Source organism: Drosophila hydei, unplaced genomic scaffold (assembly GCF_003285905.1).
Source record: "Drosophila hydei strain 15085-1641.00,03,60 unplaced genomic scaffold, DhydRS2 tig00000090-arrow-arrow-pilon, whole genome shotgun sequence".
Classification (NCBI taxonomy): Eukaryota; Metazoa; Arthropoda; class Insecta; order Diptera; family Drosophilidae; genus Drosophila; species Drosophila hydei.
The window spans coordinates 1,776,156-1,841,215 of NW_022045662.1; the positions used below are offsets into that span (position 1 = coordinate 1,776,156).

The window sequence follows — 65,060 nt, forward strand, 5'->3', positions numbered from 1 at the left end:
GTGCGCCCTTTCGCTTTATATAAATATATATTTTCTTATAATTTTTTTATTGTGGTCTCTGACACTTTTTGTGGGGTCACACGCTAGTCCCACGCTTCAAATACTCTTTCATTCCCGTGCACTGGCAACAGCCTGGCAATGGTTTATACAATTTACATATTCCTCATACTTATTCCTTGTGCCTTTCACTGTCTAGTCTTTATCGCAGGAACAGCCTTCTCTTACAATTTTGCTGATTCCTCTTCGCATTGCATTCGCAAAGCTTTTCACTATCTGCATATGAGCTTAAGTTATCGATATATATTTGATCGATTACTGAAGAACCGCTATCGCTTTCTTTACTTTGTATTCTTAATTTGATAGTTCTGGCTAATTCATAAACTAGATACTCTTTCTCGACTTTTCACCTCAGCTTACCACTGCTCTTTGAGTGTTTACTCTTAAACTTCGAACGTGCTCATTAAAGCTATATGAATATCGGTAAATGATATTGTGTGTTAATAAATCTGAGCTTACGAAACTTAAATCTTATTGTGATTCTTAAACGTTTTACTGGCAGCTCAGTTATTCGATTGCTCATTGCGCTTTGGTTACTCCAAGATCCTGCAGTTAGCTCGTTCACTCACGATTAAAACGGTGATTTATATAAATACTCATCTACACATATTTGAATAGTGATCTATTCACTGTTTTTGCTTTGCTTAATTGTTCGCACAGGCTGTGGAGCAATTTGAATTTGTGCTCGCATTTCATGTCAGTCAAACGTTTGGCTGACGTAATGTTCTTCGGTATTGGGGTTTGGCCTCTGGCTGCCATCTAATGCCCGCCATATGTGCATGTGTGTGTGTGTGTCCGAGCATTCATTATTGCAAGGACTGTGCCGCCGCATCGCCTAGCTGCCTGCCTGACTGCCTTGCTGCTTCTTCTTTTTTTTTTGTCCTTCTGCATTGTGGCACTTATTAAAAATTTTCTGGTTCCCTATTTTCTTTTTTGTTGTTGCTACTGGTCTGCTGCTGCTGCTGTGGCTGCCGCATCCTTGGGATCACAGCCGGACATACCACTCGCGCCCACTCCAAGGGGCAGCTGGGCTGCTGGTAGGACGCAGGAGTCAAGCAGCAGCTTTTGTTTATTTATCTTTTCGCTCGGTTTCGAATAGCAAATCCTTTTGGCTTAACACATATTATGCGGCGACATTGCCCCATGCTCTGCGCTGCCTTCGCGCCATCGCACGTTCTGCCCCGCTCGATATGCATCCTTTGTGCAATGTGTGGCTGTTGCAGTTGCAGTTGACTCCACTTTTTGTCAAATGTATTGTTTAAGCTACAATCAGGAGCCATCTCAGCAGCATCCTCCCAGCATCCGCTCCCAAACTGCCCAACAGCCCAGCAGCCCAACGGGCCAACGGGCCATCTAGGCAACGCCCAAGCTCATTCCGAATGACGATTTCCACTGCCATCGTTCGCAATGCTCTGTTGCTGGCTGGTTTTTTTTTTTTTATATATATATATTTTGTATACCCTGTAAAAAAGAGGAGAAGGAACTTAACAACGATATATGATATATGATATATGATATATGATATATGATATATGATATATGATATATGATATATGATATATGATATATGATATATGATATATGATATATGATATATGATATATGATATATGATATATGATATATGATATATGATATATGATATATGATATATGATATATGATATATGATATATGATATATGATATATGATATATGATATATGATATATGATATATGATATATGATATATGAAATATATACCAATCTAGACATACGTTTGTCTTTGTGGAAACTTTCATGGGTCGTTATTAATCGATAAATATCGATTATGAAAAAGTTGAACTTTAGACTAAACAAACTGACTTTTACAGCCTTGCCGTTGTTCGGTTACAGGGTATTTTCTAGTCGTGCACTCCTCGCTGCTCGCTGCTTGTTTTACTCTTCTTTTGCACTTCTTTTTATCTCCATTGCAATCGTATTTTTTTCCTACAGTTTCTTTTGCGCTTATTGTCGCAAATGCAGGCTGCAGATACAGATACAGCAGCAGATACAGATACAGTTACAAAGATACACACACACACACACACACACAGCTCCTCTGTCCGTCTATGTTTTTCTTGTTTTTTTTTTTTTTTTGGTGTGTGTTATGCCTCAGATACATTTTATTGTTTTTGCCGGCGCTTTTTCATCAATCTTGGTCGCTTCTCATGCTGCCAGCTTTTATGGCCTAAGCCCCGTTCAGCGGGTGTCCGGAGCTTACGGGTAGTTCGAGGGTAGCGCGGTGCGCCGGAGGGCTCTTTCTATTGTCATTGTCGCCGCTTAGAACAATTTTGCAGTTGTTATGTCTACATAAATGTCAGCATCAGGCATTGTCTGCCCTGTCAGCCATTGTCGCTCGTCCCCCAAATCCCGTATGCCCCAATCTGTAGACCATATTCCGTATACCGTATACCGTATACCGTATACCGTATTCCTTATTCCTTATTCCGTATACTGTATTCTATATTCCGTATTCCCATCCTTGCCACAGCCCTCTCTCTCTCTCTGAACATCATCATTAGTCACGGCTTCTTTTTTGTTTGCTTTTTGATTTGCCAGCTGTCAGCCAACAAGTTGACATTTGTCAACACTGGTCACATTGTTAGCGCCAGTGTGACCAGACACTCGACAGTTGAGTGCTTCAAATTAGTTTTCAACTTGCATTGATTTAAATCGAGACCTCGAATGATTGACCAAATACTTCGGAGTTTTACAACACTACATCGCCATACAACAGTGTGACTCGATACTTGCTAAGTCTTAAGTCTTAAGACATTATTATTTTGACAGTAGAAGCCAGTTAATCATATATGCTTCTGAGCTGACGTTTACCAACACTGCAACTACAAATATCCACTTTTAGATGTTTATTAGAGCTATCTCACTAGCTACCACACTCAAAGCTCAATGGCAATCAATGGAGCAATGGGCTTTGCTTATTTATTAAAGTTTTTTGCACTGTTCAACACTGAAATATATAAAAATTGTTCACACTGTCAGCAGCATAAATTAAATAAGCTTCAATCTCTGAGCGAAACTTTCACCTAAATGGTTTTTTCTTGATTGTATATTTTTGGTATTAACCAACACTAGAGACAAGGCTTCTGGTCACACTATGTTGCAGCCGTGTGGCCAGCTGTGCAAGCAATTCAATTGCTGTTGCCAAAGGAAGTTTTGGCCGCGCCTTTCAAGCCCTTCAACTCGACTTGCACCTCAGTCACAGTTTGCGGCACTTGCCACAAGTTTCGTGCTGCCGTTGCCTGTCTGTGGGGGCTCTTATCGCGTCGCCGGACTACGCTTCACGCTCGACAGCCAAAACCGGATGTGACATCCTTTTAAAGTCGGAAGTACTTATGCTTAAGCGTGCGTCGGCGTCGTCCACGACCCAAGTCCTGCAAAAATCGGGCGGCCTCTCCCCCATTTCGGTGCCGCCACAGCGTGTGGCGCTTCGCCTGCTGCGCTCCTAGCTCCGGCCGTCTTGTGTCAGTTTGCGCTACTTAAAAATTGTTGGCAACATTAAAAACGTTGCCAGCTCCTTGAGGAAGTCGCGACGCTTTTGCCGCGTGATGGCTCATCAAAATACATAACCCTGCCCAATGAGATGCCCGGCCAAGTCGTTTGACCCCCAGCCTTTTCCCTTTTCCATTTTCTATTTCCCATTGCCATGACGTCAACACATTCCATTCGGCTGTGATTCCTGGCGAAAAGGTTTGCCAAAGTCCTCGCATAGACCTGACATCCGATTTCATTTTCCAGCTTAGGTTCAACTAATCCGGTTCGAGTTTTCTGTTTGTTTTTTTTCGCTCTTGGCAAGCGATGACTTAGTCATGCATCTTGTTTTTTTTTAAGTTGGCATCAGTCTGCATTAGGCTTCCATAATATATGAGCTTTTCAAATTGGTTTCAATTCGCTCGACTTACGACTCCCAACGGTTTTAAACTGTATAGATTCTTATACGAATATGTCTATCTCCGTCCAGATTTAGATCTAAATATTAACTCAGAGTAGAAAACATTTCATAAGCTCTTTCCTCCAGTCTATATATATATATATATATATCTTGAAGTTATCTATAAAGTAAATATAAACTTTTTATTCTAACAATATTTTTTGTATTTGATTTTTATAAGTGTTTTGATGGATTTACTTAGTCAAGCTGTTAGTCTGAGCTGTTAGTTTCTAAGATATGACATACCCTAGGAATTTGGTGGCAACGGCTATGTACACTTGCGAGGTATCTACGAGGCGACTGAGAGTCAAACTCATTAGAGGATACTTCATAGTCAAGCTAGCTGCAGTTTTGTGGTCATGCCGTTCAAGCCATTCGATATTTAGCGACGTTTACTGATTCATTATTACTAAAGGATATCTCATAGTCGAGCAGCTGCAGCCAAACTCAATCTGTGTCTGCTACAAAAAGTTGTTCAGATCTTTTCCACTCGCCTGAAGATGATCACAGAAGGTCACTTAGTGCATACCGGGTATGTCGTAGTCAGGCAGACCCTGTTGTTGTACTAGGCATTCGTTCCACTTAATGAGCACTAGCTGAGGTAGTCGCCTGGCAAGTATTTATTGAAAATAGACACGCGGCTGCTGCATATTTTATAAGTGCTCCACTGTCAGCTCCTCCCAGTGGGGCGCCCAAGCTCCTCCCAGCACGGCTGCAGCTGGGTGTTTGTATGTAAATCAACAGCTTTTGAGAGCTCTCGTTACAAATTGTAATAAACTTGCACATCCGTTGCCATTAAGCGACTTCTAATAAACTTTATGGCATCTTTTTTTTTGCCTTCTGCTCCTGCTCCGCCTCGACTTAAGGTGGTGGAGGGGGCGCAGCCACTAAGGTGTTAATGATTCAATAACATTTGCCTTTAATAGCCAACAGCAGGCGAGACAAGCGGCATTAATGCGATTTGCGACAGGAATGGGACGAGGAAGACAGCGCTGACCCGACCACAACAATGTTACTTTCCATTTCAAGGGTCGCAGCAGAGACACTGAGAGATGGACAGATAGCAAGGAGGGAAGGCATTCGGCTAGAAACAGGAAACGTGGCCAAGGACTCAAGCCAACAACTATTCAATTGTTGCGTGACTTTCAATTTGAAATTGCGATATGCAAAAGCAAGTGAAGCCGAAGCTGAAATGCTCTACATGCAGTTGCAATTGCAGTTTCGATTAGCTAACTCAGACTGCCTAGGCAAATGACCAATTAGCTTATGGCAGACTGTGAATGTGAATAAGGAAGAATGTGAATCTTTTCGAAGAGTTCTTATATCGAAATTGGCTTGATTAGCAGATCGTGTGCAACTGGAGTTTGAAAGATTCTTAAGTTGATTTGCGAACCCTTAAAGCTGCTCAGTTCCCAACTTAACATTTTCCTTGTGCCTTCTTCGCTAGAGCCGTCAATGCAAAGTCACCGAAAAGGGAAGACAAAATTCCTGCCTGAAGCGCCGCAAATGTATGCAACGATTTTTATTTTTTCAAAAATCATTTTAGAGTATTTTTTTTTGCGTTTATTTTTGTGAAAAGCTAATCAATTTAGCTGTCTGGTGACATGCCAAAGGCCCGAACCAATGTCAATGTTGAGTGGAACTGAATGGGAAGTAGGAGCTGGTTGGGGCTGGTTGGATGAGTTTTGTGAACTGGAACTCGGGCTCTGGTCATGTCCTGTGTGGCCTGGGTGGCACGTCCTGCGCAGCTGGGCACTGAAAGCAGTCATTAACTTTTAAATGAAGCAACGGAAACGAGATAAGCACGTGAAGCGTACACGACGCCCCCCGTACCCCCTTCCACGCCCACCATTTTACGCGGCCGCAGCCCCTGGCCTGGTGACGATTGACGCTTGGCCCATTCATTGCCCGACGCTTGCGGCCATTTGTGATGTTATCGCTGCCACGCCCACAAGCAACTCGCGCCCCCAAATGAGCCATAATTATTCAATAAGAAATAATAAAGTAGCGGGCGCCCAATGGGGGTGGCCAGCCACCGCTGGATAGCGTCGTGTTGCTCAACATATATTTTCATTGATGGACATGCGATGAGACGCGACGTCAATTGAAGTTGGAACTGGCGTTGAGGTTGGCTACTGGAGCTGTTTAGCTATAGGTAGCAAGCTATAGGTGCACTGTGCACCGTGTTCAACCCAAGTGAGCCCCCATTTGATTCTCTCCTGCTGGGCCAAATGATTGTTGCGTGACTTGCAGCTTTTTCGCTTTGTGTTTGTGTTTGCACTGAAAATTCCTTAATTTGCCAGGCTGACCAAACGCACGAGCGCCCGAACGCCCGGCCGCCCTCCAGAATATCGCAACCCCCCCTCTGAGACCTACTACGCCTCCCCAGCCCCGTTGTTGTGGCATTGTTGACGCTGTTAAGTAGTTACATTTTGTAGCGATTTGTCGAACAACACCAAAAAGCTGGCAAACAAAACGATTGGACGAAGAGTGGGGACTTTGAGTGTGTGTGTGTGTGTGTTGGTGTCTGTGAAGGGGAGTTCGAGTACTGAGGCGCAAAGCAAACAATGTTGCAATGTTGTAGAAAGACACACTCGAGCTGAGAGGTACATGAAATTGTTTCAAGTTCCGTTCAAATTATAATAATTTAAAATGTAATTAAAATTAACTCGACAGGATAGGTCATGTATTGTGTGAGAATATTATATGCGATAGCTTTAAATGGTTGCAATCACAGTAACAATGATAACGACAATGACAATGATAATGATAATGATAATGATAATGATAATGATAATGATAATGATAATGATAATGATAATGATAATGATAATGGTAATGATAATGATAATGATAATGATAATGAATATGATAATGATAATGATAATGATAATGATAATGATAATGATAATGATAATGATAATGATAATGATAATGATAATGATAATGATAATGATAATGATAATGATAATGATAATGATAATGATAATGATAATGATAATGATAATGATAATGATAATGATAATGATAATGATAATGATAATGATAATGATAATGATAATGATAATGATAATGATAATGATAATGATAATGATAATGATAATGATAATGGATAATGATAATGATAATGATAATGATAATGATAATGATAATGATAATGATAATGATAATGATAATGATAATGATAATGATAATGATAATGATAATGATAATGATAATGATAATGATAATGATAATGATAATGATAATGATAATGATAATGATAATGATAATGATAATGATAATGATAATGATAATGATAATGATAATGATAATGATAATGATAATGGATATTGATAATGCTATGATAATGATTAATGATAATGATAATGGATAATGATAATGATAATGATAATGATAATGATAATGATAATGATAATGATAATGATAATGATAATGATAATGATAATGATAATGATAATGATAATGATAATGATAATGATAATGATAATGATAATGATAATGATAATGATAATGATAATGATAATGATAATGATAATGATAATGATAATGATAATGATAATGATAATGATAATGATAATGATAATGATAATGATAATGATAATGATAATGATAATGATAATGATAATGATAATGATAATGATAATGATAATGATAATGATAATGATAATGATAATGATAATGATAATGATAATGATAATGATAATGATAATGATAATGATAATGATAATGATCATGATAATGATAATGATAATGATAATGATAATGATAATGATAATGAATAATGATAATGATAATGATAATGATAATGATAATGATAATGATAATGATAATGATAATGATAATGATAATGATAATGATAATGATAATGATAATGATAATGATAATGATAATGATAATGATAATGATAATGATAATGATAATGATATGATAATGATAATGATAATGATAATGATAATGATAATGATAATGATAATGATAATGATAATGATAATGATAATGATAATGATAATGATAATGATAATGATAATGATAATGATAATGATAATGATAATGATAATGATAATGATAATGATAATGATAATGATAATGATAATGATAATGATAATGATAATGATAATGATAATGATAATGATAATGATAATGATAATGATAATGATAATGATAATGATAATGATAATGATAATGATAATGATAATGATAATGATAATGATAATGATAATGATAATGATAATGATAATGATAATGATAATGATAATGATATGATAATGATACTGATAATGATAATGATAATGATAATGATAATGATAATGATAATGATAATGATAATGATAATGATAATGATAATGATAATGATAATGATAATGATAATGATAATGATAATGATAATGATAATGATAATGATAATGATAATGATAATGATAATGATAATGATAATGATAATGATAATGATAATGATAATGATAATGATAATGATAATGATAATGATAATGATAATGATAATGATAATGATAATGATAATGATAATGATAATGATAATGATAATGATAATGATAATGATAATGATAATGATAATGATAATGATAATGATAATGATAATGATAATGATAATGATAATGATAATGATAATGATAATGATAATGCACATGCTAATGTTAATGCTAGTACTGATACTGATACTAATACTAATACTAATGCAAATGCTAATGCTAACGCTAACGCTAATGCAAAAGCTAATGATTATGACAATGAGACTGGCAATGATATGAATAGTACTAAGATTTTTTTAGCCCCCAGTCTGGCTAAAAATGGCTGTCTATAAAGGGATAAAGTTGGTTTTTCTAATGGTTTCTCTATGGCTGTCATTAATTTCACAATTCAGTTCACAATTGTTGCCGCAATGCATTGTGAATTTGTGTCACAAGAAGGGAAAACAACAACAACTCGTTACAAAAGTTTTGGTAAGCGCAGGAAAAAACAATAAATGAAGCTTTTGTTGTCTTCTTTAGGGACTTATGAGGGAATTTGAATTTGAAATTTAGGATACACGGCATCCCATATATCTGTATATGTATTTGAGTCGAGCGAAGACTCGAGTCTGATATGAAATTTAGGGCTAGGCAAACACAACGCTTCAGCAAAGGATATAAACAGAGGACTATAAATAAAAGACAACGCGTGTTAACTCTACGAAATTAATGAGTCATCGTTAAAGTTAACAACTTGCACAAAATTTGTTTATCTAAAGTGCTAACTAACTAACCCCAGCCCCAGAGTGAACGCCCCCCAGGGCCTATGGAAAGTCTATAAATTGATATACCGATTCGGGCTGGGGCTGTCGCACACGTAATCACTTTTTAAGTGTTTGACAATTTATGATACATGAAAATGTTTTGCCAGCCCGCAGAGCAGACACCTGATCCCAGCCCACTCCCCGCCAGGCCCACCACCCACACTACTGGCGTAAGCTGTGCGTGGGCTGACATTAAGACTCAAAGATTATTTTTATACCCTACACTTGAAGTGCTTGCCTCGTGTCCTGCATCTTAGCCAGGCTGTAAACTGTGTATTCCAGCTGTCGACAAATCGAACCACAACCAACCTCTTGAGCTCTACATAGCGGAACTTATATATATGTATGAGATGTATCATAATTCGTAAGTGTATTTGAAGTGCGGCAAATGGCAAAAGAGATTTACTTTCTTGCAGCCTCGTTGCTTTGGGGCTGTCTCAAAGGGTTGCCACGCCCGCCTTCTGCCCTCTGCCGCAGCCCCCGCTGTGCTCTTGTCTTCTTGTCAGCGCAATAAACACCTCAAAGTTGATGACATTTCATTAAAATCAACGCAGCCTGTTGGGCGCCCAGGCAGAGGCGTTGCCAGCGGAGGGGCGTGGCAAATGAATTTTACTTATGAAGCATGAAAGTGAGTTCCGAGATGGGGCTGCTACTTGGGCTGCTGGATATTTGGATACCCATTTGCCCAGGATGCGCTGTCTTCTTTAGCACTGACGCAACATTTTCGTGTTCATTAGATAAAAGGCAGCGCAGTCGGCAGCGCAGTCAGCAGCGACGTCGACGGCGACGCAATGAATTTCATTTTGAAGAAGCAGCCAGCGAGCGCCTTGCCACACATGAAAATGGGCAAGAGCAGGGGCCAAGGGCAGAGTCTGTTGGTCTGTTTGATTTGTGTAAGTGATGTGCTGAAAGATGCACTGAATAAGTAGTATGAAAAGGAACGGGTTACAGCTAAATGGATTGTTAAAGGCGAGAAGCGGCGCGAGAGAAGGGGATTTGCTTTAGTGCCTGGTGCAAAGTGTCTTAGATTGCAAAAGCCGCAACTATTATACGCTGTAATCTAAACGGTTCTACCAGAAAGTGGGTAGATTGGCCACTAGAAAACGTTTGTAACAGCATAGAGTAAATCAAACTTATTTAATTTAATGTGGAGTGTCTCTTTAAGTTTTTAAATTCTAGTATTAACTCTCTATGGACTCTACTGAAAATTGATTTAGGCATTGCAACTGGAAAACTCATAAGCAACATTTAGCAAATTCTAATTGCACATATAAAATTCGTTTGATTTACAGGGTATTTGCGCGCAGACACCTGCACGTTTAGCTAAGTGCAGCGTTTTTAATTATATTTTGATAGCGACAGCAATCGAAACTTAACTTTGAACTTTGCTTCGACATGTGCGAAGCTTAATTGAAACAGGTTACGCTAAAAGGTAATGTGGTTAGACAGGTTCGATCAAAGATACCAGAGCAGCAGCTCAGCAGCTCTGCAGCATCAAAGCATTGTGCTTTTACCAATATGAAAGAATAGATCGTAGTATAAAGGCATAGATAACTTGGATGTGGGAATTTTCTGTTAAGCTTTTAGCATAGTTTGACCCGCGGCTCTTCGTATAAAGACTTAACAGTTTCATATTTATAAAACTGCAACTAAATTGGATACAGGAACTATGGAAGAGTTTATGTATATACAATCCTACAGTCCCAAGTTTACATACAATCCAAAAATGCAATCTTATTGACATAAATATAACATTCAACGGGCGATTCTACGACTACTTCTAGAGCATACAGACGGACATATAGATAGATAGAGCCTGGCTCAGTATATGGTATTATTTACAGGATCATGGGCACGCCCCCTTTCGCATGTCACCCATTTTACACTGACTTCAAGATATAATTATGACACATACTTTGCCCAGTCAATTCACACAGTCCTAGATGTGGCTAGCAACATTTGATGGCGCTGGCAACATTTGCTGCCAGCCCAGCAACATTTGTTGCTCGGCCCTCGTGTTGCTAATCGGCAGGCGAATGCACTTCGCCTCACCGTTCGTGTCGGCTTGAGTTCATGCGGTTCGTGGACTTCGTGCGTTTCGTTTGGCCACGGCTCGTTGGGCCGGCCGAAGGCCATGCGAGTTGTGTTAGGTCCTGTGCTGCTGTTCTTAGCCTGTTCGCTGGCCCAATGCGAGCCTCGTTCAGTGCTCGGGCAACTTCCTAGCGCGTCGGTCGGTCGGTGAGAACAAGCGCCAGTAACTTTTTTTTTGGTTCCAGCTTCACTTGAGAAACGCCAAAAAACGAGCGAATCACCGTTAGACGTTTGTCGCTTACCGTTTGCCGTTCGACGTTCACAGTTTGTCGTTTGCCGTTAATCGCTGCCACGTTGACCGTTACGAAAAGGTTTTGAAAAACGTTTCAAAGTGTTTCAAAAGCAATCTTGAATTTGCCAAAAATAACAGAGAAATTAGAGCATAGAGAAGTGTGCGAAAACGAATTATTAACAAGTGTTGCAAACGCTGCAAAACCTTCCAGTTCAAAACCGAATTTTTTTGAGTGTTTTTTCAAGTTCTTCTATTTGTTTTTTTTTACCCAAAGATGATCTGACGTTGCAAGTGAACAGAAAAAATAGTGTTGGAAAAAGTGTTTTTTCTTCTTTGTTGCTTTCAGGCAAAAGGTAAATAAAATTGGATTTTTTAGAGAATAAAATTAAGTAAAAACAGCGAATTTCTGGGATATCAAATTTGTTCAAGTGAGAAAATTGTAAAGAATTTTCGTGCGAAGTTTCATAAAAACAATTGAAATATCTTTGCTGTAGAATTGGCAAAAAAAAATACTTAAAACAGTTATGGGAGTAAGGAACTAATTGGTTTGGCTAGATTATGAAACTTTTTGGAGATCTATTTTAATCATATGTATATAATTCTTAAAAATAAATCTGCCAGAAAAAATGTATTTTTGGACTGAAGTCAATAAATATGAAACTTAAATAAGCCCAGAAATCAAATTTAACTAAATTTCGTTATTATATTGCTTACTTTCTTGTCATATAAAAGAAAGTCTGAGAAATATGTTTCAAGTTTTCCAATATTTTGTAAGCTGTACATAGTTATATCTATAAATATATGTATCAATATATCTATAAAAAATATAAAGTCCAATTTATGTTGTGGAATTTAATATGTAAACTTCAGGTAAAGTTTGTTTTATGCTTAAGCATATAGCTATATCTGATAAATACTACTCCTGCTATTTCTCTCAACTTCAACGGCTTCTTCACTTCCACTTTAATCACTCATTATGTTGCCAAATACATATTCCACCTATGCAGCTTCTTTTATTGTACTTCGCATATCAATTGAAACATATTACGAGGAGTGATAAGACTTCCATCTTTCCACAGTCTTGACGCCTTTCATTGAAATTCCAACTGCACTGCACAACACTGGCTTTCACCTTACATGCTTTCAAAGTTAAGAGTCAAAAACTTTTTGATCATCTTGTGGAGATCGTTTTGTCTGCAGCCACGCGAATTTCAAAGACCGTGCGAAAAAGTTTTCACGTTTCTTTCTCTTTTTTTTTTTGGTGTGCCTTGGCTGTTCGCTGACACAAAGACTCAAACTATAACCGACGCCCCCGACCCGCCAGCGTCTTGCACCCTTGTCAAGTTTTTAGTCGCTGTGATTTATGTTTTATTAATATTAAAAGTGATTTATTAGCCATGAAAATTTGCGCTGGCTTAAAAAACTTGGCCTGCGCATCCAGTCGGCTGTCCAGGTGTCCTGCAGGTTGCGCACTTTTTTTGGCTGTCTTTTTGCCACGCCTCTTTAATTACAGACATGCTGCAGTTGCGAGCGGGGAGCGAGGCAAACAGATGCGTTATCCTTGTGCTCATTATCCTGTTGCCAACTTAAGCTAAACTGAACAACGAGATTAAAATTGTAAATGACAGCCAGACTGACAGGACGGGACGAAAGAGCTGAAGCGCTGTACCTGTAGCTGAAGCTGAAGCACGAGTCGAGCAGGCGTTGGAAGTTGCAATTGCAGTTGAAGTTGAAGTCAGCCAACAGCTGCTCCTTCACAGTTGCCTCTGATGCTGTTGTTGTTATTATTTTGCTGAAGTTGTTGCTTTTGTCGCTGTTGCAGGACATCGAGTTGGCAACGGTTGCGCCACTTGCTGTCTGTCGTTCTTTTTAATGAAAATTAATTAATTAAATCATTTTTTACGCAGTCGCCACTTGCAAAAATCTCACACTGTTACAGGCGCTCGTGTGTGTGTGTGTGTGTGTGTAGTGCATTATTATTAAATTACATAATAAATATTATGACTCGGCATCCTTTGACTGCTCTTCTTTTTTTTAAAAAACTTCCTTCGCAGCTTTTTCCTTTGTGCAATGTAAATTTCAAAACTTTTCTTTTTTACCTTTCTTTTTTCTTATTTTGGAAAAGTTGTTAATATAATTTGCATTCTTTTGCTCAAATTTGTCAACGCAAATATTATAATTTCCTTATTGCATTGGGACTTATGCTGAAATAGCAAACAAATTGTTATGTGCTAAAAACGAATTTAAATAAATATTTCTGAAACGAAATCACGAAAGAATAATTAAGAGAAAAACTTTTTAATCAATATAAATGCAATTTATAAATGTTTGTATTTTCTTTTTATTTCAATTATTTTTATGTATTTCATTTAAAATGAATTCAAATCATTCAAATATTTTTATCTTTTTTGCTGTTTATTTTAAAATTTGGAAAACTTTTTTCCTCTTCATTTCCAATTTAATTCATTTTAGAGCAATTGTTCCTTTAGAAGTTATTTTAAATAATAATCAGAAAAGCTGCTATATTGAGATGTATACATATATTTATATATAATATATATTTATTTACAAAAATATGTGAATGTAAAACAATTAAATATTAATCGAGTAAACCTCGCACATTATTTTTCTCTCTCTCTCTCTCTACTTATCTCTCTCTCCTTCCAGCTCTCTCCTTTGTTCTCACACACTTTTCCTGACTCTTCATCGCACTCTGTATATCTCTCTCACTCTCTCTCCTTCGCTCTCTCTCTCTCTCTCTGTCACTCTTGTGCTTCTCATTCTCTCTCTCTCTCTCTCTCTCTCTCTCTTTCTCTCTCTTTCTCTCTATTTCTCACTCTCTTTCTCTCTCTCTCCCCTTTCACATATCTCATTGTCGTATTTTCTCAACCCCTCTTTCTTCGCTTGTCTCTCTTCTTCTCTCTCTTCTTTTCTTGTTCTCACTCACATCTCATTTATCTCTCCCCCTTCCTCTTTCTCACTCTCCCTGCTCTCTCCCTCTCTCTCGGCATCTACTCAGTAATACGTCTATTCACAATAATCGAATTACTATTTGCAGCCATTGCATAGTTATGTGCTCCTAGCTTATTCCATTTGCATATTAGAAATTGCGAACGATGAATGATGCGGCTCGCGTCTTGAATAATGCGGTCAATTCATTGCGTTGCATTTGCTTTATTAGCCAAATTGGGCAGCAGACGATGTTGTTGTTGTTGTAGTTGTTTTCCATATGTGTGGCTGGGTCTTGGTCAAAAGTCCACACCACCCAGCTGCCTACTTCCTGCCTCTTGGGCACATAGCCACCTCCTGCTGCTGCTGCTGCTCCTCCTGCTCCACCTCCAACCTGCTATTGCTGCCTTAAGCTGTATATCCGACAAGCATTAAAAACAAATTAGCATAAATTTTGTGTGGGTCGCTCGTTCGTTTAAGCCTTTTGTTAAACGCATAATGCAAGCAACGCAGTTTAAAGGCCAGCAGCCGAAACCCAGCAGGAACACAGCAGGACGCAGCCACACCCATGTCCAGCTGCAACGCCAGCTGAACAGTTAAAGTTAGATGTGTGGACGTTCTAGCTGGTTATTTGAGCCAACAAAAGAATTTGAAACTCTAATTAAGATGAAAACTGTGACATAACATAAGCGCAGAAGAAGACAACGGTGCAGAACATGAAGACCTGGAGTGAAATATTGCCAGCTGTATGACCTCCAGGAGTTGCGAATATTAACTTCGTCTAAATATGATTGAAGTTGACTTGAATTAAATCGGAAAGTTTTCAGTTTTAATTTTATATTTATCTTAAATATAGATCTGCAAAATAAACGAATTACACTTGTAATATGATACATATCTGTTTCATTTCAAGTCATTTAAATCTTATTATATTTTCCATAATTCAGACCACTTTGATCGAATTTATTTTATTTCTATGTTTAAAATTGCAGGCGTACGCAGCGTATACGTCATATGAGCTCTGTATGCCTGGCAGCTGCTTTGACCTGTTTTCGATGCGCGCTCACGAAGTAAAAAGTGTATATTGGGTTTGCAGCTGGACCAAAATTGATATGAGTTATACAGGCAAAGGCAATGTCTTTCGTACAGTGTAGACGATGTTTGCAGTTCAACTAGTCGCTGCAGGTAGATCTACAAATAGCTTGAGCGAGTGTTATGCAGTCGGGTGGGCTTGACATTCTGTTTTGCTGCTCCCTGGCATATGCCAAGTGCATATAAATCACAGCAGCGACCTGGCTGAACAAAAGGCAGGGGGAGCGGGCGCTGCAACTGATGAGGGGCAGTGGAGTGGGTGGTTTTAGTTGAGGCAACGCATTGCCAGCTAATAAATGACGTGTCACAGCGAAGCGGAAATAAACACAATTAAAAACGCATCAGCGACGAAAGGCCACACAGAGAATTCTGTGGCATTGTTGGGGAAGATCCATGCGCCATGTGGCTGGGAGTACCCCTAACCACGAAACCCTTTCGCGCCTACTCAGCGCCATTGTGCATGGAAATTTGAGAGTTTTCACTGCACAGTTTAGAGTTAGTTAACCTAAAGCAAACTCTTCGTGTTAATTACTTGCTTATTGAACGACTAGCAGATACCCTGCAATGGACTACAGCAACAAATAACAGAAAAAATGCCATTCTATATATTTATTTAAATAAAAATAAATAAAAATAAACTGTCAATGAAAGTTAATGAAACCAAATATGCATGACTCGAATATACCCTGTAAAATGTTCTTATATTAAATTTAGTTACTCTGGGTATTTTTTGACCTTGTTCGTGAAATGCACTCAGGGAGCCAAAAGAAGCTTAAAATATAAGCTAATAAATACCCTGTAAAATAATATAATAATGTATATAATGCATAAGCAGACATATTGTAAAAGTTATTCAAAGAAACCTTAAAAAATATAATGAAAATTTCAAAGAATTTAAAGTGATCAACTTAAAGATACCCTAGACTTCCATTGCAATAAATACATTCCATCTATAACAAGTAAGAAAGCTCTAGTCGGGGTGCCCGACTAGGAGATACCCTGATCCCAGTCCTTTGAGTTTTGTAATATTTTCCGTAGTTTGTATCGAGTATTAAAAAAAAAAGAAAACAAATAAAAATCGACATTGCGAGACCAGGATTCGAACCCGGATTATTTGCGCAACGTGCACAAACTCTACCAACACCGCCACTTCATAACTAAAAAAAAAAAATAAATAAATAATATAAAACAATAAAAAACATTTCATCTCCTCTGGTCTCGAACCCGGACCAAGCTGCATCCGAGAGGTGCCTCTACCAACGCAGCCACTGCCCTTCTTACGCGAGCTGTTGCAAATTTGAACATAAGTAGCAGCTAATAATTCAGCACAATTCAATCGCAATTTCAATTCTTGGAATAGAAAAGTATACACGCATTTGAATGTATGTGTGCACACGCATAGGAAAAATGCGTGCGCGTGGCGCTGCTGACATGTGCTTTTGCAAATTGGCCAAACGTTTTGTTTAATAACTTCTGTTTTACTTAATGGATTTTAATGAAATTTTCAGCATATGATCTACATATCCTATTGGCTTGGTTGAGATGCAAACGCCTTCACATAATGGCCCTAGTTCCAACTAAACTTAAATTCTAAGAATTTGGGGGAATTTGGAGCCGGTATCCAAAATCCAACAAAAATCAAAATTGCATAAAATATACATAACACTAAATACAAAATTTGGAGGCTCTAGCTCTTAAGACGTTCGAGATATAATTTATTTACTGCATTTCAATAATGTTTTTATTCGATAACAATTAAATGCGAATAGTTATCGAATATTTGAAACAAACTTGACCTGCGCGTGCTATACACGGACCTACAAAAAAAATTTCAAGTCTCTAGCTCTTATAGATGCTGAGATCCACGCGTTCACACATACGGACAGACGGACAGACGGACAGACGGACAGACGGACAGACGGACAGACAGACAGACGGACAGGGCTCAATCGACTCGGCTTGTCGTCCTGATCAAGAATATATATACTTTATGGGGTCTGCCACGCCTCCTTCTGCCTGTTACATACATTTGCACAAAACCATTATACCCTGATTTCCCATTTTTAATGGGATCAGGGTATAAAAACTAATTTCAATTAACATGTAGAGCAGCATCAGTGTGAAATCCGAAAGTATTTGACTGCTAAATACCCTGTAATTGATGCTGCTAGCCAGCAAAATGGCGCTCTGCCCATGCTAACGTGCTGCAGCGCAAATTTTCAAGCTTCTTGAGCAAGCGAGCTTTAAGTAAGGCATATACTAAGTTGGAGCAACACTGGAGCGCATAGTTGGCCAGTTGTACGAGTTCTCAAAAGCAATTGAAACAGCATTTGATACAGAGACGAAGTATTACATAAACAGTACATAAAAATAAAATGATTTAATACACTGTAGACTCGGACTGTTATATAAATGTGCCCTCCCATTCAGGCTGGCGTCGAGGGGGGGCAGGGTGTGGTCGCACCGCACTTGCACGCTGCTCACTCTCGGCTCAGTCGCAATGCATTTTATGGTTTAGTTTGGTATGAGTGGCTGCGCTTTAGAGTCGAACTCTATGGACTATAGCCGTCCACCTGGCCGTGCTGGCTCGTCTTGCCATTCGCATTTACTGTTTAAATTGCATTTCAGCTCTGTGCACCACGCGACGTATGCGTAATGTGCAAGCGAGTAGGTGAAAGCAGTCCACAAAAGAGACGGCAAGCGAAGAAACAGAACTCTACTCAACTCAACTTGCGGATGGTCCAACAAATTGCTTGGCCAGTTCTACGGTTTTAATGTTCTTCAACCTTAACAAATTGCAAAATCGCGGTAAAGAGCTGCATGCCTCTCCCACCACCTCATCGTCTCCATCTCTCTCTCCCCCTTTTGACTCTTTTTATTTCAACTGCAAAACTCTTGACCACAAGAATTGTAAATGGCTTCAGCTCGGATGCCCTACCAAGGTATTGCAACTGTTGCTATAGCACGAGCAGCTGAGCTAAGCTCTGGACTTTAATTTGGTTTCACAGCTGCATAAAATTGACAACTGTTGAAGGTGTTTTCCCCACTTAATGCAAACTTATAAAATCCAATCAAATATATCTCTTTTCAAATGTCCCTAATTTACGACTTGTTTTTTATGCCCAATTTAATTTTACTTTAAATTAAAGCAGTTGTGCGCAGCTTCAGGACTTATGAAATATTATTAAAAATTTAATTTAATAAATTTCAAATAGTCGAAAATTTTTGTAAATTTATTTTGAAATTTTTTGAAAATTCTTTTTTATTTATTTTAAGGCAAGAAATTTTTTGAGTAAATGGATGAGTTATTGTATTGCTTCTTATTTTATTCCAAAGTCACATTTATGCCATTATAATTGAAATAGTGCTGCATACGAATGGCCTCATTTTTAATGACTTCATTCAATCGGGTAGTATCGAAATATTTAAATGGAGAATAAAATTAAGAGCTCTCTAATTACAGAACTTTCAGCATGGCGTTGATTATTCACAGCATTTATAATTAAATGGCAAATCAGAATTAATATTTCAACAATCACTTGTTATCGATAACTTAAGCAGTTGTTGCAACAGAGCTATCGAAAATGTAGCGCTCTAGCTTGATCAGAAATTATTTGTTTTTTCTATGAAGCATTCGCAATCATTTTTTCAACACTGGATTTGCAGCACTGTTCAGTGTTGTTAACTTGGTTGAAATTCTTTTTCAATTGATTTTCTGTTATTTTATCAATTATTTTATATATATATATATACATATATATATATAACTAAAATTTTAATTCATTCAGAGCTCTCGAAATTGAAAGCGAATTTCGAAAATGTCAAAAGCTTTTACTTGGGCGAATCAGACGAATGATTGTTAAAATGTTGCCTGACTTGAGTTTGTCCTTGTCCTTGTTCTTGTGGGCATAAGTAGCACTTGCATGCGGCATGTGGCAAGCCTCTTCATGTTTGAGCGTGTGTGTGTGTGGCACATTAAGTTGTTGTCAGCTTGTTTTTTATTGTTTATACATATATTTGAGTGCCTAATCAAAATGCAAGAATCCAAACAGCTTTCGCTTTCGCTGTCGCTTCGCTGCGTGCGTGCTGCAAGCGGGATGCCGCAACATTCACGTAAAAAACTCGTACGCCCAATGCAAATGTTGTGTAAATGATCTAGCCCAACTTGGGCTTATTGCAACTAGACATGCACCAGCTCCAGCACCAGCAGCTCGGAATGCCCAGCACACGACATGTGAACTAATCAAAACTGACATGTCAGCGCGAATCCTATGTATATTTGCCTTACAAATACAAACGTCGCAAGACGATAAGGTTACCGACTAGCAAATACCTCAGAGAAGAGAGACGTATCAAATATTTCAGTTCTAGCTTTCATTATAACTCATTTAAATGAATACAGAAAATTTAGTTTGAGTCGATTTCTCTTTAAAGTAAATTAATTTTGCTTTCAACAAACAATTTCATTAGCATTTTCCATTTGTTTAGAAGTAGAGCCCACATTTGATATATCCTTATACAAACTCTGCTGCAGGGAGTCCAACTCTAATCATGGCTTAAGTCTTTACAGGGTATCTTAAATGCGCATATAGCATAGGCTTAGCAACGAAGCCTTCGATGCGCCATTAAATTGTACGTATAAACAGAGCCAAGTACTAACAGATATATTAAATATACAAATAATAGCGAAAATATCTATAAAAAGACAGGCAAATAAAATAATGAAATTTTATGCAGGTGAAAAGCTTTGCTTACCTTGCATCAAATATTTATTCTAGAAAATATAAGTTACTTACGTCTCTCTCTCACAACATACCAAAACTAAATTCAAATATTGGTTTTAAAAAACAAAAAAAAAAATATTTGGAATAAAAATTATTTATTTTGAACATCTTTTTAATTCGTCATCTTCATTACATATTATAGATATAAAATATTTATATATTGCTTTAAAACTAATTTTTAAAGTAATATATTTTTTCGATCTCGCCAATCATAGCCTCGTCCTTCATATATACTTAAATATATGTTCCATATTTAAGTTACTTTTTAACCCAACCTCTCATAGATATATAATTTTTTGAAAATTTATTTTTTATATTTTTGCTTCGGTTTGCAGAGCTTCAAGTGAATTTAGTAATTTTATTAAATTAGCTCCATATATTTACACGAAAATGGCAAATAGTTTTGTAAATTGAAAAGTTTTCTAATTCTATTCTAAGACCATTAAGAATGAACCCGTTCCAGGGTGCACTTCGGTTGGTAAATTGTGGAAAATTCACTGCTAATTCAATTGCAACACAAATCGAATTAAGCCAAAGCCGAGTTGGGCGGATTTCGAGTTGCTTGCGTTAATAAACAACATGCAACAAATTGTTGGCAACTGTTGTTGCTGCTGCAGCTGCAATTGGTCATGAAATTTAATTAAAACGCATATCTCGACGCCAACAGGGCGTTCAATCAGCTTCAAATATCAAAAAGAGCCTGTAAGGGGTCACTGCGTGGGCGACCCTGAGCAGAGTTGCTGTGGATGAAGCGAGCGGAGGCTGTGCTCAACTTTGAAATTCTTTTGCGCGTTCGGTTTCGTTTTATCATTAATTTACGAATTTGTCAACCCTTTTCAACTGCCAAAATCGCCTAAAATATGCACACACGCCGATGCCAGTGTGTGCGTGTGTGTGTGCTTGCGTTGTGTTTTCATGACATAAAAGTGTTGCTTTCATTTTGGGATTTTGCCAGGCGACAAATGCCACGCAATGACTGAAGCTGCGCTCATGGGGTAGTGTTGACTACAATTCCTCTCCAAAGCCCTAGCCTGCCTCTCTCTCTCTGTCCCTCTCTCACTCTGTCCCTCTCTCACTCTCTCTCTATGCTCCATCCACCCTCTGTTCCCCAGATAAGAAAACGCACACGCATGCATTTGTCAGGCCAACATGCAAAAGGATGTGCTTCAGCGACATTGACTCATTGCACAGCACGCGAGGCCTGGCCCCCTCTGCCGACGCCTCTGAATGTCATGTTTTTGTCTTTTGCATGCTATGCAACAATTTGTTGCATTTCTTATATGAATTCAAATCTACAAAACACACAATGAGAGCGAGTGTGTGAGGGAGACTGGCAGATATCTTGCAGAGAGCAGAGATATGGCTGACATAGACATATATATAGCATCTTATGTGATGTATAAATATGATAAATCTGATATCGATTATTATCGATTTTGATATCGATTGAGGCAAGTTTTAACTGAATTATCAGGCTTGCATAAGCCATGCATTTTCTATTGAAGCTAATTCTTAACTTTAAAGTTTCCAGCTCTTAGAGCTCGAGTGTTTAGATTGGACATTGCAAAACCTATATACCCGCTTCAGGTTGGCATTGAGTATACGCCATGTGATTCACTCTACTCTTTGCTACTATCTACTATCTACTATCTACTATCTACTATCTACTATCTACTATCTACTATCTACTATCTACTATCTACTATCTACTATCTACTATCTACTATCTACTATCTACTATCTACTATCTACTATCTACTATCTACTATCTACTATCTACTATCTACTATCTACTATCTACTATCTACTATCTACTATCTACTATCTACTATCTACTATCTACTAACTACTATCTACTATCTACTATCTACTATCTACTATCTACTATCTACTATCTACTATCTACTATCTACTATCTACTATCTACTATCTACTATCTACTATCTACTATCTACTATCTACTATCTACTATCTACTATCTACTATCTACTATCTACTATCTACTATCTACTAATCTACTATCTACTATCTACTATCTACTATCTACTATCTACTATCTACTATCTACTATCTACTATCTACTATCTACTATCTATCCTATCTACTATCTACTATCTACTATCTACTATCTACTATCTACTATCTACTATCTACTATCTACTATCTACTATCTACTATCTACTATCTACTATCTACTATCTACTATCTACTATCTACTATCTACTATCTACTATCTACTATCTACTATCTACTATCTACTATCTACTATCTACTATCTACTATCTACTATCTACTATCTACTATCTACTATCTACTATCTACTATCTACTATCTACTATCTACTATCTACTATCTACTATCTACTATCTACTATCTACTATCTACTATCTACTATCTACTATCTACTATCTACTATCTACTATCTACTATCTACTATCTACTATCTACTATCTACTATCTACTATCTACTATCTCTATCTACTATCTACTATCTACTATCTACTATCTACTATCTACTATCTACTATCTACTATCTACTACTATTATCTACTATCTACTATCTACTATCTACTATCTACTATCTACTATCTACTATCTACTATCTACTATCTACTATCTACTATCTACTATCTACTATCTACTATCTACTATCTACTATCTACTATCAACCTCTTGATGAGTTTCTAGATGAACAACCCCTACCCCGTTTGAGAGCCAGGGTATTAGTAGCACTGACTGCATGCTCATATCAGACTCACTTTGAGTGTGTTTGTGTGTGTGTGTTGTATATACTTGTAGCTTGTGCGTGTCCTTTGAGCAGCTCACTATGGCACTTGCCACTTGCCACTTGCCACTTGGCACTTGGCACCTGCTGCACATGCAACAACAATTGCATACAAATTGTTGGCCAAGACCATTCCAGCCACAACAACAACAACAACAACGGCTACAAAAGCAAGAAGACGAAGCATCAAATGTCAGAAGAATTGTGGCCAAGTTAGGTATTCATTGGCCAAATGCAATTGTATCATTTGTAATCCTCCAGCCCCCATGTCTGTTCTCTGCTCTTCCTCCGCTTCCCAACTCGTTCCAACTTATTGCTTACTGCACTCTCAGTGGACGCTACAATTTTTACAATTTGCTGCCTTAAAGCTGTGAGTAAAGGAAAAAAATTCAGTTTCATGCTCAGTTGAACTGGTTCAAAAGGGGCATAAATTAAGGAATTCCACAAGAATATTTTGTAATAGCAACAATTGATATGAAAAACAAAAACTTACTAAGCATTTTGAACCGGTTCACAAGAAGCTCAGCTCAACTGTTATATGAGCTATTGTTTTAAGTTTCTGCTCTGGCAATTGGTGGAAAATAGAACAACTTTTTCAAGATATGCACATAACCATTGCGAACCGGTTCAATGCTGTGGTTCATATGGGCTATGAAGTGAATAATTTGTGTACGTGAAACTGGTAGGTAGTAAAAAAAAAAACAAATTTATGGGACTTACTATATACATAGTGATCTGGTTCATATGAGCTATTGTCTTAAGCACGTATTCATGGATTTTGTGGAAAGCACAACAGTGTCTATTATGAACTGGTTCTCTAGCGCTTTTGTATAGCAGAAGCAATACCCCATTTATTGTGCTGACTATATCAATTATGAACTGGTTCACAAGTGGTTCAACATGGTGAGCAAATTGTGATATGATTTGGAACAAAAGGACCTATTGTCTAATGGCTTCAGCTTGTCGGTTGTGAACCAGTTCAGCTGCCATGGAAATAAGTGAAGCTGCCTCAAAAAAAACTTAAATCGAGTTGCGCTGAATACCGTGAAAATCTTTAATTAAATTGAAATTTGTGAAATTTTTTTAAGAAATGACTTAGTTGAGGTGCAGCAAGAGTGAGCTCAGTGGCTGGCATTTGTAAAGGTTCGCTGAGTGCCAAAAATAAGCTCATCATATGTGAAATTTGCGCATTGATGTGGCCGCCTGGTGAGACGTGACAGCAAATGAATGTGACGTTTAAAACGTTGACAACTTTCAGCTGCACATTTCAGCATGGACAATCGAATAGCCAACCACAATGAGAGACCAAGGCCAGGCGGACAGATGCGAGGCTGACATAACAGGTGTCTCTCTCCGTGTGCGTGAGGGGGGTGTTTGATCAGACAGTTGACGGACAACTGTGCAGCATCCGCTCGGTGCAGTGGCAGCAGCTTGTGCGAGTCTACGTCCAGACGACAGTTAATTTCCTATTTGATATTTGTTGTTAATCAAATAAATTTGAACGTTGTTCAAATCGAAAGCACACGCTGACTGGAAAACATATGTGTTATATGGGGCGGATGACTAAAGCTGATGTGACGCAAGCAAATACGTATGGTAAAAGGCATTTAATAGACACACGCATTATGTGAGTCAATCAAACAACACGCCGGACAGATCAAGAGAAAGAGAAGGGCACAAGGAGCGAAACAGAGAGAGAGAGATAGAGTGAGAGTGAGAATATGTGTGGACGACTGTCAGGTAAATTGTGCACTGACTATAACAGGATTCCAGCTTAATCTCTAAATTAATCTTATTTAGCCTATAAACTGCAATGTCAGCAAAGCGCAAGGCAAGCGGCCAGGGCGTCGCACTGGCTAGCAGACAGTAGTAACTCCGTGGTAATCCTTTTGTCACAGTTCATGACTTTGCAGCTTTTCGTGTTTGTGCGCCAGCTAGCAGACGCTGGATACAGAGACCGACTAGCAGATGAGATGTAAAGCCAAGTATTTATTTGTTAGGGTATCTTAGCTTGAAATGCGATATTTATCGATTTTAGCAAGGGGTATCTCATCTAGGAATCAACTTAGCAGTCAGAGTGTGCTGTCATCAGAGACTATATCAGCTTGAGAGTCCCAAGATCTTTGAAACTGTGTCATAAAACAGGCTAGTAATCGATATTTATCGGTTTGAAATAGGGATATTCCATCAACAAATCAATTACACAGTCAAATTGCTTGCTAAGCAGAGACTATATAAGCGTGAAAGCTCAAAGATCTTTGAGATTGTGCTATAACACAAGTTTAATATCGATAAATATCGAAAAATCAGATCATTTTAATGTCATAAATGTTTATGCATAAGAAAAATGAAGATAAAAATTATAACGATACTTCAATACAATAAAAATGATAGCTGATGTTCGATATTTATTGATTTTGCTAAACTATTATCCTGCTAAGCACGGAGATAATTGTCAATTTAGCTCCTATTTCCAATTTCCACATCGATAAGGCTCAACAGATATGCTCCGAGTTTACTATTAATGGGTATCAGACACATAAAACTTAGTGCCTGACAGTATTCGCTGCTCACGAATTCTGTTTCAGACGGGCAGCGCCATATAGATGAGATCTAAAGCAGCTGGGGGAAAAAACAGAAGAGCAGAAGCGAAAATATTCTCCTCTGTCGCTGATAATATTTTTACATTTTTTTTTTTTTTTTGAGAGCCTGGGCAAAAGATTGGAGCAACAACAAAGCGTCCAGAAAACCGGAAACCAAAAAAAAAACCGAAACACCCAAAAGAGCAAACGTCACTAAAACTATGAAAACTACGAAAACTGAAAATCTAAAACCAAAAAACCCAAAAAAAAAACCAAAACTGTACGCCGCACAGTTACACGACAATTACATGACAGGCTCAAGCTGCGCGCCACAAAAAGAGGCGACGCCACTAGCTAGAGAGAGACAGAAAGAGGCAAAAGCAGAGTGCGGGAAGCTCATAACGGCGCTGTTTGCATACCTGGCTAGCTGGTGATAACAATAATCCTTGACAAGCCATAAACATCTTAACGTCGCCGGGTCCAGCATCCTGCCCCAGGACACAGCCAGGCAGTCAGACCAAACGACAGCGACAAATGGACCGCAGTTACAGAGTGCGCTCCTAACACGAGCACCAACACCAAGAACACTACGAAAAAATACAAACGAACAACTGAAAAATTTAAAGCGCTTAGAATATTAAATACTCTATCAAATGATAGCTCTAATTACGCTGTGCTTAAAATAAAAGAGAGTTTATTAGCTTGTAGAGACGAGCAATGGCTATCTATGATCACAGCTTGAAAGTGACTGTAGGAATACAGTTTTAGAGTAACTGAGCTTGAGCAACAAACTGTGCACAGCGCTCAGCAGAGCAAAAGAAATTTGTACAGAAGTGAAGAAGAAACTTGAAGCCTAAAGTTAATTAGCAAAACTAACATATTTTTTATAGTACTCCAGCTGAGAGAATCTTGATGAGAAAGTCACTGAAAAAGTTGTTGTTGACTTGAAATATTCTGATATCATTCAGATTTAAATATATATGAAAGTCTTGTGTAAGCCAGCTACAATTATTGCTGCTATACAATATCTGCCGTGCATAAAAAATAGCTGCGACGAAAATTTGTGCTTCTTTAAAGCTTCTTCTTGTTAAAGTTTTTCCTTGGCAGGGATTTTGGGCATAGTCCATCAACTCGCATTCTTGCACAAAAATTCATAAGGCACATCTACAACCCTCTTTTCTAGCAGTGTACAATTTGGACTCGCATTGGGTTAAGCGAGGTAAAAAACGAAGGGGGGCAAGTGTTGGGGGCAGGTTGAAGTTCAACGACAAAAGCAACTGAAAAGTCGATTTGAATGTTTGTCGTGTCCGCTCTGCTCAGTTTTGTCCTGCGCTTATTTTTTTTTCTGTCAGCTTTCGCTTTCATTGCTAACGCAGATGGGTTTTCCGGCTCTGCTTTGCCGGAGCTGCTTCCACTGCCTGCCCTGCATGGGGAAGGAGTCGTCATGGGTATCTCTTTACACCCGCATAAGCAGCTAATTCGTTTATTATTTTTATTGTTCCGTTGACATTATTTACGTAAGCTACTTGTCAGCTTTTCACTTTACAGCTAACCGAGTCCTCGGGCCCCACAGTCCGCAGGGTGTGCAGGGACAGGCGGGAGGCTGCTGCTTTATAATATTCATTTCCATTTTATTTGCCCATTTACAAGTTACAAACTCTGACTCGCTCTCTCCCACTCCCCCTGTCCCTCTCTCTCTCTCCCTCTCTCTCTCTCTCTCTCTGTTAGTTATATTCAATCTCTTGCCTTTCCCTTCGTTATTTATCTGTCGTTTCTAAACTTGCTTCACATTGGGTCGCTGGCCTTTTGACTATGTTTGGGTTTGGGTTGTTGACTGCCGGGTTATGCCTTCATTTGTCACTCGACGACAGAGACAGCGACAAAACGAGAGAGAGACACAGAGAGAGAGAGAGAGAGAGAGAGGGAAAGTAGATGCTTTGCTATAAATGGTTTGATGCTGCTTATTGTAATAGACTGAGCTATCGATGTAGCCTGTCGAATCGCCACTCAAGCTCTCGGCTTGCACAACTCAATATGAGAGATGAGTTAATTAAGAAACAAAGGCAACATAATTAATTGCCCACACTCCGAAATGCAAAATATCAACAGTAACTCAAATATTATACATTAATAAATAGCTTTGATATCAAATTGCATTTTCACTTTTGATTGATTCGCTTTTCGCGTTTACTTACTCAACTTTGAATTTAATGAAAAAGTGACTTAAGCCCTTTCGGATTCTCACGTTTCCCATCTCAGTCGAACTACGTTATCTAATTTGCCATTGGAAGTCAGCCTAGCTAATCTTTTTATGGTTAATATCATTCATTTAGCTTAAGCTAAGCTCTATTGCTCCACGCTATCTTATCCCTTGACATGCTTCCAAATCAAATTCTAGCCGAATTCTTAGCTTTTACTTAACTCTCTCGTATGCCATCCAATCTATAGCTAGCAGAACAAAAGTTTCTTGAATTCAGGATTTTTGCATGGCAAAAATCACAGCGCAGAGCGAAAAAGAAACCAAATTGAAATGAATCTGTGGACATCAAGTGGACAATTGTGAGTGAATAGTGCGGGAATTGTAGTTATCAACGGATGCCAAAGCTTCTCGACTAAACCTCTCAGAACGTCCTGCACCCCAGCTACGCCGAAAAGCAGAACAGAGAGAGAGCGAGAGAGAGAGTGAGAGAGGGACGGCGAACGAAAGTCGCATAAAAAACCGTCAAAAATATCCGCTGGGCACTAAGCTCTAGCTAAAGCACTCCAATTAGAGCAGCACATGGACTTGACGGGGCCAGGGGCATCTGAAGAGGACCGTTGCTTGGCAAAGACTCAGAGCTAACAACAAAAACAAAAAACCCCCAAAAAAAAAAAGAAATGTCGAAGAGTAAATGCACTTGCCGACATCAAGAAGCAATTGTTTCTATATAGATGCTCAACCGATTGTTCAGATCGTGTCAAACTGTTATATAACTCCTATATCAAAAGCCCTACATGGAGTTTAATCTTTTATATACCCCATATGAATTCTAGCATCTGGTATGAGCTTATATGATAACCTATATGAAGTCTAGATATCAATTTATATGATACCCTATATGAAGTCGAGTGTCTGATATCGACTCTTTTAATACGCTATATAAAGCCTAGTCTCTGTTACCAACTTATATGACACCCAACATGAAGTCTAGTCTCAGATATCGTACTATATTATACCCTATATGATGTTTCTTCTCTGGCAGCAGCTTATATGACACCCTATAGATGAAGCCTAGTCTCTGATATCAGCTTTTATGATACCCTAAATGAATTCTAGTCTTTGCAAATAAAAATATGACAGCGTCCAGTGTAGCAAAAGGCTCAAAGGCTAGGACGCGAACACGAGCAGAGCTTATGCATATGCACGAGTATTTCTGTGTGTGTGTGTGTGATTGCAAGTGTGACTATCGCGCCGCTGGCTATGACTGCTCATTTACACATTTGCACACATGTCCGCACCCGAGTCCCGTGTACAAAATCTGTCGCATCAGCAGAAAATGGACGCCAAAGCTGACAGCGGGCGTGAAGGTAGCTAGTCTATTATATTTATATGTGTATAAGCGTCATATGTGTGCGTGTGTGTGCGGGTGAGGTTAAACAAATACAGTTAGTAGACGTTTGCCAACTTTTGCTGACCAAAAAATTTACTGTACCGAAAAAAAAAAGCGAATGAAATAAAGTATAGGCGTGGCAGCTGCCCCTTAAGTCATTGTTGGGCTAGTTAAAGAGGCACTGCCACAGGCACTGCACAAGGACTGAGAGTGGGTGTGCAGTTGGTGCGTGGTGCGTGGTGCGTGGTGCGAGGTGCCGCCGGGCTTAGCACGTTTCCCCACATGCGATGGTCGGTTGTTATTTACTTGACTTCCCAGCCGACTGGCCCCCTCTCTCCTTCTCTCCCTCTCTTTCTCTCTCTCCCTCTCTTTCTCTCTCTGTCTGTTTGTCACCAGTTCACGCTGGTCCTGGCCCTCGCTGATGCTCTGTCTCTTTGTCTAATTTAGTTTACATTCAAGCAAAACTTCTCCCGCATTCCCAAGTGTGTAATTTTAAATGTCAGCAACAATAAACACACACACACACACATCAGTGAACAAACACGCACACACACTTAGATACATGCCTTAAGCTGCTAAACAATTTTCCTATGTTGCTTTGGTCAACTTGGTTACTTTAAGTCGAGGAAAACTAAAAGAAAACAAAGAGAATAAAATAAAAAAAAAAAACAATTAAAAAGACAGACGGAACTAGTTCAAAAGAGTTCGAACTAGTAAGTAAATATGACGTATTCTGCTTGAGTGAAGCATCAACTGAACTGGTTCATGGGCAATTACCCAACAAAAAGAATCAACTGAACTGGTTCATGAGCAATTGAGACAACAGGAAGAATCTGGAACTAGTTCAAAAATGTTCGAACTAGTAAGTAAACATGACGTATTCTGCTTGAGTGGAGCATCAACTGAACTGGTTCATGAGCAATTGAGCTAACAAAAATAATCCGGAACTAGTTCAAAAGTGTTCGAACTAGTAAATAAATATGAATGTTTTAGCTTGAGTGGAGCATCAACTGAACTGGTTCAAGAACAATTAACCCAACAAAACGAATCCGGAACTAGTTCAAAAATGTTCGAACTAGTAAGTAAATATGACGTGGTGTGGAGCATCAACTGAACTGGTTCATGAGCAATTGAGCTAACAAAATGAATCTGGAAGGCAAACACCTTCGAAACACCTTCATATACCCTGTAACCACCCATCGAATAGGTACGTATATAAACCATCTGAGTCAGTTCCAGGATTGATTGGAACAGCAACTCTATCTGCTGGGCTTTAGGGTATCTGTTGAATGGGTTTAATTGGGCCTAAAACGTGTTTCATTCGACAAGACGCATTAAAATAGTCCGAGCTTGAGCCAATGGAATATAATCGACAATGAACACAGAAAGAATGAAAATTGCTGTGATTTGTGGGCGAAGCAATAAAACTTTAATTTTCTATTTACTCAGCTTGAACCGACATTTCATCATGACATGAATGTGAAATATGCAAATGCTAATTTAATTTAAGCAGTCAGCATAAAAATATATTCAAATATTTTGATTACAACTCGCCCACGGCAATTTGCAATTGTTGCTATGCAACATAATGAATGCCTGCTGCATGCCTTTAAAGCCTTGCAACCCTTAACGCTCAATTTAATTTATTTGCTTCTCAATTAAATGGAACTCGTTTTTTCATCTGTCTATCTACATTTTTACCGCTATCTCACTCCCTCCCTCTCACGCTCTGCTGCATTCCAATTGAATCAAGTCTGAAGTCTTAAAATGCATAACGAACTCGAGCTACTCTAATAAGCCAACAACATTTATCGATCGATTACTCGCATGTATCGATCATTTTTGACGTTTCAAAAACTAGCTGAACTTTGTGGAGGATAATCTAAAAATTATATATAAATAATGTTAAATATAAATAATAAATAGAGCTTGTATCTCTCTTATAAATCTTGTAGGACTCGGCATCAATTCATATATTGAAATCGCCTTTCAGTCTGACCACGCAAGCGTGATACTATTGCCGATAGCTCTGCTGATGCAGCTGTTTAACTTATCGATAACATTTCACTATTAAAGTTTTCAACATCATCTGCCATTTGAATCATAGTGAAGCTTTATTGAAGTTCCAGTTGTGAGTGATTTGATAGTCCTTGATTATTTACCCACGGGCATTAGCTCAGCAGCCTGCTTTCGAGAGCTCATAGGCCATTTCAATGGATTGAATGTGGCCTTAGAATAAAACCAAGCGCAATGAAATATCTCAAATAGTTTTACTTTCATTGCAATTTCTTTTCCTATTGCTCTTATCTGACCAGTCGAACAGCGAACACTCGCCCTGTGAACCTATTCATTCGTTTAGTTGACCCTTTTCCGAGCATTTCATGTGTGTCTGCTAGCTCTTGGCTAAGTAACTGCATTTCGTAATCCGTTTCGTAATGCTAATGCCTAAGCCAAAAGAAGATTAAGAAGAAGAAGTGCCACAGCAAAGCAAACCAGGCCACAATTATGACAGAGCTCAGCACAAAAAATGCAGACACAAACTCAAACAAGTGCAGATCAGAGGGCAGAGCCAAGCCTCCCCCTCCCCCCCAACATTTACTCTTGCCCCTCACCCACACACTATTTAAGCAAAGCATTTGATTGGGACGCGCTGTGTTTAGCTTGTTGAATGGCTGCGATAGATAGGACACGTATCTAATAAAATGGCTAGCACGCGTGTGTGTCATGTCATGCCACACAGAGAGAGAGAGGGAGAGAGATGGCCTAATGTGCCACAAGCTTCGATCTGCTGTTGAAATTCACATTTGTGTGTCGCTCTGAAGCTCAGCTGCTGCTTTGCAAGCTCATTAAATTTTGTCAAATGTAAATATGCATGTGTGTGTGTGTGTGTGTGTGTGTGTGTGCTGGCTGCTTGAGGTGGACATGCAACACGTCGCTGCCATTGGCAGTCGAGGCCAAATGACAAGAACAGCTCTGGCAAATGCACTTCCTTAGCATTATTTCCTGTTGCGAATCGCTCTAGTTACGTCCTCTTTGGGTCCCGGCGCGTCCTTCTGAATTTATTACGTGCAAATGTAAATAGCGGCACGTGCGCGGACTGCAGCCGGACTCGGACTCGACGCAAGATGAATGCGCGTTCGCGTTCTGTTGCCAATAAAAATTGTTGTCGTCGCCAAACAAAGGCGAGGCAAATGCAGCCACACACACACGCACACACACACACACACGCACACACAGCTGCTAGCTACAGCGCTTTGTCAATAGATAAAGCATCTACACGTTACACGATACTTCGCGTTTTTTCATGTCTTTGCCACAAAATGCAATATTTATTTGCCTTGCTCTCTCTCTCTCGCTCTCTTTATTCAAGTTTTCAACTATTTAGCTACTTCTGACAGGCAAATTTGACAGCAAACAGTGGCAAATGCCATTTGAGCTGCGGCAATTTCCTAATCAAGCCTCGATTTAGCTGGCGAAGTTGAGTTTGTTTGGAAGTGAATTAGTCTGAATAGCTTCAGCTATAAAAAACTTACTTAAATTAAACGAATTCTTCAAGCACAAATATCCAATTCTCGACTAAAGTTGGCTCATGACACATCACAAATATCAAATAATATAATATTTATAATTTGTATTGATGCCAATGCTGCACATGGTAAATAATGCTAGAGTAACTTCAATGAAGTCATCCCAACACGTTAGCAGATTCCTGCGAACAAGCTGCAATTCGTTGCTCTCTGTCTAAAAGCAAGGCTGAAATATACTCATAAATATATATATATATATATTTATATATGTCGGGTAGTTGCCTCATGGATCGTCTTCAATTCGATGCTTTTCACAGTACCACTTCATGTTATATTAAGTATACGACCTACTCATAAAGAAATGTGTTTCTAACTTGCAGTAGAGCACTTGATGGTAAGACGTCTCTACACAGCCTTCCATATCACTAATGGTCTGTCGATATAGGTTTGTAGATAATGGTCTATCGATAACTGCTAACTCCAAAAGCTATTATAGTTCTGAAACAATTCCTTACCTCATTACCGAAACTGAAAATGTTTTTGGCACTTTAAAATGCTCTGATTTCTTAAACTCTTTAGCCTTAAATATCACAAACCTTTGAGCTACTTTGAATTAGAACACTTTACTCCTGAGCTCCAACAACAGCTTTGAGTGACATAAACTTAAAGTGAATTTCAAACCGCCATCGAATCACTCAGGCCACAATTCCGAGAGAGAGTGAGAGAGAGGGCGAGAGCTGAAAGCATTTGCCACAGCTTTGTCTATCCAATTGTAACGCAAATGCAATAAAAGCCAACACTTTGCACTCGCTTTGGCTTTGTTCGCTGGCTGCTCTTTGAGTTTTTGTCAAACCTAATGAAATGAGAGTGCAAATCCATATTTACAACGCACACTCAATCGAAAGGGCTAGGGAAGCGAAACAGTTGAGCAAATTTAAGAATTCGCTGAAAGTCTGCTGTTGGAGCTGCATTTAAGCTAGGCATAGAACATGTGAGGCATCGAGTCGGAAGCTCTGGCTGCATTAGCATAACTCAATTTTTCACTTAACCAATTCACAGCGAGCATCATTACAGTGAAGCAATGCTAATGGGAACTAGTGCATCAGGCTTATGATGATGATAATGGTGGCCCAACATAACGGCGACCAAATCGCCAACAGCATTTGCAATCGAAGCAAACTGAATCGCAGCGAGAGCTTCAACTTCCAGAAGCTCAATTGGAAGGAGCAGCGGCAGCAGCAGCAACAGCGACAGCAACAGCGACAGCAACAGCAACAGCAACAGCGACAGCCCCAACCCCAACCACAGCGACAGCAACAGCGACAATTAGAGACCATTAGCCGAAGGCAGACCAATCAATCTATATTTAGACAGAAGCTGGCGCATTTTCAATTTGCCGATGTGGGCGTAGGCGTGGGCGTGGCCAATGGAGGCAGACGATTGCAGCTGTTGCTGCTGTTATTGATTTGCAATTGCATTGGTAAGTGGAATGGAGCATGTATCGAAGCGTTGCGCAAAAACTATTTGCCTTGATTCCTAATCACTTATCGATAATTATCGTTTATCAAACTGTCGATAGTTGGCAAAGCTAAAGATCAAAAGTAATTCCTTTGTTAAGTGTACAATCTAATTATCTTTGAAGTTTTATGTTTAATTTATCGATTATCGAAAATGCTGTAATCGATCATTTTTTTTAGTTTATATATATATATATATCGATTTTAATATAACTTCTTAACTTTTTCTATAATTTATTCTTTATTATTCAAGTAAATTATCGATAATTGGATTTATTTTATCGTCTTAACTCAGTTATCGATAAGAAAGCTATCGATTGCATAAACTATAACTATCGATAAGCAACTAACAGCTAGCTTTGCTTTTGCGCCATCGATAACAAAGTCCAAGAGCACGGATATCGATAAGGCGCTTGCTTGATGTTGATCGTTCATTAAAGCTTCTTTCGATAACTTTTCACGCAGCACACACACACCAACTCACATGCACACAGATACACGTACCTATACATATAGACATATATAAATACGTTAATTGTTCCATCAATGCTTTTCTCTTCATTGAAATGAAGATAATTCCGTTTCAAACAAAATCTCCTCAGTGGGCGCCTTCGAGCCGGACTTTGTCATACCGTTGGAGAACGTGACCATCGCCCAGGGCCGGGACGCGACATTCACGTGCGTTGTCAACAATTTGGGCGGTCATCGGGTGAGTGGTGACGGTGCGTCAGTTCCAGCCAAGGTATGTATCGGTTTTAATATCCAAAGCGTTCTCATTTCATTCATAACAACGAGAGCAAATCGTTTATCGTTTATCGTTTCACGTTTATCGTTTATCGTTTCATTTGCCCAGTACGTTTTTCCGTTCACGATTCGCACCAAAGTTTCACAGTTGAAAGTGCACAAAAAACTTTTCAGTATTCTCTCTCTTTTCGAATAGAGAAACTGCACAACAATCACAATTATTATATATATCTATAAACTTTAAAAGAGCACCTACCTACTATATATAAATCTATATATATATATATATCGTATAAGTAACTATATCATACTATATACCAATATATAATAATTATAGCACTTTGCATACTCAAAGCACCAAATGCACCTCAAAAACTAGAACAAAATCAAGAATATAATAACTACAGCAAAACCTAATCAGAATAAACTGTGACAGAATGTTGACTGTCGGTTGTTATCGGCTGCAAGATACTCGTTCACTTTCGTCATGGAAATGCATCAATCCCACATCTAGAACTATCTATGGATTAGATTCTAAGTTGTTAAAGCTGGAATTGAGCCATCATGAAGGCAGCCATACATATTGGGTTTGTTATAATTCAAGTTTTATAAATACCAAAATTTTAAATCAATATATAGAGCTATCTGTGAAGTACGTAAAAGACTTAAGACTGATAAAAAATACAAAAATATTATAATGATCTCTGGAGTATCTTGAAGATTGTTGCAGATATAGTTGTATTTCTTTCGACTTTTATGCACTGGGTATATTCCAATCCAAAGCTGGGCTTAATCTGATATAAGTATCAAGATTGTAAAGCAATATTATTAATTTATAAATATTATCTGGAGAGTACTATCTGGGCAATAGTTCAACAGTGAAGTAGCAGAAGAAGATCCAGCTAGATTTTTCTTTCCGATTTGCCGCGACTTTCATGGACTTAGCTACATCTACTATTAACATTCTCAAACCAGGGCTTGAATATTCAAAATTTCAAAATCTATCAGATATCAGATAGAACTATCAAAAGTCCGCCAACTACAAAACTTCCCAATTGTAGCTCTCAATAGATGCCAGTTTAAATAGATGGTAGAACGAGTATAAAAATACCAAAAACAGAACATATATATGAAATATAGGTGATACAATAAATACCAATTGGATAAGCGAAAAATACTAAAAAATTAAATTGTATATACATATTAATTTGCACATATATACAGACAATATATATACGTATATATGTGTGTGTATATATATTTAAAATTCTTTATATTGTTTTTATCACATCGCATTATTATTAGCGCCCACATTTAATTTATGCAACGCGGCGTGAGGATGAGTTGGTAAGACAGAGATGGAGCACAAATAGAAACATATCTATGTATATGTATATCGTATACATATATATATATATATATGCATATTTCATTAAGAGAAGGGCACAAAAACTCAAAATAAACAAAAAAAGCACAAATAAAAAAATGATTTAAACAAATAAAATAACATGAGCAGCAAACATAATAGAGCCATAGGTAGAGTTGTGCCGCAATTAAAAGGTTTCGTAACTCCATATTGAAAACACGTAAGCGTTTAAGCCAGTTATGCAATCAGTGCACTAACAGACTTAGCAGCCTTAGCAGCAAATCGCCCAGCCACACGGCTAGGGCAAGAAACACAGACTCAGACTCAGACTCATCGACTGCCAGCATCGTCTATAGGTCGTCAATAGTTGCTAAGTCGCTAACGACTTAGCCAAAAGAAATGCTAACTCGAATCAGTCTTGAGTTGCATAAGCTAAAAGTAATGAAGGTCTTCTTTATAAAGTCATTTATGAGCAATAAAAATATTTAAAATTTATGTATATACATAAAAATTAATTAATTTATTATTCATATAGAAATAAGTTATATTTATATTAAGAATAACTGAAATCCAAGCCAAAAATCTATTCAGCTTAAACTGAAATATGGGACGAATTGAAGTCAAATAAAGTCATGAAGTCAAAGAACATAAGGCTTACTTTATATACTTAACTCTTGACTTTTAGAAGCAGTAAAATTGTTATATTTAAAAAATTAAATTCAATAATTTTACATATAAATTGCAAGAGGTTTTTAAACCCAAAGCTGTTATCAAGACTGAGTTTGACTCAACTTGATTCGTTAGTCGGGGTATCTGCTAGTCGTGCACTGCCTAAACTGAAGCTCATGCAATATCTTAAAAGTTGTTAAGACTAGTTAAGGCAATCAAAGTTGAGCTGTAGAAAATTGTTGAAGAAAGGCCGCAAACGAGTTGAAATAGTAACGCGAATAAGTTGAAAGTAAGTCAAATCTAGATAAATGGCTTTGGGGCCTAACTCCCATTAAAATGCAGAGCCAAACATGGTTGGGATTTAATAAAAAATTGCCCTTAAATGTAAATAAAATTTATATATATATATATATATATATATATATATATATATTTTTTTTTTTTTTATTTCTATTGTTTGCTTGACTTTTTTTCTATACATTTTTTTAATTCATTTTTGATGCCTTTCGCACAATGAAATGCATTTGGTTTGCACATTGCAAACAGGCGAGTCTGTGTGTATGTGCGGGGGACGTGCGGGTGTGTGTGTGACTCGTTGTGTTGTTTTGCATTGTGCAGCGCCACGTCAAAGAGTGTTAATCAACGAAATGGCATCATAAATAAAAATACAATTTCAGATAAATCCTATGAAACTTCAATCAAACAGGAACAGCGCAACAATTAGAGAGTGAGGGAGAGTCGAAGGGAGAGATAGATACTCATAGAGGGAGAGAGGTAGATCGATACTCAATTTCATTTTATTTAAACAATAAATAAAATATTGTCAACATAATAAAATAAATTGCATTCGCTTGTGGCAGAAAAAAAATAAAAACAAATTTCGAGCCAACTGAAACAATAAAGTGCGAAAATTGAAACGAATATCGAATGCCCTGGGCTAAACGTTTTTCATAAGCCAAATAAAAGAGAAATACAGAGTCTAAAATACAGCGGAGAGTGTAGCTCAAAGAAAATTTCAAATTCAAATTAAACTAAAAAACACATTTTTCTAGCACGTTTTACAACACTTTTTTCTATGCAATACTAAAAGCTGAGCGCTTTCGAGCAAGCTCTTGAAGAATGACTCAAAAATATTTGTTTATATATATCTATTGATAGTTCAAACCATGTGGAATCTTAAACAAAAACCCAAATCTATATTGATATATATTTATTTTAGCCTTAAGTTAGACTAATAAACAGAGATTTTTGAGTTTTTCTACAGCTAAATGATATATATATATATTTATATGCATTCAATATAGCTAAATGCAAAGCACATTTTCCGCTGGCTGAAATTTATAGCTAGCTCCAATGTAGGCTTAGCCCCAACGTCGATAGCTAGATTCCATTAATTTTTAGATTTGATTGCTATTCAGTATATGCAGCTTATGTTTAGTTATAATTAGAGCTTATAGCTGTTTTTTAATTTAGCTATAGCTAGATTCAGTATAACTCGGCTTTGCTTTTTAAAGCTAAACTCTATGTAACTACCATTTATTGCAGCTTCTAGCTAAAATCTGTCTAGCATATGTTTAGCCATTTCTAAATTTAAAAGCTAGACTTAACACAAATTAGGCTAAAGCCAAACGCCAGAAAATTAAGCTTTTCGATAGCTTTTTTGGTAGCAAAATGAGATTTAATGAAAACTTTTTCAATGCCAGATTTTAGCTTTGACCAAAATTTGGTTTTATAAATTTGTATTGAAAAATTGAGAAACAAACTTCTTAAATAACTTAGCTTTAAGGCTGCCAAAATAAATTTAAAATTAAGCTTAAAGCAACAAAAACAATTGCCAGCTCTTCACAATTTCTGACAGTGCATTTGCTGCGCTCCAAAGGCGCTGGCAGTCGGACATAAAATATGAGGCAAGCAACATAAATATTTATATACGAGGTGTGTTAAAAAAAAATTGCGAATATTGAGCTTATTTATTTATTATTAATCATAAGTGTCTAGCTAGTCGAAAGCATTGCCGATCGGATATTTTAAACTATTCGAGAAGAACTTTTCAATCTTCACCTAGTGCAGCTACTCCTTTAAGGCCGTGAAGATAAACTGCTCAAAGCGCCGACCTTCCTTGGGCCTCTTCAGTCTCGGGCGCTAGAAAAGGTTTCTGGGCTACGGCATCATTGACCTCTTGCTTTTGGCATTTGATACAGATTCTTTGCTCCAAACACAAAGCTCGTCCAAGTCAAATAGTTGCCAAAAGTTAAGTGAGTTAAGTTTAAACTTGTGGACATAAGCGAGGGAATTGAGTACTAAAATAAGGCCAAAAGAAAGACGAACTTCTTGAACAGACCTCGTTTATCGTACACATATCTGAAATCTATAGGCAAGTGAACGTATTATTAAAGATATATATAAAAATATATTGTTTATAAGATTAATGCTCTGCCCTTACAACAACAACAATGAGTACAATAACAACAACAACAACATCAGCAGCAACAACACCAACAACAAGTTTATCGAGAGCTCCCGCCTATCGAGTCGAACAAAGGAATCGAGCCATAATCGTCGCATTGTTTTCGCTCGCGACTTTCGTTTATTTTCAATGCCTTTTTTACCATTATCTTATATATAATCTCGATTTGTTGTCTCGTTTCGTTTTGCTTTTGGTTTGTTCATCAGCGGAAAAAGTTTTAATAAAAATGAATTCAAGCGCACCGAGTTAAAACCGAAACAAACTTTGCACCATATTCAATATATAAATACAAATATAAATATATATATAAATATATATGTAGAGTATTCGTAATGTAAATACATATATGTATATATATATTCGTTTTCGCTGCATGCGTAGTCCTTTTAGCGACGTAGTCCTGTATTTAGTGCTACTGTATCCTGACTTTATGACATTTGCTTGCTGTATTTGCATTTACACAGAACACAATTCCACTTTTTATTAACAATTTCTTTGTTGCGTTTGTTTTTTTCCGATGCACACTCACAATCAGAATCGGCATATCGAAATGCGAGCCCATCGCCTGAAAACCAGCCCTCCCCCTTCCACCCACAAGCCCCTTGTATTACTCAATAAATTTGCTTTATTGAGTAAATAAATAAAGTGACAGCCCGGCAAAGTCCTGGCAGGCTCGGTTCGGTTCGGCTCTGCGCTGAATCGCTATTTATTGGTTTATAGCATTTTTCGGCGCTACTATTGACACGGCTCATGCGGGGGCGTGGCAGCTGGTTGCAGTAGCAGCTGCATTGACATTCACTTTGTTTGCCTGCATTAACTCGCGCAGCCTTGGCGCCTGAACAACTGAATCCATATGCCACTCCAGTCAATGAAACTATTTAATATCTGTACTAAAAGTGCCTCTGTCACTGAGAAAATGTGACAAAAGTTTTCAATTTGTGCACAAAAAGATCTTTAAGATTACAAAATGTTCCAATTACAACTCACTCGCAAATTTGGCTAGCTTTCAGCAGCTCGCAACCACTGTGCCTAAAACGGCTGCGCTCACACACGCAAAGAAAGCAAAACAAAAACTTTAATTATAACAGAAATTGAAGCGAAGCGTTTAATTTGCTATCTCTCTTTTGCTCGCTGTGTTTGCATTTGACTTTGTAATATTTGTTGCTAAGCTCTAGCAGCGACGCCGGCAGAGGCTAGAAACAGTTTGTCTGCCTGCAGCAGCAGCTTAAAGCTTTTAACTCAACTCAACGACAGGGAGAGAGAGAGAATGCCAGGGAGAGGGAAGAGACAGAGGAGCGCACAGTGCGATTAGTCGACACATACAGTCCTCCTCTCCCTCCAGCGCTCACTCTCATTTAGTAGAGCCTTCGTGTGTGTGTCGAGTAAACAGAGCCAGTTGCTGTTATTGGGCATTACGTTAATGAAAACTGTCCAGTGACTGTTAAGTTGCGCCGCCCACTAAGGTAGGCAACACTTTTTAATATTTGTATTGCATACCCACTAAAAAGCTTTTGGTAGGATATATGTGGCAGTTGTTCACGTATCTTCAACTTATGAAAATATCGATTATTCTCGATCGATTTTAGGTGTTTTACAGTCGTGCCGTTAAAAGGTAAAGCCAACAAATAGACTTCATTTTTTGTAACTCGAAACTCATTAAATCCAACTATATTTGGCTTCTTGTTAGCTTCTCACTCTTCAAACGAATTGATCAATTTTAGTTTTAAATAAATTATTTCGTCAAGTACAGCTCAGAGCGAACAACATTGGGAGACTGAGCTTGGTATGTAGATAGTTACCTATAAAAATTTCACAATATATCGAAAAAAATCGATTTCAACGTGGAGCCCACAAAACTTGGTATGTAGATTCCCTTTCAATTTCTAGATTGTATTACTTGAATCATTTTTGAGCTCTAGGGCAACTTCTCGGTCGAACATTCTCTCTTTTATATATTTATCTTTTCAGTTTCAACTTCAACCTATGTGTTTGTTTGTTGTGTAATGCATGCCTTAGCCGCTAGATAACTGCACCTGCACCTGCACCCACCCACATTTCCCGCCTTCCCAATCCACATATATATGTATATAAATGTGTATATATTTATATATATATATATATATTATTCTTTCGATGTATTTTCTTCAGTTTCGTTCGTTTCCAACTATCAAAATATTTGATATAATAAATGAAAAGAGTCAGCTTAAGCAGCCACAAATGTTAACTAATTGCTAAATGCTATCTCTTCTTCTTCACAACACACACCCACACACACAACAATCTAACGCAATGGCCAACCACAAAACCCAATTCCAACTAATTGCTCCTGAAATATCCGTACACCCCCCATTTCATATCCTTGGCCAAAACCCAAACAACTTGCAAAAACTTGCGCCAACGACCAACAACAACAACAACAACAACAACAACAACAACAAAACAAACAACAACAATGAAAATGGCGTCAAATTGCGCTGACATCTGACGACAACACCAAAACGCCCGGCGCCTGAAAACGGCTTTTTCGGCTTGGCTCCGTCATTTGGCAACTGAAAACTGAAAACTGAAAACTGGAAACTGGGTTCCTCCATTGTCAACGCCAACGACATCGACACCAACAAACGACAACTTTTGTATCGTTGACACAACAACAAATAAAATAACAACAAACACGCCCTGCGCCCTCGCCCACTGTCCACACAACCGCCCTCGATCCATAACAAAACGCCAACTGGCTTCACCGCAAACGAAACTTTCAACTAAATTCTAATATATCCGCAAATCGATTTCAACAAACTATCGGGAAAAAATTGAAAAAAATGGGGGAAACAACGGAAATTGGTGAATGCGACATTGACCAATAACTACAACAACAACAACAACAACAACAACATCAACAATGAACAATGAACAACGAACAACAACTCGACTGCGATTGAAACTTTCACAATCACATTGGCATTAACTATATGACATAATGACAATGACAATGACAATGACAATGACAATGACAATGACAATGACAATGACAATGACAATGACAATGACAATGACAATGACAATGACAATGACAATGACAATGACAATGACAATGACAATGACAATGACAATGACAATGACAATGACAATGACAATGACAATGACAATGACAATGACAATGACAATGACAATGACAATGACAATGACAATGACAATGACAATGACAATGACAATGACAATGACAATGACAAGACAATGACAATGACAATGACAATGACAATGACAATGACAATGACAATGACAATGACAATGACAATGACAATGACAATGACAATGACAATGACAATGACAATGACAATGACAATGACAATGACAATGACAATGACAATGACAATGACAATGACAATGACAATGACAATGACAATGACAATGACAATGACAATGACAATGACAATGACAATGACAATGACAATGACAATGACAATGACAATGACAATGACAATGACAATGACAATGACAATGACAATGACAATGACAATGACAATGACAATGACAATGACAATGACAATGACAATGACAATGACAATGACAATGACAATGACAATGACAATGACAATGACAATGACAATGACAATGACAATGACAATGACAATGACAATGACAATGACAATGACAATGACAATGACAATGACAATGACAATGACAATGACAATGACAATGACAATGACAATGACAATGACAATGACAATGACAATGACAATGACAATGACTGTGTCCTGCATAAACAAAAACCAAAATGAAACATTTGGAATCGAAATGCTGCAACATAAACATTTACTATATGCAAACAACTTTCAAATTCAATTTAACTGAAATGAAACAATGGAACATCGGAATTGGAACGACGCATCAATGGAAACGTTTTGCATTGTCTGTGGCTCAGGTGGCTTGGATTAAGGCCGATGCCAAGGCAATTCTGGCAATACACGAGCATGTCATAACGAACAATGATCGATTATCGGTGACTCACAACGATTACAACACTTGGACCCTGAACATACGGGGCGTGAAGATGGAAGATGCTGGCAAATACATGTGCCAGGTCAACACAGATCCCATGAAAATGCAAGTGAGTATGCAACAGATATTAAATATACTAATGATTGCTGTTATCGATAAAATCGATCATTTTAAATGTTAAGTTAGGGCAGCTAAAAGGCGCATTTTAATATCGACTCACTTATGAAATGAATCTGATTAAGTTACTGCTTACATGCATGACATGCAAGCTTTCGTGCAGTTGCTGATATCGATAATATCGATTTCAACAGAGAGACTTGAAAAAAAAAACAAGTCAAGGCGAGATTCATTTCTATAAAAACTCTTTGATTATTATAAAAATAAATAAAAAATACACTAAATGAAACATTTTAAGCATTTACTGTTATCGATAACAAGCTCGAAAGACAATTTGCATAGTGACATATTAAAAATAATATATTAATTAAAAATAAATTATAAATGACTCCATTTATATTTAAATTTTTTATATGCTCATATTAGGCATAACGTGGACAGTCTTGTGTTATCGATAACAATTTGGTTGCAAAATTAGTCATGCTGAAAGTATTATTGCAGCCTAAACGTTAGAGCACTTCTAGCAGCTTAGCAAATAGTATCAATTCGATATATCTTGGTAAATCGATTTTGCATTCCATTTCGATAATTGCAATCGTTGTTGAATTGTTTATCCGAGCTGCCAACTCAGCGAAAAGAGAGAAAACAGAGTTAGATAAACAGAAACAAAAGAATTGCAACTAAATAAATGCGTTCGATGCGTGTGCAATTGGCCGAATGCACACGATTGCAACTCGCAATTGAGCAATGGCCAAACAGCTTTGCTACACTGAACAAAATTAGTGAGAATTTCGGCTTATATTGGACGCATTCCAGTTACGCATTATACCGTTTTTCGCTAGTGAATTCATTTAGGATATTTAACAGAGAGAAAGCCAATCAACTAAGCTGCTAAATTGAATGAGAAAATTAGATAAAGTTTATGTAGGCATGCTCGACTTGAAGATACGCTGTACTTGGTGTTGAGTGCTGCTCGTTCTTATAAAATACATTCAATATACTTTGGGTTAGGAGAAAATTTAATTGAAATGAGATTACTTTAGGGCTGCAATTGCATACATATGTGTGTGTTTGTGTGGTCAAGTGGTTAGCAAGGACACTTGCTGGCATTTAAATGCAATATTTAAACAATGAAATGCTTTAAAGATAAAAATAAATAACAAACAATGAGGCCGCATTTGCTTTGTGTGTATGTGTGTGCGAATGTGTGCATGTGTGTGTGTGCGGACATCGAGTTGACAGCCCTTGCAGCGGTTGTCCATTAAATGCGGCGCGACGTGTGCAAAACGCTTGCGTTTTCAATTTCATTCCGTTCCGTTTCATTCCCGTTGCGTATCGTTGAGTAGCGCCCCCTGCCGGCAGCAGCAGCGGCAGCGCAATAAAATCAAGCGAATTGAGTGAAATGCAAATATGAGACAAATAAAAAGCAAACAGGCTGCACGCAGGCAGCCAAAAAGCTCGACGCAGACAACTCGACTGCCTTTTAAGCCTTTAACGCAATTTTCTTTTTTCGTTTTTGTTTTTATTTTTACATTCTCCCATTGCGGCCGTTAGGGACGTTGACTTTATTTTTTATGACATAACTGTCAGCGGCAGCAGCACCAGCAGGAGCAACAACATTAAAGTAATTTACAATAAATGCTGGCATAATTGTATAAAGATTGCGATTAAATACCTATTAAAATATATAAATATTTATCCAATCAGAATCGTTAGCGAGAGCGAAACAGAGAATATTTGTGAAATATGAATAATGAGCAGCAATCATTATGAAATATAACACAACTTTGTTTTGTTTTGCTCTTTCTCTCTATATCTCCCTCTTAAGGCTGCTGTTAAGATAACTACATATAAGACAGAGACAAATATATAACACAGTGAGCAGTGCATCGCTCGATCAATGGAGATATGAAAGCTACAAAAATATATACCACAACAAGTAAATAGTATAATAAAAATAGCCTGTGCATTAAGTAATATACATAATAAGAGTGAACGGGATGCATAGATGTCAGACGTAAGCAAAGCCTTTACACATACAAACACACATATAATTTTATATTTAATACGGCACGTATGTAGTGACGCCATGGACTATCGTTTATATGCCAATATTTTCGCACATAATAATAACTATTATACTGTTATAAGTATTATACTATAATTACTGAGTTTGAGCGGCCATTTTAGATTAGTGACAAATTCTGTGCTAATTTTTTGTGCTACTTGTGTCTTGCCGTGCTGGCTTAACATTCGTTAATGAGTGAGAGCAAGTGGGATAGCATTACTATTATTATGGCTGCACAGAAATGGCGGCTGCACTGAGATGAAGGCAGCCATATAAAAATTACGTTTGGACAAAATTGAGTTTCGCTAGAAATAAGCTGAGACTTCAATCAAAATTTACAGAGTAAAAAAAAACAATTAAATATATATATATAAAATAAATATATTTTTACTTACATAATTGCGTTCGTGGTGCTTATCTCTTATAGACAGCCACCCTGGAGGTGGTCATACCACCAGATATAATAAACGAAGAGACCTCCGGCGACATGATGGTACCGGAAGGTGGCTCTGCGAAGCTCGTCTGCCGCGCACGCGGCCATCCCAAGCCCAAGATCACATGGCGGCGCGAAGATGGACGCGAGATAATCGCACGCAACGGCGTCCACCAGAAGACCAAAGGTGAGCGAAACGTTTTGTTGTGCTAAACTTTGTAACCGCATATCAAAAACTTGGCATAATGCTAACCTACTTTTTGCCGCATTTAGCCATACTGGTGGAGGGCGAAATGCTGACGCTGTCGAAAGTCACGCGATCGGAAATGGGCGCCTACATGTGCATCGCCTCCAACGGAGTGCCACCAACTGTGAGCAAGCGCATGAAGCTACAGGTGCACTGTAAGTATACCATTCCCATACTATACCCTATAGAGCATGCTGGGTGACTAACCATGCTAGCTGCTTGCAGGGCATTTGCTAGTCGTGCACGCGACTCGCCAATAAATGCTTTGATTTGTGACCCTTAAGCCCGGTACTCGAATAATAATCATAATGTCTCACACCTGGACGGATGTGCGTGCTGTGTTAGCTCGTACATGCAGCGACACTCAGCTGCACTCCACTACACTATACTACACCCTATTAAACACCGCTACACTGTACTACACGCCAGCAGTCGCTGCGGTGCGGCACGGCAGCGTAAACGCAATAACGCGAACTGCAAGTGTTTCCGTTTCGATTTCCGCCTGCCGCCTACTCGAGGCAAACTTTGCAAATGCATTAGGACAGCGGCTAGCTGCGTGTACTGCGGCGCTGGAAGGGTGTTGCCAAAAGGACTCCACAGCGAGCTCCAGACGGGTCTAGACGTCACGTTTCTGTTGTAAAAGTTGAGCAGCTTTTGGCTGCGCCTGCCTGACTGACTGCCTGCCCGGTTGGCTGGCTGGCAACCAGCCTTCAGTATCATGTGCTGTGGTAATTGTGAATGGGGGCGACTGCCACGCCCACACAACAAACTCCAGTCCCCTCCGGAGTTCGGTGTGCCAGCGGCTGCTGCAGCGCATTAAACTTAATGAAATTTTTTTGCAAAGGGGCAACAAAAACGTTGTGAAACGTTGGCAGAGTTTCGTTAAATTGAAAATATGTGCAAGGATCTATGTGTGTGAGTCTGGGTGTGTGTGTGTGTGTGTGTGTGCATATTTGTATGTGTATATTGTAGGTAAAAGATTCTATCTGCAATTTATATTGACACGGCCGACATGTTCGCACCTCAATGCCTCCTCTGTCTATCTGAAGAGCAGCTCCCTTAACCTGCCTCTGCTTAACCTGCCGCAAAAATTAATTTCCATTTTTTCTCTTATTCGCTGCTCTCTCTGCTTCTTCTTCTTATCTTTGCCGCAATTTTTGTGACTCTCGGCTTTCATTTCATTTTCATCTCTGCTTTGGTTTGTCTATCAGTCATTCGTCTACACCCACCATCTATTGCCAAGTCTTTCCCCTTTCCCCTTTATTGCTTTTTGGCTTTGCGACTGCGTCTCAATTTCAATTTAAAAGCCCCATATGGGCGTAACTCTGCCCGCTTTTCGCTTGCCGCTTCCCGCTCTCTCCTGTCTCTCTCCTCACTCCTCCTCCGTTTCCGCCTTGCCATGCTGCTGTCTTTTCAGATTTCTTCTGGTCCCTGCTCGTTGTTTTTTGTACTGCTGCTCGTCTTCATCTTCTGCTGGTTGCTTCTTGTTTGTCTTAACCTGACAGCCGCAACGCCAAACGCCGCCTGCGCCCTGGGCCACGCCCCCCCCATGGGCACATTTACCGCTTGATTTCTTAAGTTGGTTCAGCGCTTTGCTTGATTGATTTTAATCAGAAAATTAAGTGGATCCTTGGCTTTTAAATTTCCCCCATACAAACAATGCAGACAGACAGGCTGTCAGCAAATGAGAAAGACAAGAGAGAGAGGGAGAAAGAGAGATGGACGAATAGTAGTAAAAGCAGAGATTATGTGTGTTTACGTGTGTGATGCCATACTTGAATGCTTGCCAAGTATTCCTTAAAGCCATTTGAGTCGACAGGCTCGATTACTCAGAGACTCAATCACAATCAGAAGAAATTATGCAGAGAAATCGAGGAATGTTTTACAGTATTTCTGTAAGTGTTTATCATTATCATCAGCATTACCATTATCAGTATTTTGCTCATTATCATTGGCATTAACATTAACATTAGAACTAACTTTAGCCTTAACATTATCATTGTCGTTAGCATTAGCATTAACATTAACATTAGCATTAGCATTAGTATTAGTATTAGCATTAGCATTAGCATTAGCATTAGCATTAGCATTAGCATTAGCATTAGCATTAGCATTAGCATTAGCATTAGCATTAGCATTGGCATTGGCATTGGCATTAGCATTAGCATTAGCATTAGCATTAGCATTAGCATTAGCATTAGCATTAGCATTAGCATTAGCATTAGCATTAGCATTAGCATTAGCATTAGCATTAGCATTAGCATTAGCATTAGCATTAGCATTAGCATTAGCAGTAACATTAGCATTAGCATTAGCATTAGCATTAGCATTAGCATTATTCAATATTATTGGCCCCAAGCATCAGAAGGTAACAGCTAGAATTATATAAGCTTTCACAAAAGTTCTAGATCCAAACAGAATTACATCGAGGTTCTGCGAAAAAAAAGCATATTTTTGTTTTAGATCACAATGATCAAACAAAGCGAACAGCTGTGCTATTCAACGGAAAGCGAGACGATGACGCAATTGTTTTTGTCATTTAGTTAGACGAACGGCCAGCTAAAGGCTGAGTACACAGTCAAGCGTTGACGTAGGCGCCAGTCAAAAGAAATGCTATAAAAAGACCACGTAACACTGACCTCAGGCCAAGTCAGTTTCCAACTGCGAGAGAGACAGCATGCGCAGCTACATACTTGTGACACTGTGCGCCCTGGTTGCCGTCGTCGCGGCACAGGGTGGTGGTGGTGGTCCACGCGGTGGCCCAGGTGGTTTCGGTGGCCCTGGTGGTTTCGGTGGCCCTGGTGGTTTCGATGGTCCAGGCGGGCGACGTGGTCCCTACGTTCAAGGAGGTCGTGGTCCAGGTGGTCGTGGACCAGGTGGTGCAGGCGGTCGTGGACCAGGTGGTGCAGGTGGTCGTGGACCAGGTGGTGCAGGTGGTGCAGGTGGGCACGGTCCGGATTGTCATGGAGGCCATGGTGGCCATGGAGGTCATCGTCCGCATAAGCGCTCCACCACCACCGAGGGCAGCAGCAGCGTTAGCACCACCGAACTCAGTACAACCGCTGATAGCACCACTGTCGCTAGCACCACTGTGGCCAGCACTACTGTGGCCAGCACCACTGTGGCCAGCACCACTGTGGCCAGCACCACTGTCGACAGCACCACTGTGGATAGCACCAGCTCCAATTGAGGTTAGGCTCGGGCTTCCATAGGAGCTGCTTCTTCTTCTTCCCTTCTTTTATTGCGAATAAAAACATAAATTGCTTATATAAAAATCATTTTTATTCTCTTTCGATCATTGATCCATATTCCATATTCCATATTCCATATTCCATATTCCATATTCCATATTCCATATTCCATATTCCACATTCCATATTCCATGTTCCATATTCCATATTCCATATTCCATATTCCATATTCCATATTCCATATTCCATATTCCATATTCCATATTCCATATTCCATATTCCATATTCCATATTCCATATTCCATATTCCATATTCCATATTCCATATTTCATATTCCATATTCCATATTCCATATTCCATGTTCCATGTTCCATATTCCATATTCCATATTCCATATTCCATATTCCATATTCCATATTCCATATTCCATGTTCCATATTCCATATTCCATATTCCATGTTCCATGTTCCATATTCCATATTCCATATTCCATATTCCATATTCCATATTCCATATTCCATATTCCATGTTCCATGTTCCATATTCCATATTCCATATTCCATATTCCATATTCCATATTCCATATTCCACATTCCATATTCCATATTCCATATTCCATATTCCATATTCCATATTCCATATTCCATATTCCATATTCCATATTCCATATTCCATATTCCATATTCCATATTCCATATTCCATATTCCATATTCCATATTGCATATTCCATATTCCATATTCCACATTCCATATTCCATATTCCATATTCCATATTCCATATTTCATGTTCCATATTCCATATAGTTCTTATTTAAGCTAATCTTTCTCTTTGTCACTCTTTCCCTCTCTCTCTCTCTCTCTCTCTCTCTTTCCCTCTCTCTCTCTCTGCTTCTATCTCCTTCCCATTCTCTCTCTATTTCTCTTTCTCCCTTGTTGTCTATTTTTCTTTCTCTTCATCGAACATTCTCCTCTTGGGTTTCTTCATCTCCCAATGTGTATCTCAGTCTTTGATATTGTGTTCTGTTCGTTCACATTCTTCATGCTCGAACCCAACAAACGTCAATGCCGTATAATCAGGTCTTGCCTAAGGTAACAGAGAGCAAAGAACAACAAATTACGCATACGCCGTGTGTAAGCCTTTGTAATTTCAGCTGCTCTTGCGGCTGCTGTGGCTGTCATTGTTATTGTTGCTGCAGCCGCTGCTGCCGCTGCTGGTGCTGCTGTTGTTGCTGTTGCTGCTGCTGTCGAAGCAGCTGTAAAACTCTATTAGAACAAATTACATTTTCAATAAGTTGATGGGCAATGAGAAAACAACAACAGCAAGAAGAGAGAAAAGCGAGCCACAAGTATGGCGCCGGGATTACAACACGAGTCAAGACAAGCAACACTTGACATATGCTACATGGCAGCTATACACACACACACACACACACACACACACACACACACACACATACACACACAGCCACACACTTGAAGCATGCACAAATCCAATAAATTGACCAATAATGAACGGTTGAACGCAAGCAATGCAACGGCGCAGCTAAGGAAGCGCGGGCTGCGGGGAGTAGTGGGGCGTTTGGGACGTTTGGGCATGCTATGTCGGACAGCTGGCAGAAATAAGAGCAAGAAAAATGAAAAAACCAAAGTCGAAAAGCCAAAAACAATGATGGTCAGCGGCAAAGCCCAAGACAATGCCAACAACAAAACAAAAACAAAAAAAAAAAAAAAAGAGCAAGAAAAATTGCAAAGAAAAAGCCACAAACACGACACGACCAGAAAGAAGAAGAGCAGAGTGGAGAGGCAAGATAAGAGCAACAGCAACAATTGGGACGAGTGCGCAAATACCCTATAAAATTATTGTAGGACTGATAAATCAAAGCGAGAATTTGAGCAGAAGTAGCCGAAGGCTGCTTGACAGCATGTTAACTGGCAGTTACTTAACATAGGCTTAACATTTGCTATAAGTAGCATGGGGTTAAGAGGCTGTCTGGCTAAATGTTAGCTCTATGTTCACGAAACAGGAGTTAACACTTAACAGAATGTGAACTGTAATTTAAATAACGGTTACTTAAGTAAGCAATAGGTCAACAGTGGCTTAATGGAATATTAAAAGTGACTCAGAAATTGCAAAAATAGCAGAAAGTTAACATAAGCTTAACTTATGTTAACTAACAGCTGTTTTGGCTTAACATAAGCGAAAAGTTGGCTAGCTTACAGCTGCTTAAGCTTAGGTTAAGGTTAACAGTATATTAGCAGGAGGCAGGTAAGCTACAGCCACTTAATATAATATTTTATATAATAATAAAAGATTGTTATCAGAATCTAATTAAGCTACAAGAGCATTCTGCTGAGGTAAAGGTAGATTTAAATAAACTTAACATAATGTTAACAATATGTTAAGCTTGATGTGAGAAGTCCCTAAATATGCGCTCTTAACAGCGCTAAGCTTCAAGCGGCAACAGGCGCCAAGCCCAGGGCTATAGCAAGGGAACAATAAATATTTGGTTCCATGCTTTGGACCAGCAGCAAAATAATTCATTTTCAATTAAAAACGTATCAGTTGACGCCGCTATCATTAACAAATAGCGGCATTTGAAATGCGAGTCACAGTATCCAAAGCTCACGCTCGCCAGTCAATTGGCCGCTCGAGGCGCTGGCAACTAGCTGGGTTAGCTAACAGAGTCCATTGGTAGCTTTGATGATTATGTTGACCAACTTGTTCAGCCAACTCATTCACACTCACTCACTCACTGAATCACTCACGCTCTCTCTCACTCTCTCTCTCTCTCTTTGCAGTTCATCCACTGGTGCAAGTGCCAAATCAATTGGTTGGCGCCCCGGTTCTAACGGATGTCACATTAATTTGTAACGTGGAGGCATCACCGAAGGCCATCAATTACTGGCAGCGCGAGAACGGTAAGTCCTCCGGCTCTTGCTTATTGCTCTGCTGCCGTTTTCTTCTTTTATTTTTTTACCCTATTTTTTTTTTAGATAGAACTCGCAACGCATAGCATACCCTGTAGACTGGTATACCAGCAAAGGCAAGGTTTGCCACTTAGCATCTTATATCGGCTAATCAATTTGTCTGTTAGGCCTCATATGCAGTTTCGCAAGCTATCGATTTATCGATAAATTATCAAAATTGCACCGCAGCTCATTCAATTAACTGTTGAACATTCTTATTACAGACACGTTAGATAATCAATAGCCTTGTTATCGACTGTTATCGATACAGCTAGTTGCGCTAGATTTCATCAAATATTCGATAATATCGAAAAGGCATTGCTTTATTGATTCTTCCTTGTTAAACTTAGATTTAGTATGCACAATATTAAGTTTTTGGAGATCTGCTATGAAGCATATAATGTCCCATTATCAATTAATTATCTCTTGCTGCTATTATCGATTAATCGATATATCATGCATGCAAGCGTAAAGATAAATACAAGGTATTTTAGAATCGTAGCTCAAACTCATATATTTGTTTCTACTAGTTCGAGCTCTTTTATATTTTTTTGCACATTTTTCGTTGGGTACTTGGATTTTACTGAGGACAGACACAGAGAGAGAAAGAGATATGTATAGAGAGGGAGAGAGAGAGGAAGAGGTAGAGGAAGATGCCAGCAGCTTTATAAACCCTTCAATGCCGCAATTTGTCTTTATTTGGTTCGTGTTCGATGCTCAAATATTTTCTTGTTGTCTCGCAAAGTTCTAGGGCCTGGAACCTTTAGCTGGTTCGTCTATTTTCCTTTTTGTTCTCCGCCTTTTTTGTTTGTTTTTTTTTTGTGGCTCTTGTCAAGTGCATTTGACGTATATTGCAAACGTGACAGCATGGCACGAGCTGTCGTCGCTGGCAGCGCAAATGTCATCATCAAAGTGAACTTTTCTCTGCTGCTGCTTCGTCACATTTCACATGCGTCGATTCCCATTTTTATGTTCGATTCTCGTTGCAGGGGAAATGATTATAGCCGGTGATCGGTATGCCCTAACCGAGAAGGAAAACAACATGTACGCCATCGAGATGATTCTTCACATTCGACGATTGCAGTCGACCGACTTTGGCGGCTACAAATGCATCTCGAAGAACAGCATTGGCGACACCGAAGGCACCATACGACTATACGGTAAGCTGTTGCGTAGACTTATGTATAAAAAGAACTAGTTCTTTGCTTAACTAAGAGCCAGGTTCAACTTTATTTTTCTCTGGTTATATTCAAATTGATTTTTTCAATTAGAATTAATAATTTGTAATGCAAATCGCCAAACATTTAGAACTAGTTCTTTATTCAATTGAACTAGTTCTTTCATTACTAACTATACTATAATATACCATACTAAACAGTTGCCTCTTCCAGCTTAACTTATGTTTTGTTCATGTTACTACAAATGGAACTAGTTCTCTTGCACTGAAACTGGTTCTTTGGTTTTAATTTTTGAGTTGATGAACTGAAACCAAATTTGTGCCGAAAATATAGAAAGTGCTTTCATATTGTTACTTAATTTGGTTCGTTTGAACTAGTTCATTCAGTTGCAGTTCATTTGAACCAGTTCATTGATACTTAATACAATTTTCGGACTTTTTCTCTTCCTTAGAAATGGAACGTCCCGGCAAAAAAGCACAGCGCGAAGAGGACCTCAATGAAGTGACGGTAAGTGAAGCAAAACCCACACACACATCCCCACACACACACACACACACACACACACATATACATACACAAGCAAACATATGAATTGATATGAAACAAAACAAAACGCTCTCGTCCCACGTCTCAAATGCCGCAGAAAAACGAGGTGGTGCTCAAGGAGAACCGTCACGAGGATGGCTCGCGCAATCAGAATGGTCGCCTCTACAAGGACCGCAGCCAGGATGCCGACTTGGGCAGCGGAGCGGCACAGGCGAGGCAGCTAATAATGCCATTTCTATTGGCTCTATTTGTATTATTAGCAAGCAAAGTGAGCTGCTGTCTAGCAAATGGTAATGCGCCTGCATCAACGGGGCTGGGCAATGATTCGATGCGAGTCGCAGAATCAACAGCGACAACAAGGACAATGGCTGAAGCGAACGGAGGCGGCGGCGTCGCCGGCGGCAGCTGCAAAGCTCGTTTCATATTATAGCTTAATTAAATTGTAATTATAAGAATGCGCAGGCAACAACAAAAGACGGCAACACACAGACACACACGCATGGCCAAAATTTGATATGCCACGCCCCCCACACACACTCACACAGACAAACATGAACAAAAGTTTGAAGAGTTTCAACGTTTTTTTTTTCCTTTCTTTGGGGCTCAGGCTTGCGGTCATATTTCAATACACAAACCAAAAAGAGAACAAAAAAAAAAAAATTATGTAAACGTAAGTAGTTAAGATTAAATGGAAATTGAAAAACAACGCGTTTAAATGTTACCTCGTTAAAGCAAATAAAACCAAAAGATAACTAAATATTTATGATAAGTGGAAAAAAAAACAAGCAACAGAATGTCAAAGTTCATATGTTATACTGTTTTTTTTTTGTTTTTGTTTGTTTGGTTCAACAGGCTTTAGCTACTTCAAGTGTTATAAAAGAAAATATAAAGAAAATGAAGAGTTCGGCTCACCGAGTCTCCCAAACTCTTGCAGAGCAGCAGTCATATTTAGATAGAAATTACGAAATAGAAAAATATTTCTGAATTGAGCATCATTTGATAGAGTTGTCTATACACAGCAAAGCTCACCTGGTCAGCTCTCAGATACATAGATACATAAGCTTACATAGAACGAAATAAGAAGAAGAAAAGATGTTAACTCCCATCTATTCCGCATACAAAGACATTAACGATGGGCACTGCATTCTGAAGTGTTCAGGTCTGAGCATGCATTCTTCCCCAACCAAGTTCTGCACTGCGAGGGTTAAGCCAAACTCAGTAAAGCCCCAGTCACATGCATACTATACATAATCTTGAATATGATAAAGAAAAGATAATCTAAAACTCCATTTAGCTTAGCCCCATATCAAGCCCCATATATAGTTGTCTATAAAAAAAAAACAATTTTTTTTTTATCTGATTTATGTTGAATAGGTTAGGGGTCTCTGTATATACAACTAGATATACTATATATACAGATTAGATATATATATATATATATATATATATATATATATATATATATATATATATATATATATATATATATATATATATATATATATATATATATATATATATATATATATATATATCACTATATATTTCAGCTCAAATTTCTATGATAAATATTTATACAATTTATGAAATATTGTAAATATTCGCACCTGTAGTGTTCTTAACATCCCGTTAATGAATTGCTCGCATTTGTTCATGAACTTGGAACTGGTTTCATTTACATTAACTGAAATTCTGTTTAATTCTTTTGCCAATTGATTTTGTTTTAGCATTCAGTTTGGCTGACAAGTGAGCGAACTGGTTCACTTGATTAAGAACTTTTCAAAATGAACTAATAGCTCGAAAGAGTGAATGTGAGAATACTGAACTTATTCAAATGAACCAAGTGATGGGCATAGCAAATGAATCACTTTGAACTGCATCAAGTGAACCAATAAGCAAGCACTACAAACTTGACCAGTTCAAATGAATCAATTGTGGTATTGAAAACGGTAGCTTAGTTCAAAGGAACTAGTTCAAGTGCACCAATTATGATATCCAAATGCAATAAGCTCACAAAACAGTCAGCGCTTGATTTAGTATAGAAAATAATTGAAATGAACCAATAGCTGGACAAGTTACAGCTGAACTGGTTCATCTGAACTAGCATAAAAGTTGTGTAAGTTCAAAATTTTTAATTGAAATCATTTGAGTACCCACATGGAATCAGTGCAGCAAAGCGTCATTAAATGAACCAGTTCATTAACCAGTTAATAGCCCCAAATGGAACCAGCACGATCAAACCAAGGTCCCAGCTTTATTCCGTTAAGTCAACTAAATCCAATTCCTTCGCTCTCTCCCCAAGTCTATATGGAACATATGTATGTATGTGTATGCATATGTATATGTGTATATGTGTATATGTGTATATGTACGTGTGTAACTGACTAATGCGTGTTTCAGCTTCATTCCATGTTTGATATCGTGTAAAAATGTTTGCAAGCAAAGCGAAAAAAATGTGCCAAAAATGCATCTGAGGAAAGGAAAACAAAAGGAAAACAATTATAAAAGACAAATATATATATATAGCAATGGATAATGTATGTGTATTCGATATTCAATATACCTACAAAAAATAAAAATATATATATATAACATATATGTGTATATATATGCTGAGTACATAATGGCAAACTCGAAATACTTGAAATAAATAATGCAAACTCTTGTGACATGAATCGGCAATATTCTAGGGCATACGCAGCCCCATCTAGTACCATAAATAGTACTCTAGCGGTTAATACCGCCTGACTCTGACTTAATATACGTACCACAAATGTATTAGCGAGCGAGCAAGAGAGAGAGAGAGAGAGAGAGAGAGGAGCACAGCGAGGCAGGGAGAGAGTTCAAGAAATACATTTTAAAATACTAAAAACGTTTATATACTAACTACATATACATACGATACATACATATATAAATATATATATGTGTATAAAGTAAAGTTTTTTTTTTGAGATAAATGATATCGCCTAGCAAATCAAAGTTACATATATAAGTAAAAATATACAAAAATATAAAAAAAAACAACAACAATTTAGCAACAATTCAAAACGGAGATCAACTCCATTTTAAGCTAAGTTAAAGTTAACTAAGTTCTACATGTGACAGATCCATAGAAGAAACCTACACACACACACACATGCAAAAATATTCATATATATAAAATTATATATACCAGAAAAACGTAAAGCATTCAATGTCTACGCTACAGAAACAAAAAACATTTCAAGAGTCAAAATACTCAATTAAAAAAAATATTTAAAAAATAAAATTTAAATAAATATGAATGGAAATAGCAAATAAAATAAATATTTCCAAGTTTCAACATATAATTATATGGAATATTTCATAGAGCGGTGCAGTTCTCTCCTTCTTCTTCTTCATCTTTTTTGTTTCATTTTGATATTTTGTTAGCCTGTTTTCGTGTATATAAAATATTTGTTGTATTTGTATTGTAAATTCAGATCAATGAACAAAGCCCCAAGCAGCAGCGAAACTAATATTCAAATCAAATATGAAATAAATAACAGAAAAATTGAAAATAATTGCAAAATAAATGAGAAATATGTATGGAAAACATATGAAAATGGAGTGAATTATTTATTGTGCGTGGGAAAGTTTTTTATTAATAATTTCTTAGGCAATTCATGAATTTTCATTTACGCCCAATGGAAGCGGAGGCAATGCAATGGGTCTGCGTTGAAATTGCATTGCATTGACATGCGCCTTAACATGAGCTTTAATATGAACCAGTCAACGTAATCACTTAACATGAGCTGCTACACAGCACACGATGACTTAACATGCGCTTTAATCTGAGCTATTACATTCACAATGGTCTATGCTTTGACAGGCAGTTCAGCATGAGCTTAAACTCGACTTTACCATGAGCTTCAAACTTAGTTTTAGCATTCAATATAACAGAATAATGAGCATTTAGCTTAACAGTCACTTTGACATGAGCTTGTTAATGTGATTCATCACAAATTTTTACTGTAGATTTGACATGAACTTCAGCATAATGTGCGCCTAAGCATTGATCTAAAGACTTAACATGTCTTTTGAGCTTTAACATGCACCTTAACATGAGCCTTAGCATGAACCGTAAATTGCACTTTAACATATATTAAGCACATTAAAGTCTGCATTAACTGAAACATGCGCCTTAACATGAAGATTTATCGTTAACAAAAACTCTGCTCATTCTATTTGATTTAACATGCATATGACTACGACCCCAGCTGAAGTGTGTTCGGAGCCGACACGCAATTAACTCATGCAGCAACTAAAAGTTGCAATTTACAAGCAGCTGGCAAGTGCGTACTTCAAGTCAAGGCCAATTAAATATCTTAATGCAACTTTTCTTTAGCATAGACATATGCACATATAACTCATTTGGTACTCGGCTCGAAATGTAGCACTTCATTTGCAAGCATTTGACACTCTGGCAACACTGCCAGCCCTGCCATCTGCATGGATTATATTAAAGCTCAGCAACTTTGCCATTAAGACTTGACTTGTCAGGCACTTCAATTTGATGCAGTTGAAGAGGGCAGAAGAGGGCAGAAGAGGGCAGAAGAGGGCAGGCAGCCACGCAGGCAGGTTGTCTCCAGCAAGGCATGGCCCAGCCCCGCACTGCTTGGCTTTCATTTAGCTGCCCCCTCACCCCCGCATGCATGGTAACGTGGCAACTCTGGTCGCGTGGTTTGAGAAGCTTGAGACTTGCGCTGGAGACGACATCAAATCATTAGCAGTGCATACAGCGTGAAACCAGACACACACACACACACACACACACACACAGAGCACACACACCCACACACACACCTACACACCCACATATCGCACACGCACTCACATGGTTATGCAGATGAATTTCAACTATTAGACAAACGTGAGACGCAGCTTGAAGCTAATGCCACGCCCAGCTACAACAGCCGCCCACTTTTCGGTTAGCTGTCTGAATATTTGGGCTATGCTTGCCAGTTTGCCAGTTGCCAGTTGCCGGTTCAGCTAACTGGTTCTGATACCGGTTCGTGTACTGACTCCGGTTCCATTCTTCACTGGCAGCTCAGCTCCCACCAGCCCGCCAGTCGTCCTCGGCAATTGCGAATGTAAAAGATGCAAATGTTAAGATATTTTTTCCATTTGCATTGGGGGCACGCCCCACCGCCCAACCGCCCCCCCGCCCCAACAGCCCCGAAAAGCAAAAGAAAAACAGGAAACGGCTGCGGCTCAGGCTCAGGCAACATTGTCACACAAATTATTCATTTTGCACTCGTTTCTTTGCACTTGTCGTTGCAAATACCCTGTAAAATTGAGTTAACGCAAAAGATGGCTGTATATATGATTTGGTTAAAACTGAGCAAAGATAGCAGTGTATGCAAGATATTGGATAAGCTCTAGCAAGCTAGCTCTCTTCAGAGAGAGCTCTCTTCTGAGAGCGAGACCCGGATGTGCACTCCATGACTTTTAAACTTGATTTAGTTAGCCTTAAGCTTCAGCTGTTTGGCTGGGAAATGCTTTGATAGGCATGATATAACATGAACTGTTTCAAAGAGCAATCAAAGTCTTCCACTTCAAAGCAGTCATAGAACTCAGCAGCTCTAGTTTAGCTTAGCCTAGTTTGGCTTAGCCTAGCTGCAACAAATCATGGCACATTGCTGGCTTCAGTTATTTACAGGGTATCTCTTAACGCACTGCTTAGCTTTCTAGTATATTTATTTGTGCTTTTGTGCGACATACAATATAAATAACTCTGCCAGACTTGTGCATATTTTGTAACTACAACTTACAACAAAAAAATAGACAAAAAAAAACACACACACACACGCCCGCACAATCAACCACACACACAGGGAGAGAGAGAGAGATAGCATTTCGCACATCTGCTGTAGATAGACAGATGAATGTTGTTGCTGTTGTTTACCATCATTTGACCAACAAAACATACTGTAAAATATTTGTATAGAGTATGTTCATTTTTGTTGTTGTTGGTTGCTAGATTTGTAGATTTGCATTTCGCTGTTTGAGTGTGCGTGTGTGTGTATTTACATAACGTTTTTCGAAACAAATCGAGCTCAAATGACCATTGTTCTGGCATGCAATGCCTGTCGCCTCCTACCACAACATTTGCGGTTTCTGTTTTTTCAATACTTGAGCCACGTGTGTGTGTCACAGCCCCTGGTGTGTGTATGTGTGCCACTGTTTGTTAAATGTGCTAAAAGTTGCAGTTGCTTTGTTTTTGTTGGCAACATTTGTGCCATTGCAACGGGCACATTTTTTGGTGATTGACGCACCGTTGCCCAGTTATACACTGTTCGGCATTGCGCAAATGGGGTATATTGGCTTCTATTTACAAGCTTTCTATTGATGCTTTGTATACACTGCTCAACGATTCGGAGGCGAGTATATTGGCTTGTCATTTGAGAGTAATTGATTGTCAGACTAATTGAAATTTTCGTTTCTCTTCTGTCCTTGGGAAGCTTCTCTACATTTGCTTCACTTTTCACACACTGTTTGACCAAGTGAAATGGCTCTTCCTCTTCAGTCCTCTTCTGTTTTCAATGTCAGAGTCTAATAAAGTCATACGACCCACGTTCAGTCGTGTATACCCGTTCGAACTTCGACGCCTTCATATCGTGAGCAAAGCTCTCACATATTTGTCATCAGCCAGAGCATGGCGCAGTCATGCACAGCCGACTTAATTTTGATGAGCATTTGCGACACTTACAATGGACTTCTATCAAATCAAATATGAACACCCGAAAGTCCGTGCCTTTTACTTTTTCAATCTCACATATTTGCATCAATCTTTGAGCTGCAAATCGAATTTCTGGTGCGCTTTTTGGCATGCGAGATGAATGTAAATTATTATCACATTTCTGGCTGAATAGAGTTATCGATCAAAGGAAATGGAAAGAAAAAGTTATTACTGAACGGGAAAAACAAAGCCAACAGCTGAGAGGGAGAGACAGAAAGAGAGAGAGAGAGCCAGAGTGTGAGGCAACTTCGAGTCGATATCTTGCTGAGCTTAGGGTATTTCATAAGCTAACTAACTAGCTGACTTAAGAATAGCTTTGGAATCAGATTTAAAACGGTATTTGACGCTGGTAAAGCATATGCAAGAGGTAAATATAAATTAATAAATATAGCATTTATATAGGGCATATAGGGTATGTAGAGTATAGAGGAATACGCTTCCACTCTTTGCTTGCAAAACGAAACAACTGCTTCAAGCACTTAGTTCTCGCAGTGCTCGCTGTCTTCAAAGGAACCGGTTCAAATTGAACACGGAACTGGATCAATAACTCTAAAATTTAAGCCAGAAATCGCAACTCAAATCAACAGTGTGCTAAGACCCCTTCAAGGCAAGCAAAACTAGCTAAATGATGCGTTACAACATTTTCGAAAATTTTCAATATCGAATTGCAAATTAATTTTAATAAAAATCTGTGAGCAAAGCTAAAACAAAATCCATTTTTCAAATAATACATTTGCTATAAAAACTAATTATAAACTTATTAAATTTGACTACAGCAAGTAGAAAGCCTTCGGTAGGACGAACATAGTTCAATTCGAGATTTTCTATAGGCCCACTTGCTGCTTATTGTGAAATGAATAAAATTGAAATAAACAAAAAATAAATAAAGCTGAAAACACATTGCCATGGGCATGCTCAAGCATTGTATACCCTGTAATAAAAAATGAGCAGGTTAACTTATCGAATTGCGAAACTGAAGAGCGAAAGTCAAAAGCCTTGAAAAAAAAAAAAAAAACTATTTTTATTTTATTATTTTTTTTATATAAGATAAGGGATATGCCCACTGTATAACAAGGCAAGTATGACCAACTGCGGGAATATCCCTAATTTTATATATTTTGCTATCAGGCGCATTCCCCCAAAAGTATCTCTAGAAGAGCCTTTTGCCTTCGTCTTGTCATTTCAGGCTATTTCGCACAGGGCATCATTCAGTCCATCATTTTTGCTACTTATTTAAAAATTTGCATTTTTTGCTGTTGTTTATTTGCCAATTTGCTGGCCATTTTGTTGTAGGCAAACGTAACCAGATCCCTATTTAAATAGTTGCCCAAAAGCCTGCAAACAAGTCCCTTTTATTTGGTGTCAATATTAACACAGCTGTACAGGCGAGCGTGTGTGTGTGTGTGTGTGTGTTTGTTTGTGTGTGTGTGCTGCCATGACAACAATGCACACAGAGAGAGAGAGAAAGAAACTGCGGCTTAGCCGCCAGCTGCTGGCGATCTGTTGTTGACCAACTGCAGCTTCATACGAACTATATCCTATATTTGTATATAGTATATGTATATGTGTGTGTGTGTGTGTGTGTGTGTGTGTGTAGAAAAGTATCTATAAAAAACGCTGACCGGCTTTAAAATATATCTTTTGCCTATATACCTCGGCCTCTTTCCGCACGCCTCTGTTATTGCTATACCCTGTAATTTGACTGACTATGTAAAAGGCGAGTTGCTTGGTATTTGTATGCCATTAAGTAACATTCAGTTGAAGAGAGTTTGAGCCCTGAAGCACGCAATTTTACGCATTTTCATTAACTCTTCTAGACAGCTCAAAAATTTGGTATATTACTGCTCAAAATGAGCAAGCCAAGCTAATAAGTTATAAGCCTAATGCTTACAATTGGCAATAAAATAAAAAAAAAAAACAATAAGAAATAAATTTCATTTTTACATTTATGAAAGTCTCATTACAGAGTATCTGTAGCGGACGCACTCAAGTTTCATTTGTCACTCGGCACTTACAGGGTATTCACTTGTCCATCAGCGCAGTGCTAGGTGCATCTTAAATGTATTTTTAAAATTTTTTTATTTCTGTTTTTTTTTTTTTGTGTCAGTTTGGCGCAAATATTTAAGAATTTTAATCGTTTTGTTGCAAGGCGAGCGCCACAGCTGTGGGCGTGGCACACACAACGAGAATAAAAACTGCAGCAGCTGCGAGCCAAGAGCCGGGGCAGGTGGGCAAAAGATATTTGAACAATTCCAAAATGCGATAGTAAAGTGTTTTAAGCGGTCGCTGTTTGAATGCGAATGCGGCGCCAGTCCAGGCGCGGCTGGCTGACTGGTGTGTGATGGGGCGTGGCATGGGTTAGGGGCGGCAAGGGAAAGCAAGCGAAGCAAAAAGCGTTGCATACTTTTAGGCCCTGCGCTGTTTGTTTGGCTGTTTGTTTGCATGCAACGCTGTTTACACCACACACACACTCACACACACACCCAGACATGTACACACACTCGTGAGCTGCCATTGTGAGCTGCATTTATTTACTGTGCGCATGTTTTATTGTTAACATTTAAAATATTTGCGCCTGCATATAATTTTGTTGCAACAAAGACCGCCCACACTGCCCTGCCCTGCCACGCCCTCTCTCACACATTTTCCTTCTTTCTTTATTTTTGTTTTTCTGCTGCGGAGCGCTGCTTAAACGCAGTTTAAAGCATTTTAGCATTTGCATTCGCCCCACCGGCAAATTCGACCAAAAATTTGATCACAAAACTGTTTGGCCAACAAATTTTGCTTGGCAAGCACAAAAAAAAAAAAGGAGTAAATAAAATATATAAAAACTGAATTGGCATAAAAGCAATTACAGCACTCAGCTTGCTGCCCCAACTACGCCCGCTCTCATTTCGATCGAAATAAAATCAATTTCAAGCATTTGCATAACTTCTGCCAGCAAGTCAGCACACAGCTTTACCTTTTGTGTAATTGTCATTTCATAGCTCGAAAATGTAATTAAGCTTTTTCGAAAATACACCTAAAACGAGGTTGGGAACTGAAAGATATTGCAGCCGTTGCCAAATGCTCGACATGTGGTTGGTCCGATATGTGACCAAGAGATGCATCTAAATGGTCGAATGAGAGCCAAGAGCTTGGCAGGCGTCAGTTTGTCAAACAGCTTGTCAAGCTGCTTGTCAAGCGACTTTACTTCATACTGCTCTTTTGACGCTTAGCAACACAGTTTATCAAATGGTTTGATCAGCTCAATAAACGATGTGTCAAGCCGCTTCACGAAAAGCTTGTCTGAATAGCTCACTAATGCTGTTGAAATGTCAAAGTGGTTGTCAAACAGTTTGGCAAACAGCAAGCCAAAGGGTTTGACAAACGGCTTATGAAACAGTTCAAAAGATTTTCCAAGCAACCTCACTAAGACCATGGCAAACACTGCGTCAAAAGGCTTGTCAAGCAGCTTGTCAAGCCGGCCACCAAGCAGTTGGACACACAGCAAGCCAAAGGGTTAGCCAAACGGTTTATGAAACAGATAATAAGAAGATTTTCGAAACAGCGTAGCAAACACTGCATCAAGCAGCTTGCCAAGCAGCTTGACAAACTGCTTGCCAGAAGAGGCCAGCAAACAGCTTGTCAAACAGTTGGTCAAACAAGTTTTGCCCAACAACCTGACCAAAAAATAGTTGGCTGAGATGTTGGCCAAGCGGCTTGCCTCGACCGCTTGGCAAACAGGTTTGCCAAATCGATTTACTGCCCCGTTATAGCTGTAGCATGGATTTCAACTTGCGGCACAATGCTCTGCAAGAAATCTCATAGCCAATCGTGCAACGAACAACTGCTCA

The 65,060-nt window shown here is 38.4% G+C and overlaps 1 protein-coding gene across 1 annotated transcript; it reads left to right on the top strand.

The window, feature by feature from the left end:
- The first annotated feature begins 29,321 nt into the window (after positions 1-29,321).
- Positions 29,322-54,912, top strand: LOC111594278 (neurotrimin). The gene is made up of 9 exons (XM_030223051.1): positions 29,322-29,400; positions 35,040-35,209; positions 43,636-43,821; positions 46,325-46,517; positions 46,604-46,732; positions 52,570-52,689; positions 53,727-53,897; positions 54,367-54,422; positions 54,559-54,912. Exons 1-9 carry the CDS (start codon positions 29,322-29,324, stop codon positions 54,889-54,891), a joined length of 1,437 nt encoding a protein of 478 aa, XP_030078911.1. The 3' UTR covers positions 54,892-54,912.
- The last annotated feature ends 10,148 nt before the right edge of the window (positions 54,913-65,060 follow it).

Coding starts and splice junctions, on each gene's coding strand:
- LOC111594278 (XM_030223051.1), top strand. CDS start 29,322: ATGTCCGCACCCGAGTCCCGTGTACAAAATCTGTCGCATCAGCAGAAA. Junction 35,210..43,635: donor GTGCGTCAGTTCCAGCCAAG/GTATGTATCGGT, acceptor TCTGTGGCTCAG/GTGGCTTGGATTAAGGCCGA. Junction 53,898..54,366: donor AGGCACCATACGACTATACG/GTAAGCTGTTGC, acceptor TCTCTTCCTTAG/AAATGGAACGTCCCGGCAAA.